The sequence below is a fragment of the Microcaecilia unicolor genome, chromosome 2 (assembly GCF_901765095.1).
Source record: "Microcaecilia unicolor chromosome 2, aMicUni1.1, whole genome shotgun sequence".
NCBI lineage: Eukaryota > Metazoa > Chordata > Amphibia > Gymnophiona > Siphonopidae > Microcaecilia > Microcaecilia unicolor.
This window is the reverse complement of record NC_044032.1, coordinates 480,168,677-480,240,765: the sequence shown is the minus strand read 5'-3', so window position 1 is coordinate 480,240,765 and position 72,089 is coordinate 480,168,677.

Here is a 72,089-nt window from a genome sequence, read left to right as displayed (position 1 = left end):
ACATGAAATCAAGACAGAAGTGCCCACGGGCACACAGACAAGAACAAGGCAGAAGTGCTACACTGAACATGGACTAACCTGGAGACCTTTGGCATTGCGAAGACCCTGAGTGAAAGTCCACCACTTCCTTATAAACAGGACAGAGGCAGGAAACACACTGAACACCAAAGTGAGGCTTGAAACACACAAGAAAGAAACAACAATGCAAACAGGAGCCAGCTCAGAAGCTGACCATCGGGAAATAAGGTGAGTCAAAGAGGAGTCAAGACCACAGTCATGACAGTAGGTATTTAAATGTCTCTATCATATCTCCCCTCTCCCGCCTTTCTTCCAAAGTATACATATTGAGATCTTTAAGTCTATCCCCATAAGCTTTATGATGAAGACCACTATCATTTTAGTAGCTGCCCTCTGGACCAACTCCATTCTGTTTGTATCTTTTAGAAGTCTCCAGAACTGTACACAGTATTCTATTTATTTATTTATGACATTTATATCCCACATTATCCCAAACACCAGAATCTCATATAGGGGCATCATCACCTTTGAGTTTTTGCAGCTTAAATGCATGACCCTACATTTTTTAGCATTAAATCTTAGCTGCCAAATTCCAGACCATTCCTCTAGCTTCACTATTGCAGATTTTGGTATCATCCGCAAAGAGGCAAACTTTTCCATACAGCTCTTCAGCAATATCACTTACAAAAAATGTTTAAAATAACCGGCCCAAGAACACCACTGGTAACATCCTTTTCCTCAGAATAAACTCCTTTTACCCTTACCTTCTGTGAGGTGATGTGCGCAGTTACTACGGGGAGAATGTGCACATTACTGTTACAGAATGCAGAAAGGGGTTGAGCATGGAAGTTAATGTGCATGGTATGTATGACTGTATACTGAATTAAAATGAATGGTAATGTGGCTATTAAGTATTCGCTTTAATGCACAAAAGGAAATGGTAGCTTTTAATGAATGCACAATGTGAGAAATTGTCTCTTGCACAAAGCTACACATTGTGATCAGAGCACATTGGTAGCATGTTTCAAATCATTATCAAATATGTTTCCTCTGCTTCAGATCAAAAGAATGATCATTATATCATCAATGAACTTTGTATTGTTTAAGAATAAGATCTCTTTCTCAAAGTATTGTATATAAAGCAATTCACTATAATACGATGATTAAAGCATCTATTTACTTGTACTGCACTATAGCGGACTGTTTATTATGCCATATTTTTCTTATGTATAAGGATTGGCCCATTGATGTTTCTGAGAAGGCTTTAATCTCACCAACAGCAGACTGCAAATGTTAGTGGTGTGTTTGAAATATCTGAACAAAACAGTTTGAATGCTGTGCATGTGTCTATAAAAGGTATGCATTTATAAAGATTATTTTAATCTAAAACTAAGGCTGGAGGTTTATATCGACAATAAAACCTTTCAAAACATGGCAATTAATCAGATAAGGACCGGGATGGGTAAATGTTGGAAACAAACCTCCACAGTGTATGTCGGTGATTAACAGCCCTGCTTTTCAGAGTTTTATTCATATTATAAACCTTTGATCCTAAGTTTAGATCTTAAAACAACAAATACTTTATTAAAATCTTCTCTGTCCAGTTATATTAGGTTTTGCAGTTTTATGTGCTAGAATATATTTTAAACTTTAATTAATGTGTGCAATTTAAAAAAATGAAATGGGTACATAATCAGAAGTATGGTTAAACTTAATGGGCCCCGATATTCAGTGCAAATTAAGAGGACAGAAATGGCCCCTGGCTGGTTAAATAGTGTTTAGCCAGCTAAGCACTAATATTCAGTGCAAGATAGCTGGTTATCTCTGCTGAATATTAACGCTTAACCCGGATTCTATATAGTGTGTTTAGATTTAGGTGTCAAAATCGGCGTAGATTCAATAACACCCTGCATAACTTAATTGGCTTAACAAGCTAATGAGCACTGATAACAGCACTTAATAAGCAATAATGAGCACTAATTGGCACTGATTAGAATTTAGGTGCACAACTCGCTAAGTGTATTCTGTAACGATGTGCGCCGAACTTCTAATACGTGGAGGCAAAAAGGAGGGAAAATGGGCAATTCACGAGCATTCCAACATTTAGGCGCCTAGTTATAGAATATGGCTCAGTGCACCTAAATCTATGCTCTGAGATTTACACCATGTTTTCATTGGTAAATAGACGTGCACAGATATTGGCGCTGAAATATCAACTAAGCATATTCTATAATCAGCGCCTAAATCTAGATGTCGATTATAGAATATGCTTAGTTGGCACTGATTTCAGCACCAAATTGTTAGGCGCCATATATAGAATCTCCTCCTTAGTGGCTAGCCGATAATTGGCTATGTTGTGCGACTTAGCTGGCTATCCGTGAATATTCAAGCACTAGCTGGCTAAGTTTAGCGGACAAATTGGCCTGCATAAATAGCAGTCCATCTTTGCCTGCTATTAACTATGTCACCTGGATATTCTTATGGCCGGTTAAGTTAGATCCAGCCCAACCCGCCCCCCCCCCCCCCCCAGATATTCAATATTGGTCACCAGAAACAGCCCGGCATTGAGTGTCCGGGGTCAGCGCCAGAGGCGGCAACTAATTGTGCTGCCTGCCACCAGCTGAATATCGGGAGAAATGTAACCAAGGAAGTCAAGATATCTCCCAGCAAGAAGGGGTGTCCAACCAATGTATACACATGCATTAGAAAGGTGCCAGCCACTGATATTGAGCATGAATAATCTATGATCACAACTTTATTAACCATAAAAACACTTAACAAATCATCTTGCTTAGGTACACAACCTCTAGAGCAGCAGGCTGAGAACCAGGGACGTCAAGGTTCAAATATTGCTGTATCTCTTTGTGTCTTTAGGCAAGTAACTTTGTCTTATATTGCCTCAAGTAGAAACTTAACACTGTATTTACAAATCTATGTTAATGTGTATCATTTAATATAAACCCCATTATTGTCAATGAGACTTATTTGTTAACAACACATATTAAATGTAGCTTATAGTGTATTAACACAGGTTAGTAAATATAGTCCATAGATTGTAAGCTCCTTGGGGTCATGAAAATACCTACTGTATCTGAATGTAACTTGCCTTGAGCAATCAATAAAAAGGTGTGACTTATACTCAACTGCACCCCTTTCCCTTTCTGCTCCAGATGGGAGAGGAGAGGAGCTTTTGGGATCCATTGAGACATTGCTCCAGACTGGTGATGCACTGGATGCATACAAGGTTATGGGCCTTCAGGGTGCAGAACTGACTAGGTGTTAATGGGAGCACATGCAAACAAGGATAGCAGCCCTCCATTGTCATACTAGAGTTCACCACTATATCAGAACCAGGATGATCCTGGTGATAGACCTAGGCCATGCTTGTGAAGTCTTTTAGCTCAGGTATTTCCAACTAACTGCCACCCTCCTCCCTTCCCCCACCCCCAAGCTCAAGTACTCATTCAACAGGGTGGAGGCAGCTTGAAACTAGTTAGCATGTGTCCCCCCATATTGCCAAGCTGTGGCCAATATACCCCGACAACTGTTGAGTAGTCCTCTTGGGGCATGCAAGAAAATATCTTGTCCTTGTGAGACAGGTGAAACCCATCTGAATGAAAGAGTTTCACAGTCAGTGGACACCCAATAGGTGACATGAGTAGAGGGTAAAGTTTTTTATCTGTTTGTTCAGCTTTGATGCCCATTTGGTCCAGAGACCAGAGTGGCACAGCCAGTGATAAGAAATGATCTCCAATCACAAAATATGAGTAATAGGCAGTAATAACATGATGAGTGCACACCATTCTTAATCTACCAACTGCATAATGGGGCTGTTATCAAGGTCATTTCCCTCAATGACAATGACTAAAATCTCTGGGAGTACAGATCTGACCAGCAGCAAATGCAGAAAAGCAGCTTAACTTAGTACTAAGCTTCAGCTGCTTTATAATGTTGCTGCTAAACTCAGGGCCGCTGAGAGGGGGGGCAGGGGAGGCAAGATTCCCCTGGGCCTAGACTCTAAGGGGGGGGGGGTGTGGTGCCGGTAAGGCTTTCAGTGGCAGGCAGGCACACAGACAGAAGGTTCTGCTCCCTTGGTCTGTCTCGCTCCTGCTCCTGTGTGCTGGGACCCAGGTTATTGAGTTAATGTGTTAACTATGCTCTGCCACTATAGGTCCTTCTTCCTGCCTCGTCCCATCTCCTCCTGTGTGAAGTGCTTCCTGTTTCTGCATAGGTGGGAGGGGACACAGCAGGAAGAAGGACCTGTGGTGGCAGAGCTGCATTAATGTGAGAACCTGGGTCCCAGCACACAGGAGCAGGAGAGAGACAGACCGAGGGAGAGAACTGATGCAGTAAATGACGTGGGGGGGGGGGGGGGGGCGGTGGTGGCAGCCGGGGAGTGCAGCCATGGCAGCTGTGACCCTGTGGGGGCGGGGGGGGGCGTGGTGGCAGCAGCAGCCTGTGTGATAGGGTGGCCCTAGCTTTGTCTTTCGGCGGTGCTGAAGAAAGGTGACAGTGCAACACCACCATTGATTCATTTGCATTGGTTGCCAATACAGGCCAGGATAAAGTTTAAGCTGGCATGTTTGATATATGAAATTTTTGATGGAACTAACCCAGTCTTATCTAGTTAGCGTGTTTTTGTTCCCTGGTAATTATAGATTGTCTAGAGCATTTGGATCTCGACATATTTATTTTCCTTCAGTATCTGGAGTATGTTATAAAAATATCTTGGTCAAAATAAACTCTTTCTAATAATTCAGACTGAATAGAACTTAATCAAATCACACCACAAGATGGAGTACAATCAAACAATTGGAAGGGGAAAAGCCTCAGTAACCTCCCTCCACCCTATATATTTGCTTTAAAGGTGGCAGGATTTAAACAGGGTTCAAACTCTTCACAGGGTTAAAAAAAAAAACACTTCCAAACAAAGATTGTTAAAACTCCACTTGTCTTCACCTTTGAATAGAACAAAATGAGTGACTTCAAGAGAAAAACCACAAAAGCAAAAATTTAGCTTTGGTAAAAGGTGCTTGTCCATTGCTAAATATCAATCACATCGACTGTGGCCAGAGTTTCGCTGAAAACGCTGAATCAAGATGTGATCAAAAGATTATTAAAAAAACATAAAAAGTGTTCACACCCCACTCTAGTGAACATACAAGTAAAAATCAGTGCTACACAGTCCATCAAATGATGCAAACTTAGGGCCCTGTTTACTAAGCTGCGCTGTAAGCAAGCTAATGTTTTTAGCATTTAGCACACGCTAATTCTAGAGACACCCATATATTCCTATGGGTGTCTCTAGCATTAGCATGTGATAATTTTTAGTGCACAATAAAACCACTACTCCATCTTAGCAAACAGGGTCCTTAGAAAGTTGATTTAAAATCAGTATTTGTCAGTTTTAACATGTACCCATTTCTTGGCTGAACACAAACACTGTTTGGAACGCCAGTGCAAAGAAGCCCTGATTGTTGAACATTGTATGAAAATGGATCTTTCTTTTTGTACATTGCGAGTTTGCGTGACAGATCATGTGACAGGAGTTAGATGAACCGTGATAAATTTCTACTTCAAAGAGAATTGTTTTGGATTTATACTTTAAGAACTGAAGAACCGTATGGATTGAACTCGCGTACTGAATGGAAACATTTCTTTTAAAATTTTGCAAGTCTGGCGCTTTACTGCAATTAAAAAAGGAAATCAATCCAGTGAAAAATCACTGCAACTCGGCAGATGCCAAGGGACCTGCAAATAATGCAATACAATAGTATTTTTTAAAAAAGAATATAAGAAAGGAAATAAGGAGAATTCAGTGTAGGCTGTAACCAACAGCCAAGCTAAATCTCAGTGAGAAACGCAAACAGAGGAGACACAGCACAGGGAGAGTGTGTATGGAATAAAATTCAGAAAGATAGTGCCCAGGTGGTGAAGAGTGTCAGCTCTGGGAGGAGTTGGGAGGAGATAAAAGAGAAGAATTAGAGTGGGAAAAGGTCTTTGGTTGCCTGCAAGCCTCTGCCAAGTCACCCTAAGAAGGAAAAGGGGGATCCTGAAGTGCCACCTTAAGCTGAGCTAAAATCAAGGGACAGTTGTGGCCCTATTTATAACAACTGGTGAAGAAACCAGAGCATCAGGCAGATTGGAGAGTCCAGCCCATAAGCGGGGTTTGGAGCAGGAAGAAGCCTGCCCAAGGCCAGAGTGCCGCTCTGCGAGGTACACCCACGGATGGAGGACAGCCATAAAGGGATCTGTGCCTGGTGGTAATGGAGTGCATCGAGAGCAGGAGAAAAATGGAAGTGGAGAAATTGTATATTTGTAAATAATCTGGGGAGAAGCGCTCCCTGTAAATACTCCTGAGCAGTGCAGTAGTAAAGGTGTTCCCCAAAGGATTCATATCATTGACTGAGTTAAGGATCACTGAATCAAGTTTAAGTTTGTAATAAAGCCTCCTGGAATATCGCGTAGCTGGGCTTTGGCCTTGTCCTCCCTGAGCGCCCCCTTTTGTTCCTTCATGATCTTACGATCCCACGGATTCCCTCACAGGCTTTCTGCGTCTGATATACCTGAAAAAGGTGTTACTATGAGTTTTTGCCTCTGCGGCAAGTTTATATTCTTTTTTAGCCTTCTTTATCAGTGCTTTGCATCTAGCTTGACACTGCTTATGTTGCTTCTTATTTTCTTCATTTGAATCCTTTTTCCATTCTTTGAAGGATGTTCTTTTGGCTCTAATAGCTTCTTTCACTGCACCTTTTAACCACGCTGGCTGTCACTTGCTCTTCTTTCCACCTTTGTTAATATGTGGAATACATCTGGTCTGTGCTTCCACGATGGTATTTTTAAACAACGTCTATGCCTGATTTGAAGTCCTAACCTTTGCAGCCGACCTTTTCAGCTTCTTTTTAACCATTTTTCTTGTTTTGTCATAGTTGCCCTTTTGAAAACTGAATGTTGCTACAGTAGTTTTTGTTTAGTGGCTTCACTCCAGATATTAGCTCAAATTTGATCATGTTATAATCACTGTTTCTCAGCAGATCCAACACCATTACCTCTCGTACCATGCCCTACATTCCACTAAGGACTATATCTAAAATAGCTCCCTTTCTTGTCGGTTCTTGGACCAGTTGCTCTAAGAAGCTGCCATTTATTACATCTAAGAATTTACCTTCTTAGTGCTCCCTGATGTAGCATTTATCCAGTCTATATTGGTGTAATTGAATTCAAATACTTAATAATAAATATCCATTCTTTTCCAATGTGAGCCTGAAATTGCGTAACAAAATATGTGGAGAAAAAAAAAGATCTTAGTCAGTAGGAGTCGTGATTTCAGCATACAGCTGACATATAGAAGTATGCTCACTAGTAATCATAGGTCAGAAAAAAAAAAGTCCTCAAGTCAAATGAATAACAGAAACAGTGAAAACTCACATTACGATAACAATAAAAGGGCTTAATCATCTATATGGTTTGTTTTTCAGTGGAAAGAAAAAGTTGAAACTTTCAAAGCAGCATTCTCACAATCTCAGTATAAAAAAGATTGAAATACTCATCCAGCAAAAATTCAATCCACTTATGACAGTAGAAATGCCAACAGGAATACCCTGTTTCTCCCAAAGGGCATATTCAGACCTTCAAAAACTCCTCTTCAAATATATCAAAAAGAAGTACTGTTTCCAAAAAAAGGTTGCAATAGGTGCATAATATCCAAAATATACACCTTCCACCTTATGACACAGACCATGTTTCATTATTGTTGTCTTATGGAGACTTTCATTGTGACAGTGAGCAACACAATCTTCAAATTCATCAAATTTCTGAAAATAAAAAGAAAATCAGTATATACATCTCAAAAATGCAGCCATACATATGACAGGTCACAGGATATCTCTCTAAAGGATATTCACTAATGGTCAAACAATGTGCACACTGAAAACAAGTTTGCCAAGTTTGTTATCCTAGTAGGTTGTATATATTACATTACATTACATGAGCTGTCAAAGTGTAATTACTCCTGTCTCTAGATCTTTTCCCCCGGATTCTATATATGACATTCAAAACTGGATGCCAATCCGAGATGTGCACCCAACTAAATTGGCTAATGAGACAATTAATACACTAATTGGCACCAATTTGAATTTGCATGCACATCTTTTGTGCTGTAACAATGTGTGCCCAAATCTCATAGCGTGCAACACAGAAGGGAGCATTGCCATGGAAAGTGCATGGGCAGGTCAGGGGTGTTCTTAAAATTTGCATGTAGTATTATAGAATACTGGGGATGTGCGATCAAATTGGGCACCAGGAATTACACCTGGTTTAGCAGGCATAAGTATATAAGCATCGCCATGCTGGGATAGACTAAGGGTCCATCGAGCCCAGCACCCTGTCACCGACAGCGGCCAAAAGAACAAGCAATTTGTCCCGCCCATCCTAGAAATACTGTATTCCCTCGTCCATTCAATAACATTCTATGGCTTTTTCCTCCAGGAAGCTGTCCAACCCAGCCCAAATTTGGGCGCTGAAATTGGCATTCAATGCTATTGGCACTGATTTTTGAGCACCGTTTACTGAATCTAGGTCTTTACCTCCAATCATATAAGAAACATGCAATTAAATTGAATAACAAGCCAATTAGCACCAACAATTGGGTGCTACAAATTATCAATGCTAATTGTCATTAATTAAAATTTACGTACACATTTTTAGTCATAGGGATATGCATGTAAAATATGCACAGCTCCAAAAAGGGGACACACCCATGGGGCTTTTTAACTGATAACAAGTTATTCAGCGCTAACTGGTTAACGTTGTAGCAGTTAAAGCTAGGATAGCTATTTAGGCAGTCCTATTTGACCATTAAACTTATCTGGTTAGGCGCTGAATATTGGCGCTTAACCAGATAAATCGCTAACCAGCAATTTTCAGCGGAGATAACCGGTTATCCCCACTGAATATTAGTGGTTAGGCACCTCTCCTTCCCTCCTCATGATCACTGACTGAATGCAAAATAAAAAAAACTGCCATATATAGAAAAGTGACTAGCACTGTTCCAAAGTGAGCACATACCTACAGGGGAATAAAAAAGCACATTCCCCATATAGATCAATTTGATCCAACCAGCCTACAAAATACATGAAAAAAGATTCTTTGTAGCATCATTAAAAGGATCCCAAACACAACAGTGTATTTCAGTTCATTTGCAAAATGCAAATCTCAGGGATACTCACAAACAGCACTCCTTGATTCAGAGTAACAGAGTTCCCTCCACTCTGAAATGAATCTGGAAGCGGCCACCTCCTCTTTATGGTTGGCTTTAGAATTGCTCCCATAGAGTATAATTATTAATTTACATGGACCATTCCCAAATTGACCAATAACATTTGCAGCGATAGACCAGAAGTACAATTACAAAATCTCTGGTGCCATATGAGTGAGAGAAACTCAAACTTCTCCACTACCTGACACTGAGAACTAACAAAAAGCCTTGCAAATAGACACTCAAACTGTACTAACTCTACCTCACTGTGTGTCAGCATCTGTGAAGGAAGCAGGCTGCCTCGGGCCTTCCCTCGCTGTCCCGCCCTAGCGGAAACAGGAAGTTACATCAGAGAAGGGCGGGACACAGGGGCGTAGCCAGCCCTCCAATTTTTTAGGGGGGGCCAGAGGTGGACTGAGGGGGCAACATATCTCTCTCCCCCATTAAAAATAATACCTTTGCTGGCAGAGTTAACGAAGCCAGCACTGTAAACACTGCAGTGGGTACTAAAATATGAGTGCACCTACTTGAAAACTAAACAAATCTAATAACTATACATTGATCCTACACAGATATTCAGTGCTAAAAGAATACCTGATCTCTTTCACACACGCAGAACCTCATCAAGTCTAAGTAATCACAAACTTAAGATAGAAATATGTAGACAAAAATTAAATTAAACTCCCAAGAAGCCAGACACTGCACGCAATGTAACAGCTAGCTCAGGGTTTTTTTGAGGGGGTACTTGGGGGTACTGAGTACCGGCACCTTTACCATTGTCTGTTAAAAATGACCCATGGTCCCCAAGTTTTAATGAAAGAGCTCAGGCTCTACACATCAATTCTGCCTTGTCATAGATTCTGTGACCGGTTGCAGAGGGTTTGGCTATTGTGGGGTGGGTCCCTCAGTGATCACCCCACCCCTGAAGGGTGACCTGGCATTTGAGTACTGGCACCTTTTTTTGCTAGAAAAACGCACTGAGCTAGATAAAGAGAAGAAGTGATTGATGCATGTCCACTATTTCTGGGATAAACAGTATAGAATGTTTTGTACTTTTTTGGGATCTTGCCGGGTATTTGTGATCTGGATTGGCAACTGTTGGAAACAGGATGCTGGGCTTGATGGACCTTTGGTCTTTCCCAGTATGGCAATACTTATATACTTATATATACTGTGCAAAATATAAAGAGAGCAGGTGTACATTTCAAAAATTGAAATATCACATTTCAAATTAAGAAACAGAAACAAAACAAGAAAAGGAAAATAAGGTACTATCTTTTTATTGGATTAATTTAAGGAAGGAGGTTTGGCTTCTAAAAGCTAGCCAAAATGTTTTTCAGTTAGTCCAATAAAAAGGTTTCACTATTTTTCATTTTTTATATTATTTTTTTATGGTGCACTAGCATTTTTAGCACATGCTAACTGTGTAGATGCCCATAGGAATATTATGGGCATCTATACAGTTAGCGTATGCTAATGCTTAGTGTGCACTAAAAACGCTAATGCGCGTCTAGTGCAGCTTAGAAAACAGGGCCCTTAATTTATTAACCTCTAGAGTAGATTAAGGGGATCTTTTACTAAAGCTTAGCTCAAGTTATCTGCAACAGGGCCCATAGGAATAAAATAGGCCCTGCTGCAGATAAGTTAAACTTTAGTAAAAGACCCCCTAAAACAGCTACTGCACTACTTTATCCTAAATGTAAAATACAATTCTTTTTCTACCTTTGTTGTTTGGCCATTTAATTTTTCTAATTATGTTGGTCCCAGTCCTTGATTTCTGCTTTCCTGTCTTCTCTAACTCTCTTAACAGGGATTCCTATCCTTTTGTCATTTCTCAGTGCCCTCCGGTCTTCTTCACTTCCACTAAATCCAATTGCAACATTGATCTTATTCTTTCACTTTTCTTCTATTTATTTTTCTGCCTTTCAGTACAGATTTCATTTATTCTTACTATCCAGTCTTCAATTTCCCCTTTTTAAATACATCTCTCTACAGCTTTTCATCTCTTTCCCTCACTCTGGCACTCCCATTCCTTTTCCTCTTCCTCTTATTTCACAGTCTTTCACTATCCTCTCCCCCTTCTGTTCAGCATCTCCCCTCTTCTCTCTACCCCACTTCCATCCAGCGTCTCTTCTCTCCACTCCACATCCACCCTCAGCATCTTGTCACCTTCCATCCTGCATCTGCTCTCTCTCTCTCTCTCTCTTTCTACCCCTTCCATCCAGAATTTCTCCTGTCTTCCCTCTTTCACCCAGCATTCCTCTCTCCCTTCCATTCAGCATCTCCCTTCTCTATCTTCACCTCTTCTATCCAACATCTGCCTTCTCTTTCTCCCCCTTCTATTCTGCATTGCTCCTCTCTATCCAGCATCTGCCTTTTACACCCCAATGCAGCATATCCCCTTCCTACTCTCATTCCATCCAGTAGCTTCCTCCTCTCTCTCTCTCTCTCTCTCTCTCTCTCTCTCTCTTTCCACCTTTTCCAGTTAGTGTCTTCCCCCTCTCTCCCCCTTCCAACCAGTATCTCTCCTTTTCCAGCCAGCATGTATTCTTTCTTCCCTCTTATATCCAACATATCCCCTCCGTCCCCCCTATCCAGTGTTTCCCTCTGTTTTTGCCCCCTTCCAGCCAGCATTTACATCCAATATGTTCCCTCTTTCCATAATTTCCATCCAGCGTTTCCTCCATTTTTCTTCCTTCTTTTCAGCCAGTATCTCAATTTCTCTCTCTCTCCTTCCCCCCCCCCTGCTGCCAACCTGCAGAAAGAAGGATCAGCAAAAAAGTGATATGAATATTAAACTGTGCAAACTTCAGTAGATATATAGAGGTTTCTTAGGCAATTGAATTAAAGTGGATTGATTTTTTAAAAAGTGTTCATAGATGATGCTTACACCTCGACAAAGTAAACGTTTTGAAGTCATAGTCCCTCCATTGCAAAATACTATACACAAATGTGCAAAAACACACTCAAAACATTACCGTACCATACCACCACTAACTTCTGAAGACTTTACTCATGAAAAGGCAGTGCAGTAAATAATACACCAGGCCCTAAAACACCAATGCCACACCTAGTGAGAAAACAGAACAGGACTGCTGCAAGATCTCCAAACTAGCACAAAACAGAGACAGACCCTCAGCAAATATGAAACAAGGGACCACAGACCAGTAATAGAGACATGAAGGCAAAACAGTGAACTGGAAACCTCAAGAAGTCAGGTTTTGCATGGACAGCAATAGTAAAGAAATAGACACTAAATTGCAAGATATCAGAAAGGGGCATTTCTAAAAAGCTCCCAAAACTGTGCAAGGAAAGACACTTGAACTCCACTGATAATAGTATAGTTAACCTCAATATTTAACCCTAGAACGCATATTGGGGGCCTTTTAGGCCCCCATGCTTACATTTTTGCTATTATCTGCAAAATTACTTTAGTTAGAATTTTGAAACTCAAGGTATTACTCAAGTATGTCATTGTTGATAATATCCAGTTGTTCATATAATTTTTTTTCATAGGCATTATGGTGTAACAATGCTTGTTTGGTGAAAACTACATCTGTACGAATTGGGGGCCTTTTAGGCCCCCGCTGTTTTTATCATGTTCTCAGAAGTGTTTGTGTCTCAAGTTACTTTATTTGTACTCAGTAATGCTGGTGGAGGGGCCAGGGTGTGGATAATAACATGTGAGGATGTCATGTGATTTTTGGAGGGAGTGATAAGGCCATGACATCACCTCAGGTCCTCTGAACACTGAGGACAGTATACACTGTGAGCTAATTGCTGAAGGACCTGTGATAAGATAAGCTGTTGAGAGGAAATCTGTTTCATTTTCTAACATCTAGTCAGCAATGGCACAGTCTTCCTCCAAGTGTCTGACTGACCAAGAGATTGAAGCGATTATGTTTCAAAGCGATGATGAAAGTGAACTATCTTTGTCTGATGAAGAATATCTGCCACCAGCTAATCAAACATCCTCATCCAGTGATTCTTCTGATGATGAAGAAGTGAATCTAGTGGATCCTCAAGAAGTGATAAGTAGAACATCCAAAACGAATGTTTTTTGGGACAGTAATCCTACATTAGTCGGACGTACTCCAATACACAATATTGTGAGACAGGCTCAAGGAGCTGTGGGAAGTCCCAGTTACTTTACCCCTAAAGATGTATTCTGTACTTATTTTTCTGACAATATTGCAGAAGAGGTCCTATTATGTTCAAACCTAGAAGGAAGATGTATCGCTTCAGCAAAAAATAAGTCCTGGAAAAATATCTCAAAAGAGGAACTTTATGCATATATTGGACTTTTCCTGCTGGCAGGGAGTCAAAAATCGTATGATGTCCCAATACGAGAATTATTTCTGGACCCACTTTCTGATCCACACTATAAGGCGACAATGTCAGTGGGCAGATATGAGGAAATTAGAAGGATCATTCTCTTTGATGATAAGCGAACTCGTGCAGCGAGGTTTGAAACAGACAAATTAGCCCCTATCAGTTATATCTGGAACATATTTATCAAAAATTGCACAAAACTTTACAATCCTAGTACTAATGTTACTGTAGATGAGCAACTTGTACCGTTCAGAGGACGCTGCAAATTCATACAATACATGCCCAGCAAGCCAGCCAAGTACGGTATAAAAATCTTCTGGATGTGTGATTCTGCAAATTATTATGGCATAAATGGCGTAATCTACTGTGGCAAAGAGGTTGGTGCACCAGTACAGAAGGATCTGGGGTCTGAAATAGTCAAAACTCTTGCTGTTCCAATATTCAATTCAGGTAGAAACATCACCATGGACAATTATTTCACCAATGTTGAACTAGGCAATTTTCTGCTTGCAAAAGCTATTACACTTGTTGGTACTATAGAGCAAAACAGACGAGAAATTCCAGCAGCACTCAAACACAATCGTCAGCGAGCACTTTATGAGAGTGTCTTTGGATTCAATAACAAAGCGACTTTGGTATCTTACAAGGCAAAGAAGGAGAAATCTGTAATTTTACTCAGTACCATGCATCACGATTGCAGTGTTGACAGCAATAACCAAAAATTGAAACCAGAAATCATCCTGCATTACAATGCAACAAAAGGAGGTGTAGATAAAATGGATGAGATGGTGGGAGAATATTCGTGTAAGAGGCAAACAAAACGATGGCCTGTAGTACTATTTTCAAATATGCTTGATGTAGCAGCCCTAAATTCATTCATTATTTATACAGAAACTCATCCTGAATTTCATGCACAGAGGAAGGACAGGAGACGCTTATTCTTGAAGGACCTTTGTCATGAACTTGTAATACCTCACATGATAGAGCGAAGCGACTTGAAATGCTTGCCAAAGAAAACTAAAGAAGCAATGAAACGGTGTGGCGTACAGTTTCAGATTACTCCAGAGCCAGGAGAAAGAAAACGAAAGCGTTGTTTCATGTGTCCAAGAAACATAGAGAGGAAAACTGAGCGATATTGTTCCACTTGTAAGGAAACTGTTTGCAAAGAACACTCTTCTGAAAAAATAACATGTCAGAATTGTTTGGAAGACTAATATAATAGAAAAGAAAGTTAGAATAAAAATGTAGCTGCAGCTAGTTTGCTATAGATTTCTATGCATTTTTGTGTGTTTTCATGTCTTTGCGTGAAATTTGGGAAAAAAAAGATTTTTTGGTGTTTTCTGTGAAAAATTATAATTAAAATGTTGTCCACTATTCATATTTTATTGAGCAATTTTGAAATAAACTTGTGAAAGTTATTTAAGTGTGTTTTTCTACATTATGTGCATGGGGGCCTAAAAGGCCCCCATGACGTTAATATGTATATTTTTAACGTCATGCGTTCTTAAAATGGAGGAAAAAAAGACCTCAGTTGCAAGAGGACACTATGGGGGTATTTTACAAAGTTGCGCTAATGATTCCTGTGCAGTAAATGAGAGGAAGCCTATAGGAACTGAATGGGCTTCCTCTCATTTAGCGCACAGGAATCGCTAGTGCGGCTTTGTAAAAGAGGCCCCATATGATTAAGTGTCGCAAATCAGCTGTGGATATTTTTCATGGGTCAAAAACCTGACAAACAGGGACTGTACCAATACAAGGGCAAAGCACAGAAAGACAATGAGAAACACAATACAGGCAAGCCGGGAACTACAATGGAAGGTCTGCTGAGTTGAGAACAGTGAGAGGTTGATAGGAGAAGGAAACACTGAGGGGGGAAGGGGACCTAAGAGATAGCAAGGGATGGGTGTGGCTAGGGGCAGGCAGGTGTAGGCAACAAGTTCAGGGAGAGACAAACAGGACAGGCAGGGCAGGAAATTGTGAGGTATAAACACTTTACACTGGGGCACACAGAACAGCAGACAAACAAATATCCAACTATCCACTCCTTAACACAGCACCAAAATCCACCTCTCCACTCTCCAACCCAGTAACAAAACAGATGGGTTACAAAAGACAGCTCATGGCTTGACTTATTCACTTTTATATGAGATGTAGGGATGAATGGTCTCGGTTCCAGCCATGAAACGTCATCCTGCTATCCATTATCATGTTAGGACATTCTGAGTGTAGCCCTGCCCTCGATACATCGCCAGACACCCATTCAGGAACTGTCCAACTTGGGGTGCCTATCACTTGGACATTCCCTGTTTTAAGTGTTGCAAAATCGCTATTTGGACTTTCGAGGCAGATGGCCATCCTTTTCAATGTTTTGAGACGTCCTTCTGCTTTGAAAATGAGTACCATAAATACCTATGCCGAATCAGTTAGAAGTAGGAGAGGGTCTATGGCTACAGGATCCGGAGACTTGAGCAGAATTCTGAATCTTAGCTTAAACCTCAGGAGTGGAGGAGTGGCCTAGTGGTTAGAGCACCAGTTTTGAAATCCAGAGGTGGCTATTTCAAATCCTACTGCTGTTCCTTGTGATCTTGGGTAAGTCACTTAACCCTCCATTGCCTCAGGTACAAACTTAGATTGTGAGGCCTCCTGGGACAGAAAAATATCCAATGTACCTGAATGTAACTCACCTTGAGCTACTACTGAAAAAGGCATGAGCAAAATCCAAATAAATAAGTAAACCCTCATAAACATTTGTAACTTACTTCTGTTTAACTCTTAGCTGCTGGCAGTAAATGTAACCAAATGCACAAAAAAAAGTAAGCTTGATAAATCTCAAACAAATCTTTAGTATTGTCTGTGCTTAAAAAGAAACAATGGGAAAACAGTAATTGTTTTTTTTCCATTTGGGGGGAGATTTATATGTAAAGAACATTAAATATGAAATGTATCAATTGCAAAGTATAACTACAAAAGTCTGAATTGGCTGCTAGCATGCTTTTCACGATATAGCATTATTGGTTTTGGTGAAATATTTATATTTGCTAAGGAATGAATTGAAAATAATTGTTTCCCTTCTACTGAGCAAAGATATTGAAAGGTGATTGCCAACAAAGCACAACATTAACATAAGAAGCACATTATTTTTAATGCACTGCATGGATAGATTAATCAAGAGTAATAACAACTGACAAATGTAAATTGACCATTTGTGGTGAAAATGTGTATGAACATTGGGATTTATTTTTAACAGGCGTGTCGTTCTATACCTATAAAAATGAAGGAAGTACTTGGCTTCATTCAGCAGCACACAAATGAGCCTCGGTGAAGTATAATCAAACACAAAGAGGAAATATTGGATTGTAGGAAAGTAGAAAATGCAAATTTGTAGCTGAATTGCATTAGCTGTGCATTTTGTATTACCTCTGAGGTGTGCTATTTGTTTCTCACTGAACGTATAGTTACATCTACTTTGAAATTTAAGAGAGAAACATGCAGAAGGGCTTAGGGAGATCAGTCTGCCATTTAAATAGTTATTCTGCTGCTGTACAAGCCTGAGCTCAGTACAGATGCTGTGGCCTGTTTATCAAGAGCAGTCCATTCAGCATGCTCCTATTTCATAGCACCGGAACCAAACCGGTGTCCTTCAGAAGAGGGAAAATTCTTCATTTTCTTGATAACAATCAGCAGAGGAAACATAGCTCCCAGCACTTGAGTTCCAGGTCAAGGGCTACATATGTATTCAGGAGTGCTCCATTTCCTATATTTCTTTCTTGTGCTTAAGGCACTCTGCTATCCCAGACATCAAATAGGCTAGGTCTAACTGCTATTGTGAGCCTCTAGTTTAAACAGGTTCCATTCTAGCCAGTGTAAGGTCTACTCCAAGAGACTATTTTCATTCCCTTTATTTATTTATTTGTCTTTATGCAGTGGTTAGAGCTATGCAGTTTAACGGAATGATTATTAAAAGTCCTTCTGAACAATATGCTTTACTAAAGTGGATGAAGAAACTAGAGGTGCTTTGAAAATTATCCTGGCAAACTAACCACGTACATTTCCACAATGTGTATGCAAGTCATTTTTTGGGGGGGGGAGGGGGTGCCTACTATTTTAATTTATCTTAATCATGTATCTCCCTCTTCCCACAAAAAATGCACATCAGGTGAGTTATAATAGCAACAAGTGCATAGGTGTATTTCATTTTGGACCCAGTTTTTTAGGCGTGATATATAGAATCTAGTCCATATATTAAATAGGTATTAAATATATGAAAGGAGGTTGATAAATTAACAATCTAGATGAAAAGCTGAACAAAGAAGGTTACAGCAAATCACTTAATAGTTCAGAGGTCAGTCCATACACTACTTGAAATAGTAAACATAGAGGGGCATAATCGAACTGGGCGCACAAGTTTTCCTGAGGGTGTCCTTGCAGGACGTCCCCGTGAAGGGGTGGGGAAACCCCTATTATCGAAACAAGATGGGCGGCTATCTGTCATTTTGATAATACGGTCGGGGATGCCCAAATCTCAACATTTAGGTCGACCTTAGAGATGGTCAACATAAATGTTGAGATGGTCGTCCCCGGTTTTCGGCGATAGTGGAAACCGAGGATGCCCATCTCAAAAACGACCAAATCCAACTCATTTGGTTGTGGGAGGAGCCAGCATTTGTAGTTCACTGGTCCCCCTGACATGCCAGGACACCAACCGGGCACCCTAGGGGGCACTGCAGTGGACTAACTGATGCACTAACTGAATAGAAAAAGGCATGCATGAAGGAAATTGCATGCAAATGAGCTGCTCACTGTTAGCTCATTTGCACATGATTTCCTTCCTAAGAAGGAGAAGCCAGTGCAGAGCAGCCAAGCATTATGCATGGCTGCTCTGCGCAACACAAGTCCAGGTTAAAACATCCAAGTGCTCGTCAGGGACGTCCTTTGCTATGCCTCCGTCTCTGTGACAGCAGGTCCTTTGCTATGCCTCTGTCTCTGTGACAGCAGTTGAGGACGTCCTTTGCTATGGCAACATCCCTGCGATTGCAGTTGAGGATGTCCAAAATATGGATGTTTCTTTGAGAAGGATGTCCATGCCTTTGCTATGCCTCTGACACCCCCTTTACTTATGTGTTTGGATTTTGGATCACACATAGCAGGAGTGGGATTTGAACCAGCCACCTCTGGATTGCAAGACCAGTGCTTTAACCACTAGGCCACTCCTACACTCTCTTGAAATTTGTCAGTCTCGGGGGGGGGGGGCAGTTGAGTACATCCAAAATGTTTGCAAGAAGGACGTCCATGCCTTCGTTATGCCTCCGCTGACACACACATACGTTCCCCCCCCCCAGGGACCTGCATACTGCCCCCCCCCCCCCCCCCCACAGGGACAGCCAAATTTGAAGAGAATGTAGAGGAGCTGAGGAGTGGCCTAGTGGCTAGAGCACTGGTCTTGCAAGCCAGAGGTAGCCAGTTCAAATCCTACTCTGCCACTTGTAACCCAAATAAATGAAGGGGGTGTCAGAGGCACAGCAAAAGACATGGACATCCTTCTTATAGAAACATCCACATTTTGGACATCAGAGGCATAGCGAAGGATGTCCTTCACCCATACTCCAAAGAAAAAAAGCAAAAGTTTTTAAAGTTGTTTTTTTTCGGGGTGGGAGGTGGTTAGCAACCACTGGGAGAGTCAGGGGAGGTCATCCCCAATTCCCTCCGGTGGTCATTTAGGGCACATTTTTGTGGCTTGGTCGTTAAAAAAAAAGGACCAAGTAAAGTTGGCCAAGTGTTCGTCAGGGAAGCCCTTCTTTTTTCCATTATTGCTTGAGGATGCCCATCTGTTAGGCATGCCCCAGTCCCACCTTTACTACGGTTCCGATACACCCCCGGGAACTTTGGTCATCCCCACGACGGGAAGCAGTTGGGGATGCCCAAAATTGGCTTTCAATTATGCTGATTTGGGCAACCCTGAGAGAAGGACGCCCATCTCTTTTGAAAATAAGCCTGATAATGATTTAAACAAAATTTGTTGGCTTATTGGGAGCCAGTGTAATGCTTTCAAATATGATGAAACATTATCAAACTTTTTGAGTTTATAAATCAGCCTTGCTGAGGTGTTCTGAATTTCAGTCTCAGGAGCTATCGAGTAAAGCCTTTAAGGTACTCTGGAAACTGAGACGTATAAGGTCCAATTTTTCATTAGAAATGTTCAGATTTATTGTTCAGACTTTGGTAATGTCCCATTTGGACTATTGCAATGTAGTCTATATGGGCTGTAGAGAGAAGATAATCAAGAGAATTCAGACTTCACTGGCTAGGATTCCTTTAAACACTGTCACTCCCTATGCCTTAGCTGCTGCCTGCTGTCCCTGTCCTAGCCTTCCTGCTTTCCTCCTCTACTCCTATCACCTTAGCCACTTCACATCTACCCGCATCGACCTTAGCCCCTATGTATGGCCCCTATACACATTCTCTTCATCGCCCTGTCCCTTCCTAACTTCTTCCCCCCTCCCCTTCCACTGTCTACCTCAGGAACTCACTGCCCACCCTTGTCCCCTCCCGTTCTGCTCATTACTCCCCTACCCTACCTCCCCCACCCCCCCACCACCTCCCCAGCTCTCCTGCCCCCCTCGTCATTCCTAGCTCTCAACCTTCTACACTTCCTCCCCACCATTAACCCATCCCCATTCCTCCTTAACACATCCCGTCTTCGTCATCTTCATCGACCCTCCTCCCCCACCCTCTTTCGCACTCTCTTACTCCTTCTCCTACTTTCCGCAGGTGACATCAATCCCAATCCAGGTCTCCCCCACCTCTCCTCTCCATATCCACGTAACCGATCCCAGAATGCATCCAATCTCATCTCTATTCCCCTTCTCCCCGCCGCGTCCCTCCCCTTCTCGTGTGCCCTATGGAATGCCCACTCAGTATGCAACAAACTCTCCTTCACCCACGATTTGTTCATCTACCGTTCCCTTCAACTGCTCACTTTAACTGAAACTTGGATAACCCCTAACAACACTGCCTCAATCACAGCCCTATGCCTTGGAGGATATCTTTTCTCCCACACTCCCCGCCCAGACGCACGCGGTGGAGGCGTTGGGTTTCTTCTCTCACCCTCTTGTAGTTTCCAACCCCTCCCCCTGCCACAGTCTCACTGCTTCTCATCCTTCGAAACTCATGCCATCCGGCTAATCTACCCGATACCACTCAGAGTTGCAGTCATCTACCGCCCCCCTGATAAGCCCCTCTCTTCCTTCCTTACTGACTTCGACGCTTGGCTCACCGTCTTTCTTGATCCCTCATCTCCAACCCTCATTCTTGGTGATTTTAATATTCACGTTGACGACCCATCCAACTCCTATGCTTCTAAATTCCTCACTCTGATATCCTCCTTTAACGTCCAACTATGCTCTACCACCCCTACTCACCATAATGGTCATTGTCTCGACCTCGTTCTCTTCTCTTCCTGCTCACCTTCCAATTTCTGCACCTCAGTCCTTCCTATCTCAGATCATCACCTAATCACCCTCACACTTCATCACCCTCCCCCTCAACCTCTCCCAACTATAGCCACTGCCTTCAGGAATCTCCAGGCCATCGACCCCCCTACCCTATCCTCTCACATCTCCAATCTCTTCCCTTCCATCTCGTCTTCCGAATCTGTCGACACGGCTGTCTCTGCCTACAATGAAATTCTCTCCACTGCTCTGGATACCCTAGCACCATCTGTCTCTCGACCCACTAAGCGCACTAATCCTCAGCCCTGGTTAACCCCTTGCATCCGTTACCTTCGCTCCTGCACCCGACCTGCTGAACGACTCTTGAGAAAATCTCGCACCCTGTCAGACTTCACCCATTACAAATTCATGCTATCCTCCTTCCAGTCCTCCCTATTCCTTGCCAAACAGGAATATTATTCTCAATTAACTAATTCTCTTGGCTCCAACCCTCGTCGCCTCTTCGCCACCCTCAACTCCCTACTTACAGTGCCCTCCGCTCCCACCCCCCACCCCCACTCTCTTCTCAAACACTAGCTGACTAGCTGATCGCTCCTGCACCCGATCTGCTGAACGACTCTTGAGGAAATCTCGCACCCTGTCAGACTTCACCCATTACAAATTCATGCTATCCTCCTTCCAGTCCTCCCTATTCCTTGCCAAACAGGAATATTATTCTCAATTAACTAATTCTCTTGGCTCCAACCCTCGTCGCCTCTTCGCCACCCTCAACTCCCTACTTAAAGTGCCCTCCGCTCCCACCCCCCCCCCCCCCCCACTCTCTCCTCAAACACTAGCTGACTACTTCCGCGATAAGGTGCAGAAGATAAACCTTGAATTCACTTCCAAGCCTTCTCCTCCCTGTGACTTCTTAACCCACTCCTCCAACCAACCTAGCCTGGCCTCCTCCTCCTTCTCCTCCTTCCCTGAGATCACCAAAGAGGAAACTGCTCACCTTCTCTCTTCCTCTAAGTGCACCACCTGTTCCTCTGATTCCATTCCCACCAATCTGCTTAACAACATCTCTCCTACAGTCAACCCCTCAATCTGTCACATCCTCAACCTCTCTCTCTCCACTGCTACTGTTCCTGACACCTTCAAGCACGCTGTAGTCACACCACTTCTCAAAAAACCATCACTAGACCCCACATGTCCCTCCAACTACCGTCCCATCTCTCTTCTACCCTTCCTCTCCAAATTACTTGAACGCGCTGTCCACAGCCGCTGCCTTGATTTCTTCTCCTCTCAGGCCGTCCTCGATCTGCTCCAATCCGGCTTTCGCCCACTACACTCGACAGAAACATCACTCTCTAAAGTCTGTAATGACTTGTTCCTTGCCAAATCCAAAGGTCACTATTCCATCCTCATCCTCCTCGACCTATCTGCCGCCTTTGACACCGTCAATCATAATTTACTTTTTGACACACTGTCCTCATTCGGGTTCCAGGGCTCCGTCCTCTCCTGGTTCTCTTCGTATCTTTCCCAACGCACCTTCAGAGTATATTCTAATGGCTCTTCTTCCACCCCATCCCGCTCTCTGTTGGGGTTCCTCAAGGTTCTGTCCTTGGACTGCTTCTTTTCTCGATCTACACCTCTTCCCTGGGCTCGCTGATCTCATCACATGGTTTCCAGTACCATCTCTATGCTGATGACACCCAGCTTTATCTCTCCACTCCCGACATCACGGTCGAAACCCAGGCCAAAGTTTCAGCCTGCCTTTCAGACATCGCTGCCTGGATGTCCAACCGGCATCTGAAACTGAACATGGCAAAGACTGAGCTCCTTGTCTTTCCACCCAAACCCTCTTCTCCTCTTCCCCCACTTTCTGTCTCTGTTGACAACGCCCTCATCCTCCCCATCGCTTCAGCCCGCAATCTCGGAGTCATCTTCAACTCCTCCCTCTCCTTCTCTGCCCATATCCAGCAGACAGCTAAGACCTGTCGCTTCGTCCTCTATAATATTAGCAAAATTCGCCCATTCCTCTCTGAACAGACCACATGAACCTTCATCCACTCGCTCGTCACCTCTCGTCTTGACTATTGCAACCTTCTTCTCACTGGCCTCCCGCTTAACCATCTATCCCCCCTTCAATCTGTCCAAAATTCTGCCGCACGTCTTATCTACCGCGTGAACCGATACTCTCATATCACCCCTCTCCTCAAGTCACTTCACTGGCTCCCGATCCGCTACCATATACAGTTCAAGCTTCTCCTTTTAACCTTCAAATGCACTCGATCTGCAGCCCCCCAGTACCTCTCTACCCTCCTCTCCCCGTATGTTCCCGCCCATAACCTCCGCTCTCAGGACAAATCACTCCTATCTGTACCCTTCTCCACCACCGCTAACTCCAGACTCTGCCCCTTCTGCCTCGCATCACCATATGCCTGGAACAGCCTTCCCGAGCCCATACGTCATGCGCCCTCCCTGCCCATCTTCAAGTCCTTACTCAAAGCCCATCTCTTCTCCCTTGCTTTTGGCGCATAACCACCTTCCCCACTCATGATACCTACACTGACTACATAGTTTGTAACCTTTAGATTGTAAGCTCTTTTGAGCAGGGACGGTCCTTCCCCATGTTAAACGTGTACAGCGCTGCGTAACCCTGGCAGCGCTATAGAAATGCTAAGTAGTAGTAGTAGTAATACAACAGCTCGTCTGATTTTCAAACTACCAAAATTTGGGAGGACTACTCCATTGTTAGTACAACTACACTGGTTACCAATAAGTGCATGTGTGGTGTTTAAAATGTATTCCTTGTTTTATTTTTTTTTATTTTGAATGGGTTAGCTCCTCATTATATGGTGTCTCTTATCCATCTGTCTCCCAGGAATTCTAACCCTGAGTCTAGAAAAATTTTATTGCTTCATTATCCTAACCCCAAAAGGGGAGGAGTGGCCTAGTGGTTAGAGTGGTGGACTTTGGTCCTGGGGAACTGCGTTCAATTCTCACTGCGGGCACAGGCAGCTCCTTGTGACTCTGGGCAAGTCACTTAACCCTCCATTGCCCCAGGTACAAATAAGTACCTGTATATAATATGTAAGCCACATTGAACCTGCTATGAGTGGGAAAGCACAGGGTACAAATGTAAGAAAAAAAATAAAAATTAAATATAAAAATTATTTAGTCAGTACTCATATCAGGCTGCCTGACATTGGAATAGTCTCCTTTGTAATATTAGAGGCCAGGCTAATTATGTCATATTTCAGAAATTACTGAAATCTTTTTTATTTAGAGATTACCTGATTTAATGATTGTTATGCTCAGTCTTGATTTTTCATTTATGTGATTTGTTTATGTATTGTTAACTTTATTTATTATGTTCATTTTTCTATTGTAATATTCCTGGGTATGTCCAGTCTCTTTGAATTGTAAGCCACACTGAACTCAGGAGGTATGAGTGGGGTATAAGTGTCCTGCAATGTAATATAAAGCTGGAGCTTATTCATCAATTTAGAAGAGAGGCTCAAATACAATACATTGCAGTAATCTGTATGAGATATTATCAACATCTGCACCAGCATAGTGAAAGAGTTTTGATCAAAGTTAGACCTTACCAAGTACAACTGCCTTAATTTAAAAAACTTCTTCTGCCAGAGATGATTTACTTCAGGCTCTAAGGGTAAGGCTGAATCAAAGATAACCCCGAGTACACCAGACTTACCCTCAATAGGAAAATAACTACCCGATAGAAGAACAACATTATTAAGAACAGCAATTCCAGGGTTTTTAAACCATTACATTTTTGTTTTATTGGCATTTAACTTTAATTTATCACTCAAGGCCCAGTAATGGACCTTCTGTATACAGATCGACAATTCCATAATAGTATCAGATAAACTCTAAAGCTACCGGAGATAGCATAAAAATATCGTCTGCATATGAAAGAAGCAACTCTTCTGCTTTTAATCCAATACTGCCCAAAGAAGACATAGACAGATTTAACAGCATAGGGGAAAGCGGCACTCCATGACAGACACTGCATCCTGGAGACCAGTACTGAGAATAGATCAATATCATGTAACTTTTCCAGTAACAGGCTGTGATCTACAGCGTCAACAGCCGCCGAGATGTCAAATTGAAGTAGAATGACCTGTTGACCCAAACTTAATTTTCTTTTTACATAAGTTGTTAAAACTAGCAATAGTGTTTCAGTACTATGTGCTGGGCAGAAGCAAATTGGGAAGGATATAAACACGAAAATCTGTCCAGATAAGTTGAAACTGTTTACTTACAAGGGTCTCAATTAATTTTGTAAAGAATGGAATATTAGCTACTGGTCTGAAACTAGCAGGGAGAGAAAGATTCAAACTGGATATCTTAAGAAGAGGAGTCAATATTATTCTACCCATGTCAACAGGTAAAAGACCTAACCTTAATAGGTCAGTTACAATTAAAGTTACCCAATCCAGGAGAAGCAGACAGAGTGTGAGAACCTCATTGGTGGAAAACTGGTGATTGGTGCAGCGTGGACATCTGAGCGGCATCTGTTGTCATCCAGTGGCACCGATCTCTCCTGCATAAAGCTTTGCTGCTTCTGCAGCACATGGTCGCAGGTGCATGCCCAAAGGGGCATGCCAGGCCCCTTGGGAGCCATGAGGAGCCAAGCAGCCAGATACTCTGTTGCTCTGCCAAGGTACTGTTTACTTTTGTTTCTCGTTTAGCATGGGGAAGCTTAGAGGCAAGCTTAAGGTTTTGTTGAGTACCCCCAAGGTGAAGGGTCCAATTGAGAGGCATGTTGTGTCGGGGCTTCCTCCAGTTATACCTAACTGCCCACCAGATTCTGGCCCTCTGTTGAGTTCAGGGGGTAGATTAACCCCTTCTCCACCAGCAACTTCCTTTGACCAGCGAAGTGGAGAGCTTTTTTCAGAAGGTTTGCTCTCACCTGGTATTGGTATAAATCAGGGGGTGAATGATTCCCAATTAATAAAATAAATAAAATATCTATGGAGGCTTTACCTATGGCAGTGCAGTATCCTGATTTATTTCCTGTAGAACCTGTTGCAATCAAGTATGTTACTTTGGCTGATATATGGAGAGTTGTCACATGCACACAAAATTATTTATAAGATACAGTTCCTAAGTTATGTACTTTTTTCCAGCAGACTGTGATTAAGCTCTCTGGAATGGACACTTAGATTGCTTTAATTGAAAAAAAACTCAGTTTCTGAATCTTTCTCAGGTTAAAGCTCTTGAGAGATCTAGTGTGGTTGCAATTAAGGATAGACTATATATGCATAGGCACCTTGATAACTTGGAAAATATGTCCTGAGTGAGAAATTTGAGGTTTTTGAATTTTCCTATATATTTGTTAGCTTCAGAGATAATCATGAAAGAATACCTTAAGGAAGTTTTACTTATTGATTCAGCTGATTCTATATATTATGTATATATTCCTAAATCAAGGCAGGAAGAGTTGCTCGGGGCAGATTCCCTTCATTTAACTGAATTCTTTGAATCTTCCCAAGATATTATTCAAACTAGGGCTACCCTGTTGTTGACCTTCAGAACAAAGCAGGAGAAAGTGAAAGTATTGACATTGTATTTTTCTAAGAAAGATATTTCCTTTTGTGGTCAGTCTATTCAATTTTTCCCAGTTGTGACTGGGGCCACACAGCAACTTAGGAATAAGTTGTTGGCTCTTAAGGAACGTGCGTTGGCCTTGGGAACATCTTTCCTGCTCCATTATCCTTGTCAATGTTTATTTACTTTTCAAATACATAGATATGTATATTTTAACTCTTCTCAGTTAGAATCTTGTCTTTTAGTTAAAGAAAAAGAAAAGGTGGCAAAGCAAGGTCAATAATTAATGGATATTTATTTTGGATAATTATTAATATCCTATGTTTCTTTTAAACCTATTTCTTTAGTTACTCTTTCTGCTTCTCATGATGTGAACTGGTTAATCTTATAATTGTATTTTGTTGCAATTGTATGAATATATATTTTTTTTAAAGTTACCCAATCCAGCAAATTATGTAGCATGTAAGAAAACAGATAGGCAGGACATTCATCTAAACAACAATGTGAACGAGACAGTTTCCTTAGCAAAGATTCTAAATCTTCTTCTACAACAGGAAAAAAAAGAATTCCAACATTGGTCTACCTTTGCCTCATAGGTAGCTGAAGGTTGAGAAGTAGTGATAGCTAGATGTCTAATCAACTGTGATTTCTTCTCTAAATCCACCTGGATTTGAGTCACTTTTATAATCAAAATAATCAGCAAGTTGTTGTAAGAAAGTCGATTAGCCTTATCTAATGAGAAAGGGATAGTCAGCTCTTTCAGTATACATAATAGTTTTCTACAATTTACTTGTTCTAATCCAATCAAATCTGAATAGTACAGCTGTTTAGATTCTGCTCTTCAGCTTGGAAAAGAGGCGGATGAGGGGAGATATGATTGAGGTCTACAAAATCCTGAGTGGTATAGAATGAGTAGAAGTGAATCGATTTTTCACTCTTTCAAAAAGTACAAAGACTAGGAAACACTCAATGAAGTAAATGGAAATACTTTCAAAATAAATAGGAGAAAATATTTTTTTCACTCAATGAATAGTTAAGCACTGGAACTCTTTGCTGGGGAATTTAGTAACAGCGGTTACTCCCCTTCAATCTGTTCAAAATTCTGCTGCACGACATATTCCACCAGTGTCGCTATGCTCGTATTAGCCCTCTCTTCAAGTCACTTCATTGGCTCCCTATCCATTTCCGCATACAGTTCAAACTCCTCTTATTGACTTACAAGTGCATTCACTCTGCAGCTCCTCAGTATCTCTCCACTCTTAACTCTCCCTACACTCTTCCCTGGGAACTCTGTTCATTAGTTAAATGTCTCTTATCTGTACCCTTCTCCTCCAGTGCTAACTCCAGACTCCATTTCTTTTATCTTGCTGCACCATATGCCTGCAATAGACTTCCTGAGCCAGTATGTCAAGCTCCATCTCTGGCTGTCTTCAAATCTAGGCTAAAAGCCCACCTTTTTGATGCTGCTTTTAACTCCTAACCCCTATTCACTTGTACAGTGCCCATGTCTGTTTTATCATTCCCACCTTTATAATTCCCTTATTCCTTATTTGTCCTGTTTGTCCTTATTAGATTGTAAGCTCTGTCAAGCAGGGACTGTCTCTTCATGTTCAAGTGTACAGCACTGCTTATGTCTAGTAGCACTATAGCAATGATAAGTAGTAGTAGTAGGTTCGTATATCTGAGTTTAAAAATGGTTTGGACAAGTTCCTGGAGGAAACGTCCATAGTCTGCTATTGAGAGAGACATGGAGAAGCTGCTGCCTGCCCTGGGATTGGTAGTAGAGAGTTGCATAGGTACAGAAATCCAACCCATCCCCACTGGAATCTAACTCATCCCCGTCTATTCCTGTGGGGAATCTAGCCCATCCCCACGGGAATCTAGCCCTTCCCCGCCGCACATAATCTCCTTTATCCCACTATCTCAGCTCCCAGCACATCAAGCCCTTGCTGTGCCGCAGTCAGCTTGACCCCCCCCCCCCAAGAAAGCCAGATTCTATAAGCAGTAAAAATAGTAGTAAAAATAACAAATCATTTTCTTCCATACTCTGCTAAGACAGCAGATGTACAGATCAGCATAGGGCCCAAAGCAGTCCAAATTCCAAAACAAGTAATTTACATCTAATTATTCAACCACCCTTAGGATTCACCTTTGGGATTAAAAAGCAAAACCATGTGCATGTAAGGCCTCAGGCAGTAAAAAAAAAAAAAATTCTGTCGCACTGAAAATGGTGCATGCTGGGGGTGGCACTACTGCTAGCTCCTGTGGTAGGCCGGCAGTAGCACTGAATTGGCGCATGACAATGTCAAGGTAGCGCAACCGCAGGGTTGTAAAAGGGCCTCTAAATGGTAAGAGAATTACTAGCAAAATCTGCATCCAATGATCAAAAAAGGGGATAAAAGATTTTGAAGAACTAAGCAGATAAACCACAACAACAAATAATGACCAAAAGCTAAACAAGGCCGGTGGAAAATCCTAGTTCTACTACAAACCATTAGAAGAAAAGCTATAAGCCTCATTTTGGCATAGAGGGGCACCATCGAACGGGGAGCTCAAGTTTTCATGAGGCCATCCTCGCAGGATTTGTGTTGGAAGATGGGTGCCCTTCTCTTTCGAAAATTCACCTGATAGTGACCTAAAAATGCAAAAAAATCAGAAAATGTAACAGATTAGTGTGCGCATAAATGAGAAAACAGTAAAGCAAATAAAACTGGTGGGGCAAACAGAGAATCTTACCTCTCTATCAGTAACTACAGCTGAAGGGAAAGTAAACCTCATATTGACACAATGACACAAAAACACAAAATTATGGTAGGTTGTGTATTGAAATTCTGTAGCAGAGTGAAACTCAATGTAGACACAGATAGACAGACAGACAGACAGACACACTCATCACATATATCCGTCCATGTATGAAAAAAATTAAATCTTTCGTTAAAGACTCGGGTCATTTATTACAGCTATTAGCAGCAGATACAAATACCCGATGATGTTCAGATTCATTTAGTAACGCTGGATGTAACATCTTTATATACTAATATTCCACAGGAGGAAGCAGTGCAAATGGTCGAAGATCTTTTAAGAACACTTCCTTTGTCAGCGGTGAAAATTGAGTTACTGAAGGGATAGCCAAGCTTGTGATTTTTCAAAATTACTTTAAGTTTTGTGATTCATTTTTTCATCAGATAAAAGGAGTTGCCATGGGAGCTACTGTTGCTCCCACGGTAGCATGCCTATATATGAATGTTTTGGAAGAACATTTAATATATCCATCTAACCATTTTGAGGGAGTGACAACCTGGTTGCGGTATATAGATGATATACTGCTGATTTGGAGTGGTTCTGAGGAGTCATTAAAGGAATTTTTGGAATACCTAAACACGATTAGTGCAGATTAAATTTGTGCATCATATTGGTGGTCACACTGTTAATTTTTTGGATGTCAATATTAGTGTGGATAGGGGTAGTTTTATTACTAAAGCATTTCGCAAAGATATAGATAGGAACACTATTCTTCACTATCACAGTCACCACCCACAAATGTTAAAAAATAGTATTCCTGCCAGTCAGCTATTGCGAATTCGCAGATTATGTAGTTCTCGTGATGAATTTAAATCTCAAGCCAACCAGATGGTTGAAAGGTTTGCTCAACGAGGCTATCCTCTGAGAATTTTAAGAAAAGCTACAAAAAGAGCGTTTAACTTTCATAGTGAATGGTGTCAATCTAGGAAACAAAAATTAAAGCGTGATCCATTAACCTGTGTTTTACCTTACACACAAAGGTCTAATGAGATCATTCAAATTATTAAAAAACATTGGCCATTACTTACCATTCATGAGGAATTTAAAAATAATCCACGTTTTGCCTTCTCTAGAGGTATAAATCTGGGGGAGTTTTTAAGTCCTAATAGGAATTGGGTAGATACTAGTGATAAGGTGGTCACGGGATATGTGGTCATTGTGTTTATTGTAAATTTGCGATGCAAGTTCAATCTGTGGAAATCCCTCATTCTAATGGTAAGAAATACATACTGAGAGAAACCTCTGATTGTGACACAAAAAATTGTATTTATGGTATTCAGTGTCCATGCCAGCTTTGGTATATTGGACAAACAACTCAAAAAATTAAAGTAAGAATTGCTCAACATTTGAGCAGTTTACGTACAGGTCGCAAGGAGGCTCCTATTGTCACTCATTGGCAATTAAAGGGTCATAGTGTCCAAGAGTTACGGTTTGTAGTACTTAGCCAAGTCAGACCTAAGAATGGGGGTAATATTCCTTTAATGCTGCTACGTAAGGTGCAGCGTTTGATTTTCAGGTGGGATACGGTCACTCCCCGTGGTCTTAACAAGGAAATTGAATGGCTGAGCCTCTAGTTGGTGATGGATAAATACTGAGTCCTAATACAGGTCTATGCACATGTGTGGGCGTCCGAAGTGACGACCTAGTGGATGACTGGTTTCGCGTCTGCGATAGCCGGTAAGCATGGTCTTATTTGTTTAGAAATAATGGAGAAAGTGTAATAGAGAGTGAATTATATGCTGTTGTTCATTTAGATTGTGACCCCTGAAGACGCTCGGAGGAGCGAAACACGTACGTGTAGGGTCCTGGTGAAAAAGAGAGTATATCGCTAAATCCAAACCAGTGATGTCTTCATGTCTTCAGCTACGAGGAACAGTGCAAGCAGTTATGTGATAGTAGCTGACTGAATCAAGATGATGAAAATTACATGAATTTTCCAGGATGTATATGGTCTTGGAGTAAGATATTTTAAGGACAATTTTGCCTATTAAGTGAAGTAACAGTGGATTTTTTGTAAAATGGAAAACTTGTTTACAACGGAATGATACCAGTTTTTGGATAATTTCAAAGTGATTGGGTTCTTGGAAGAACCTGGAAGAACTTTTTAGCACTATATTTGTGTATATATATTTGTGTTTATATATATATAAACTCATAGGAAATTAGAATTGTAGGAAAGGATACTAATGGAGTAGATTGAGAAGGAAAAAGAAAAGGAAGGATGAGAGAGGAGGAAGGGGAGGAGGAGTGAAAAGGGGGGAAGGGAGGAGAAAAAGGAAGGAGGGGAAGGGAAAAGAAGAAAAAGGAAGGGGAAAAGAAGTAAGGAAGACAAAAGAGAGTGGAGGGGAAAAGGGGGAAGGAGTGAGAAGAAGGGGAAAGGAAAAAGGGAGGGGAGAAGGAGAAAATAGGGATGGGGAAGGAACAAAGAGGGACAATGGAAGGAAGGAAGAGTGAAGAAGAATGGGATAGAGGATAGGGGACAGGATAGAGGAAAAGTAAGGGGAAGGAAAGGAAGAAATGAAAAGACAAGGGGTAAGGGCTTGTGCTTGTGGCACAGTGTGTATTCTTCGGAGTTTGCTTGCTCTTCTCATTGCTTGTGGTTTCTGTGTGTGCTGGTTGTTACCAGTGTGTCCTTGATTGCTTCACTGAACTGCACCTGGCTCTGTCCTCTGCCTGGTTTCTCCCTGCCTGGCTCTGGTGTTGTTTTGTTCTGGTAAGCTGTTCCTGCTTTGTTTGTTTAGTTTCCCTTTCCTCAGTGTTAACCCTTTATGTACAGAGCTTGGTATTTGCCTTCTGTAAGCCCTGCCTCTGTTAGGCAGCCTTTCTGTCTGTAGTAAGCTTGTTCCTGTTTGTTTAAGTTTCCCTTTACTCAGTGTTAACCCTTTATGTGCAGAGCTTGGTATTTGCCTTCTGTAAGCCCTGGCTCTGTTAGGCAGCCTTTCTGTCCGTAAGCTCGTTCCTGCTTGTTTGCTTAAGTTTCCCTTTACTCAGTGTTAAATCTTTATGTGCAGTGCTAGGTATTTGCCTTCTGGGAGCACTGCCTCTGTTAGGCAGCCTTTCTCTGGTGTCTGCCTTATCCCTTTCTGTACTCTTGTGTGCCTGCTTATTTCCTGTCCTTATTTGAAAGCAGCCTTGTCCTTCAGCCTGTTTTTCCCTGTTTAGCCATTCCTGTGGAGCTTCCCTCTTGTAGAGTCTGTGTCTATAGTGTCCCATTCTGTTTCCGGCTTTCCCTTTTTCCTGTGGGCTTTGCCCTCTGCTACCTGAGTTTCTGTGTAGCCTTTGTTTGTATTCTCTCCCTCTGGTCGTAGGCTGTATCTGCCAGTTTTGTCTGTCGCCCTTCCCTTTGTGTCACTGGCTAGCGCTGTATGTGTTGCTTGAGCTCCAGTCACTTCGGGGACCTCTTGTTGTTCTTTTCCCTTCCCTAGTGTATGATTTGGTTCCAGTTCGGCCATAAGGCCCGTATGCTTGGATTCTGTATGAGTGGGTTCCGAATCAGCCCTGCAGCCTGCCTGAGTGGTCTATCTCCATTTTCTGGTGGTGCTTGTTGATTGTCCTGAGTGTGCGGGGCTTTGTAGCCTGTGGTATTGCTTAGCACCTGTTTGGTCTACCCTAGGCCTTGGCCAAGGTCCTTCCTAAGCCTCGGCCTAGGCTCAAGGGCTCACGATCAGATTAACAAAAGGATGGGGGAGGGAAAGGTGAAGGGGGAAAAAGGAGAGAGGAGAAAGAAGAAAGAAGAGAATGGGAAGGAGAGAAAAAGGAAAAGAACAAAAAAGAAAAACTCACAAAAAAGATTAATAGTCAGTCTCTGAATTGAGACCATGGGGGTGATACAGTATTAAGTAGAAAAATCCACTTTTGTTTGACACGAAGGAGATGTGTATCAAAACCACCACCTCACCACCTCTCCAACATTTCTGAAGTGTTTTAAAAACAAAAAAGATGGAGCTTAAATTTAACCCTATAAGCTACAGGGAAACAATGTGCTTCTCCAAACAATGACGTACGACGATCAAAATCCAGAGATGGCCGGTTCAAATCCTGCTGCTGCTCTTTGTGATCTTGGGCAAGTCAGTTAACCCTCCATTGCCTCAGGTACAAACTTAGATTGTGAGCCCTCCTGGGACAGAGAAATATCCAGAGTACCTGAATGTAACTCACCTTGAGCTGCTACTGGAAAAGATGTGAGCAAAAGCTAAATAAATAAATAAATAAATAAAATGTCTACCGTGTGATATAAGCCTAAATGCTGTATTCTGTATGCTGTAATTGCCACTCTGTGGAAGTTACCCCCCCCCCCCCCATGTCTTTGTTTAGAGTTATATCTGCTACTCCATGCATGTGCCCCTCCCCCATGTCGTATTAATAAGTGCAAAGTCATGTCATTGCTGTTTTGAACTGAAGCTTTCAATACTTTGTTTCCATTCTCCTGCTATTCAGAGACCCTCTGAGTATATCCCACACTTTCAGGGCAGGATTAACCATTAGACAAGCTAGAAGGTTGATCTGGACAGTAGCTTCTGGGGGCCGCAAAGAGCAGTTACATCAAAGCAAACCAACAGTTCCTGACAGCCAGACAACACGAAGAACCATCAGCATGTAATTTTTCCAGCACAGAAGGAGGGTAATTTTCAAATAACCCATTGCATAGGTAAATAGCCATTTACGTGAATTTGGACTTAGCCATTTACCTGTATTTGGATTTAGCTCCTGGATCACTGAGGATTTCTTAGTAACTGATCTGGCGTTCACGAGGCCTATGTTTCCAGAGGTTACTGTGGGGGTTCTGAGTATAGCTTGGGTATGGAAGGGAAGTTTAATCATTTGGGTACTGTTATACGGCTCTTTGACCTCTAGCACTTATATCCTTTGTGTGGTTGGTGGGGATTATAGTTTCCATTTCTACACACCACTGGAATCCCTGAGGTCTCTTGGTTTACTGGGCTGAGGCACATTCTTGATGTTGTTTCAGGTGTTACTGTTAAGTATATGGCAACCAGAGAGTAAATGTTCCCTAACCTTTCCTTGGCTCTGTGATGTACTGCAGTTTCCAAGCCTCTACCTTCTAGAGTCACTGGTTCAAGCTCTACTGACACTGGCACTCTCTCTCTCTCTGGGATCCCAAGTCATAGTCCTTCTCCGTTATTAGCTCTGGATGACTCAGGACCGGGTCATAGAAACTCTAATTTGTTTAATGAAATGATTACTGATAATGCAATCCATTTTAACTTCAGTGTTCTAAGGTGAAAGTTAACATCAAAGTTCTTATAGTCTGTTATTGAGATGGACATGGGGAAGCCACTGCTTGCCCTGGGGTTGATAGTATGAATTGTTGTTACTATTTGGGTTTCTGCCAGGTACTTGTGACCTGGACTGGCCACTGTTGGAAGCAGGATACTGGGCTTCATGGACCATTAGACTGACCCAGTATGGCTATTCTTATGTTCTCAATTTCAGTGCACATCTTGAATTAATTTCTGATTTTTCACAGATTTAATTGTTTTGTGCATGCTCTCATTTTTTTATTTCATCAGACGCAAAGTAAAAATTTACCATGGTAGTGAAAAAAAAAATCTGTTCTAAACTTGTGCTGATTTTTACCATGGTTTTGTTACAAGTTCTGTATAGATGTGTAACTAATGAAACAAGTCTTAAATCCATCTTTGAATTATTCAATAGTGATGACTGACTTTATGCGATGGCAGACAGTTATCTCTTCTTGGCAGTCAGGATGAGGCCAAGCTAAATTATGAATATGCACAACCATGCTTAGATTGCAACAAGCCATGTGTAGATTGGAAGAATTTAGGCACCAACTTTCTTTTATGGAATAGGCTATTGCCATGCACCCTTCTGATGCCTAATTGTTAATGCCCTGTTATAGAAATGCCCTTATAGTGACTGAATAACACTGCTATATATGTAGCTGCCAGTGGTGAGTGCTTTCCATGTATTTTCAGCACTATCATCTAACTGTACAGCAATGCTGAATATATATGTATTTTTTGAACCATGCGACTAGCCTTAAAAAAAAAAAAAATAGTTTGCCACTGATTTAAATATTGATCCAAAAACATTTGTTCCTCAACTTAGAAGCCTCAGCTTCACTCTTGTCCTTGTGTTTCAACCATGGTTGGTCTGTCATCTTCCTCATATTAATCTGTGTTCTGTCAGTACTGTTTCTTCTTTTATTTTATTTTAGTTTCTTATAAACCACCTAGAAGCCCGAAAGCTATCAAAGTGGAGCACAGTCAGGTACAGTAGGTTTTTTTCTATCCCTGGAGGGCTCACAATCTGTTTGTGCTTGAGGCAATGAAGGATTAAATGACTTGCCTAAGATCACAAGGAGCCACAGTGGAATTTGACCCAGGTTACTCAATGGACTAGGGATCTGTGTTCCGTTCATCTTTGGCTACTTCATACAACTTTCTTCTTTCCTATGGCTCTGATCTTCTGCAGAGTATTGTGTGCATTGGTACTTTATAAATAGCAGTAACTCTAAACATATGAGTGCTGTCAGAGTTTTGAAAATAGATGCCCTAGTCATTAGGAAATTTATGTTGTGCTGAAAGGCAGTGAGCCAAGGCAATGTTGCATAAAACCTTGAATCTTTACATGTAAATAGTATTTATAGCCGTTGAAGGCTGACTTGATTTTATATTACTGAAAGAAAAAAGGCCAAGGAAAGCAAATGAAAGTTCGATGTTATAAACCGCAGAAGAAGCCAAAGGTCTGAACTGCTTATATAAAATGGGCTTCCCCAAGTAAGTAAGTGGCAGAAAGAACTCACACACAAGGCATTTTCTGTGGGGAAAAAAGTACACCTTTCAGGCAGCGAATATATGAATGGTGAGTGTATTTTGCATTTGAAGATCTCAAAGCCCTCTTTACCACTGTGTTTCCACATTTCAAGAATGGGACCCTTTGAGAAGGGAAGAATGGAAACATGTGCATAAATAATGAGCCTGAACTAAATTATTTCTTTCTTGGTTCTTCTACTGAGGTTTAAACCATCATCTCTTTGCTTTTAGGATTTCTGGAAGGTAAATGGAACAAATATTCTTTTTTCTCGCCAGTGAACTTGTTTGCACAGTTTCTGGGGGTGTAAAGTGGAACTCTCTTGGATTGACTGGATTTTTGTGAAGTGTAGCATTTTCAATAGACCTGGATTTTGGGGAGCTTTACTAGTTGTTAAGCTTAAATTATCTATGTATTTTCATCATGGGAAAGAGTACTTTATTGAACACAGCAAAGCTTCATTAACAAGTGGTCCTTTAACAAGCCTTATCACTTAACACTTGGAAGGCATGTGGACCCCAATATATAGGGAGTATAACATGCTGTATTTATTAATATGTGGGTTCAGTATTTCTTGCTTAGAACAATTTGTGACACAATCATGGTAAGTGCTTTTTTTTTTTTTTTACCATTTTAACAGTAGCATGGCTCCAATATCTCACAGTTCGCTTTACCCACGGTAGGTAACCCTTAGGCTCCCGACCTCCATGTGTTAAAGGATCTTCCCTATATTCACAAATGCAATATATTTCCAGTTCCATGACCAAATAAGTGGTCATCTAGGATTTGGAAGTTTTAGGGAGGGAAAGAGCTTTCATCACACTTTTCCAGGTATCCAGTCTTGTTTGTCAGCTTTAATTATGATACTAACATGGAAGCTTGGATTACACGCATGAAGGGCAATTCTGTAATCTAAGTGCCCTCATGTACATGCTGAATGCTCACATAAATGTTTAGATTACTAGCCCTTATGCACATATGTGCACACATACCAATGCGACTGCTCACAAATATATAAGTACATAAGTGTTGCCATACTGGGACAGACCGAAAGTCCATCAAGCCCAGTATCCTGTTTCCAACAGTGGCCAACCAAGGTCACAAATACCTGGCAAGATCCTGAGAAAGTTCAATACGTTCTATGCTGCTTATCCCAGATATAATGGCTTATGGACTTTTCTTTTAGGAAGCTATCCAAACCTTTTTTAAACCCTGCTAAGCTACCTGCTTTTACCTCTTTCTCTGGCAGCATATTCCAGAGTTTAATTACACGTTGAGTGCAGAAATATTTTCTCTGATTTGTTTTAAATTTACTAATTTGTAGCTTCATTGCGTGCCCCCTAGTCCTAGTATTTTTGGAAAGAGTAAACAAGTGATTCACGTCTACTCGTCCCACTCCACTCAGTAGTTTATATACTTCTATCATATCTCCCCTCAGCCGTCTTTTCTCCAAGCTAAAGAACCCAAGCCATTTCAGCCTTTCCTCATAGGGAAGTCATCCCATCCCCTTTGTCATTTTCGTCTCCCTTCTCTGTACCTTTTCTAATTCCACTATATCTCTTTTGAGATGCGGTGACCAGAATTGCACACAGTATTCAAGGTGCGGTCGCACCATGGAGCAATACAAAGGCATTATAACATCCTCATTTTAATTTCCTTCCCTTTCCTAATAATACCTAACATTCTATTTGCTTTCTTTGCCACCTAACTGACATAGTGCATATTTACAAGGAGGCTCACATATGGGTAGAGCATGGAAAGGGCTCCCACTTACAGTGTAATTTACAGATAGTGTCAGTGATGCACATCTCTGCTGCTTCCAGGCATCTGCACTTAAATCGCCTGTAAGGCTGGTGTAACTGCAAACACTTAAATGTTAGTCGTGTCAATATCGGGTTATGATAGTAATATATAAGGGAGTCTAGCTGGTCGATGTTCAGCCCACAGGAGGCAAGCCAGCTAAGTGCTACGATCAGCGCTGAGCCTGGATATTAAATGCTGTGCTGTTTCCGGTGACCGGCATTCAATATCCATACTATTTTTTGGGCTGGCTTAAACTTAACCATCCAAGAGTGGATGAGTAGCCTAGGGTTTAGAGCACCAATCTTAATATCCAGAGGTGGCCAGTTCAAGTCCCACTGCTGCTCCTTGTGATCTTGGGCAAGTCACTTAATGCTCCATTTCCTCAGGTACAAAATTAGATTGTGAGCCCTCTAGGGACAGAGAAATACCCAGTGTACCTGAATATAACTCACCTTGAGCCATAGGTGCCGACTTTGTAGGTGCTCAAGCACCCCCAATAATTGTGGTAGTGGGCCTGTGTGCCCTCCCGCTCCCTGCACTGTCCTGCTCCCTGCCCTGCACCTCTGTCCTCAATTTTCCGGGCCGCCGGCAGCGTCAGTGAGATAAACACACTACCTTTTGCAGCCCGGAAGCTTTCCCTCTGTTACAATTTCCTGTCCCACATAGGTGGGACGCTGCAACTGAGGGAGAGCTTCCGGGGCCACCGAAAGCAGTGTGCTTACCTCACTGATGCTGCCACCTGGCTTGGAAAATTGAAGAAGGGCAGAATCGGAGAGGTACAGGGCAGGAGTCAGCCCAGAACAGACGACATTAAAAAGCTGAAGGTAACTCTACTTTTCCCTCTCCTCCGCGCAGCTGTTGGTCAATGCAAGCAAATCTATGAGCCTGAGCCGCCACTGTATCCAACCATGTTCATTGATCGCCATAGAATGTGCAATGGGAAAAATCTGCTTCTTTGCGCAATGGAATGGGAATAATCTTCCTGGTTTTCTTTTAAAGGCTGCAGTCTTTTGTTAGATTTAAGTAGTCTTTTTCAGACTTCATTACTTTCTTGTTTTTAGCAATCAATTTATCCAGTCTTGTTTGTTCTAGAACTTGTTGGTCCCCTCTGATAATGCTGGAACAATGTCCTCGATTCTCTGAGGACAAGTTCGTGAAGAACTGATCCCTGCAGTATCTGTTCCTTAGATGGCCTGTCTCATAGAGGATGTCCTCCAGATCACATTCCTGAGAAACATATTTTAGCATTATAGTGGCAAAAATCATTAGAGCTCCCAAAACCATGAAATACTGGTTTCTCTTTCAATGATAAGTAGAGGAGTGTGGTAGCCGTGTTAGTCCACTCTTAAGGTTATCAATAGAAATCAAACAAAATAAAACATGGAAAAGAAAATAAGATCATACCTTTTTTATTGGACATAACTTAATACATTTCTTGATTAGCTTTCGAAGGTTGCCCTTCTTCCTCAGATCGGAAATAAGCAAATGTGCTAGCTGACAGTGTATATAAGTGAAAACATTCAAGCATTAATATGACAGTCTGACAGGGTGGGAGGATGGGGGTGGGTCGGAGGTATGCATGGGAACATCAAAGCATATCATTGATATTCTAACAGGATGGGTGTGGATAATTGAGGGGTGGGGTGATCAACAGAGAAATACAGCTTTATGGTTTATAATGAGCTAGGAACCCCAGATCCTTGTTAAGTCCTTTCTGTTGGGTGTTAAAATATTCAATCATTCTGACTTCAAAGTTCTTACGTTCTTGTATGGTTTTAAAGTTACCTTTCAGGATTCTCACTGTGAAGTCACTGGTACAGTGTCCTGGTCCTGTAAAGATTCAATTTACATAGACATCACATGAACAATACTGGTGCCATTAGGGTTCCCACGCCTGTTGGTCAACATTTTACAGGACCAGGACACTGTACCAGTGACTTCACAGTGAGAATGTATTAAGTTATGTCCAATAAAAAAGGTATCATCTTATTTTCTTTTCCATGTTTTATTTTGTTTGATTTCTATTGATAATCTTTCAATGATAAAAAGTTATTTTGAAGATTCTGTCCCAGATTCTGAAAGTCTGTTCAAGTTACAATTCTTTTTGTAGTTCATCATGCCTTGTGATTATAAAACACTGTGGCAGTGGCGTACCAAGGGGGGGGGGGCGGTGGGGGTGGTCCGCCCCGGGTGCCAGTGGGTGGGGGGTGCTCCGGTCCCGCTGCCTCCCGTGGCCGTTCCCGCGGCGCCGCACATTTAAAAAACCGGCGAAGCAGCGTCGCAGGCAGCGCCTCGTGTCCTACTTGTAAAAAAAAAATCAAATCTCCTTCCCCTCCTTCTCCTCCTCGTCTTGACATCTTGACGTCGACTCTGGCCTTCCAATCAATTTGATTGGAAGGCCCGAGTCGACGTCAAGACGAGGAGAAGGAAGGAGATTTGATTTTTTTTACAAGCAGGGCACGAGGCGCTGCCTGCGACGCTGCTTCGCCGGTTTTAACGGGACTGAGGTGGGGAAGGAGAGGGGTGAAAGGGACTCGGGTGGGGGTGTTAAGAGGAGAGAAGGGGACTGGGGTGGGGGTCTCAGACGGGAGGGGAGAAGGGGACTGTGGTGGGGGTCTCAGACAGGAGAAGGGGAGGGGAGAAGGGGACTGGGGTGGGGGTGTTCAGAGGGGAGAAGGGGGCTGGAACTGAGGGCTGAAAAAAGGGGCAGAGAGAGAGAGGGGACAGATCCTAGATGGAAGGGGGAGCGAGAGGGAGGGCAGACCCTGGATGGATGGGAGAGGGAGGGCAAATGGTGGATTGAAGGGGCAGAGAGAAAGGGCAGGCAGTGGATGGAAGGGACAGCAGAGAGGGCAGACACTGGATGGCAGAGAGAGAGAGAGAGAGAGAGAGAGAGTGAAGACAGATGCTGGATGGAAGGAAGACGGTGAAAAGAAGATGAGGAAAGCAGAAACCAGAGACAACAAACTGTAAATAAAATATATTTTTTTATTTTTTTTGCTTTAGGATAAAGTATTGTAGATGTGTTAAATGTTTATAATAGAACATGTAAATAAGGTAATCTTTTTATTGGACTAATTTTAATACATTTTGACTAACTTTCGGAGAACAAAACCCCCTTCCTCAGGACAGGATAGGATACTGTAACAGCACTATACTGTACTGACCCGAGGACGGAGGTTTTGGCCTCTGAAAGCTAAATGTATTAGTCCAATAAAATGGTATTATTTTACTTTCTATATTTGTTTTATTTCTATTTGTTAATTTGTAAAGTGGTGATTGATACTTGTTAGGTTTTTTTTTCAAATTTACATCTGCTGTCTTTATATTTTGCACAGTACTAGGGGACAGTTTCTGTTTCTGTGGTGTTGCATTGTATGCAGAGTCTGGCATTGGGGGTTCAGTTTAATTTTTGTCTAAATAGAAAGTTTATGATTACTTATTCTATAGTGGATTAGGGTGTATCTGTGTTTGTGAAAAAGACATGGCTTTCAGTTGGCATTGACTGTGCAGGATCTACGATCTGTACTATTCTGTCTGGTTTCGTTTTACAATAGGTGAATTGATGTTCTAGTGCTCACTGTAGTGTTTAAGATGCTTTCCTTTTCCTTGTGTGACTCGTAGAAATGACTGCTTATGGTATGGTAGAATTGCTCTATAGGTCTTGAGTGTTTTGTATTCTCGGCATGCCTAGTACTGGATTTCGGGGGGGGGGGGGGGGGATGTTAAAAAATGACCGGCCCCGGGTGTCAACTACCCTAGGTACGCCACTGCACTGTGGTAGTATTTCGATCCTTTTATATTCCTTAAAGTGAAAATTCAACTTTCCAGACAGGTGCTTAAGCTGAACATACCGTGCCAGCATTTCCGTGTGCTATCATATACTTGTTGTTCTTTATTGTTGGTATATTGGTAACATTTTTATTTGATCATTCGCGCTCATTTTTTCAAACATGCCGGCTTTGTAGCATACGGATGTACACAGGGCAGGGGAATTATTGAGTAATTAATTCTAAATAGTAAATCATTGTGTCATTTGGGGGGCTGGTTATAGGGACTCTCTGTATTCATGCAGAGATGTTTTCACCTAGTAAAGGGCCACCAAAACAGATATCATGTTATGAGAATCAGGTGCTTACAAATCAGACTTACTATTTATAACTACAATTAAAAAAACAAAACAAAACATTAATTAGGTTGAGACCTGGGAACATTTAACGTCTGTTTTTCCTGTGCCTACATCAAAAGAAAAAGATGGCATATGGGAACTTGCTCCTTTTTGTTTTATGGAATGCAATGGTTATTATAAAAATGCACTTGCCTTTTTTATTATTGCTATTTCACAGAGAGTTATTGAATAATGAGGTAGGGGCTTCCTTCATGCAGAGGTTCTGTCCAGAGGCAGTCTAAATTTGTGAAGTATTACATATTAAGGGCATTTACTTTAAACTTTGTTTTAATTCATTTATCCAGCCCTTGCATGCACATGTTTTGCCCCCCACCCAGGTTCAGCCAATGTCTTTCTTTCTCCCTCTCCCCCATTCCAAATCCTGCCTCTCTTCCCCACAACCACCACCAACCCCCTTGCTCCTCCCTGGTCCCAGAGTCTAACTAGCTTGTTTCCTTGGTAACTTCCTGCTTCCGTGAAGGGTGGGACCCGGCAGAGGAAAGGCCCCCCTGATGCCAGCCAGAGAGCAGTGTGTTTTTAATATGTATGTTTGAATATTACTTCCTACCCCTAACACAGCCTGTGGGCAAAACGTGGCCATGTTGGGTTACTGTACGTAATAAAGCTGTACATCTTTCCAGACTGCTGGTCTGCTTGTCTTCTGTTACTAAGCACTATTAACTAGGCAGGTTACAATAAAACATTCATAATAAAAACAATAGACAAAGCCATCAAAGAAATAACAAAACTGCTATACATCAGACGAAGAGTACTACTTTTTCCTAGTTTTAAAATTGCAGAAAAAAATGTGCTTTCAATTGTTTCCTAAAACAAAGCAGGTTTGATGCAGGGGCTCAGGCAATTTGTTCATAAAAGAGGTCTTGCACTGAGAACGCTGTGTCCCTAGTAGCTGCATAATACAAATTTAAAAGGGGAGGTACTACCAACTGCTTCTTACCTTCAGACCTCAACTCATGGGGTAGAACATAAAAATGTAATGTTTGAGACGTGGGGGGGGGGGGGGGGGGGGGGGTGTGTGGACCTCCTGGACCCACAGGACTGACAGTGGCAGCCTAGGATGACAGTGACAGCCTGGCTTGGACAGAAATGGGGGAGGGGGGTGGAGCTGGTGTAGGGTTAACGTGGTATTCTGCCCGTATGATCAGAGCACAGTGCTCTGATCATATGGGCAGAATTCTGGACTAGCACTCGCATTTACTTGCACAGGATGAACAGAGGGCCCTGGCACAGCAAACCATGAGCACACCAGGGAATACCGCAGAGCTCAACATTTTTTGAAGAGAGACACTGTGAGGCCGACATTAGAGTATAACCGCTCTACACATCTCACTCTAATGTGTCCTATATATGTACCTGTTCACACTTCACTCAATTGTTTAAATGGTCAATAAGATAAGGCTCCCGACAAAGGTATGTCTGCTGAAACACAGCCGTGCCGAGCCTTTCGACAATTGTCTTACATTATTTCTGAGGCAATAAAGACCTGATTGGTTTCCTCCTTTTTAATTTTTTTATTTGCTTCCTCACTCCTGACAGTTGGCTATTAATTGGTTAGTGCCACTGAAAATGACAAGTTAGTGCTTAAAGCAAAACTGGCTATTTTGGGGGTGTTCTGAGGTGCAGTTGGCACTTGGCCGATTAAGTGCCAATATTCAGTACTTAAGCAGCCAAGGTCACTGCATAAATAGGCAGTCCTATCTTTATGCAGTGCCCCATAGCTGATTCATTGCTGAATATTGCTTATTGGCGTAGCTGGCTTTGGAAGCCCAATGCCAGAGCCAGGACATGGTCCAGCACTGAATTTCTGAGCATAACACTGGTGGCAGTCAGTAAAATATTGATAGACACTGGCTAAATATCAACCCAAAAATAATCAACCAAAGATGAAGAAACGCCATTTATGGACAGGGAAGAAGAGAACAGAACAAGGATACCACTCTCAGGCAAAAAAACTGCTTTCTAGGCTCACCCAGCAGATCAAGAACAGCCCTTATGCTGACCACCAAATGCAGCTGTGAAGTGATACATTTATAGAAACACCTTAAAATGAACATAGGTCAATACTGCATGTGAGAACAAAAGCATATCATTCCACAGCATAGGGCCCACATAGAAAAAAAATGGCTGCACTCAAAATGGACTTACGAAACAAGAGGAACCACTATCCTAGAAGCCTCAAGAGAACACAGTGGCCTAGGCAGGACATAGGGAATGACCAGAGAAGCCAAGTAAGGTGTAATGTCCCCATTAAAAGCCCTAAGGGCCAGTAGAAAAACCTTGAACCATATCTTGACATTGACTGGCAACCAATGATATCACATCAACAGCAGGGTTACATGATCATAGTGCCCTACGACAAAGAAGCTGAACAGTGGATGCTGAAGAGTCTGCTGGTGCTTCAGGCTAGTTTGGCTAATACAGCAGCAGCAGCACCTATTATGCAAATGCCAACATCTACAAAATCAACTGAAGCAAGAGCAACATATACATCCATGTACCAGCACATACTTGTGTATGTTGGTCTTTCAGAATATACAGCGCTGTGTATGTCTTGTAGCGCTACAGAAATGATAGATAGCAGTAAAATGATAAGTAGTAATATACACATGTATGTGCTGATATATAGGTGTATTTCTGCCATTTTAGAAAACTACATGACTGTTTCTCCAATCTGTGAAAGAGCTCAATATCCCTCCTGGGGGTGACAAAAACCAGGAGATTAAGGGGGTGACCTCCCCTAATCCCTCCCAAAAAATGAGCAGCCTTAAAAACCTAGACCTCCCTGAGAGCATGCATTCCTCTGCCCCCTTCTGAAATGGGAAAAACGTGTTTATTTAACCCCTGCCCAAGACGTGCCCAGACCGTGCCCTCTTGCCATGTACATACATTCAGAATTTGGATGTGTACATCCTAGCTTTCTAAAATTGGGATTTAGATGTGAATGTGATATAAACATCTAAATGCTGGTTTATGCACATCCAAATCACAACGAGGCCTTTGTGTGAGCTTGGACAAATCCCTTTTCTTCTTGTGCTTCAATTTACTCATTTGTACTGGGTAGTAATAAGTCAGCACTCTCTCCCTCTGTTTGGAAGTTATCATACAGAAAAGGCATCCAAACAGATAATCTGCCTTGCCACCTTACAAGTAACTGCATGCCTCAGCAATATAATGTTCCTGTGTAAAAATGCATTTGAATCCAACTTCCTATAACTCTCATAAACACTTTCACTTGTAAACTGGCACTGTATATTAGATATCTGCATAGAACAATCTGCTTTCTCTGTATACATCACATGCATGAAAACTAGAGGGACTTGTGGCCATCTTTTAAGCCTCCACAAAGAGCAGCTGCTTTGTGGTGTTCTACACCTGAAGGAGTGAAGAAAAGATGTTGACAGACGGTTTCTTTCTTCAGTTTGGCACTGGAGGATGTGAACTGAAAAAAGAGCTCAGGACCCTCCTGAAATAAGACAACTTTTGTTTCTGCTGAATGGTAGATTTTAAAGCTTTGGCTGAGAGCCCATCTACCAGATGTTTTCGACTGCCACTTCCTTAGCAATGGTAAATAAAAATGAAAGGAATTCTGCAAATGAAATGGAGTCTCTGTTAATTGAATTTGTTTGCTTTTCATCATTGCTCAGGTTCTTGCAGGACATTCCTGATGCCAGTGAAAGGCAGTAAACAGACGTTCATGAGCTGACTGCTCATGCCATCAAGTTTTCGCAGGTGTGCTCAAGGTTGCTTGTTCTTAGATTTTATCCTTAGGGGCCCTTTTACTAAGCCGCGTGGAGGGGCATAATCGAACGAAAACGTTTATCTCCATGGGCGTTTATCTCTGAGAACGGGTCCATGAAGGGGCGGACCGAACCGTATTTTCAAAAAAAATTGACGTCCATGTTTTATTCGACAGTTTGTGAGCTGGGCGTTTTTGTTTTTCAGCGATAATGGAAACTGAAAGCGCCCAGCTCAAAAATGAATAAATCCAAGGCATTTGTTCGTGGGAGGGGCCAGGATTTGTAGTGCACTGGTCCCCCTCACATGCCAGGACACCAACCGGGCACCCTAGGGGGCACTTTTACAAAAACAAAAAAAAAAGGTAAAAGAGCTCCCAGGTGTATAGCACCCTTCCCTTGTGTGTTGAGCCCCCCAAATCCCCCTCAAAACCCACTGCCCACAAGTCTACACCATTACTATAGCCCTAAGGGGTGAAGGGGGTACCTACATGTGGGTACAGTGGATTTGGGGGGGTTGGACAACTAAGCATTAAGCAGCACAATTGTAACAGGTAGGGGGGGATGGGCCTGGGTCCACCTGCCTGAAGTCCACTGCACCCCCTAACAACTGCTCCAGGGATATGACATTTGAGGGTGAAAATAAAAAGTTGTGAAACATCATTTTTTGTGGTGGGAGGGGGTTAGTGACCACTGGGGGAGTCAGGGGAGGTCATCCCCGATTCCCTCTGGGGGTAATCTGGTCATTTAGAGCACTTTTTGGGGCCTTATTCGTGAAAAAACAGGGTCCAGGAAAAGTGCCCTAAATTCTAGCTACAAACGCATACTTTTCTTCCATTATCGGCAAAAGGCGCCCATCTCTGTTCGGGTGATAACCATGCCCCGGTCCCGCCTTCACCACGCCTCCGACACGCCCCCGTCAACTTTGTACGCTTCCGCGATGGAGTGCAGTTGAAAACGTCCAAGTTCGGCTTTCGATTATACCGCGTTATTCGTTTTTGGGAGATAAACGTCCATCTCCCGATTTAGGTCGCAATATAGGCGTTTTTGTCTTTCGATTATAAGCTGGATAGGCGCCTACATGTGCCCAACGTGCGCCAATTTTGAGTTACTGCCCGGCTACCGCACGGCCCTTGAGGTAATTTCATTTTTGACGTGCATCCGCAACGTGCGCTGGAAAACGTTTTTATTTTCTGGCGCATGGGTGATAAATCAGCATTTTACTTGCATAGACTATTACCACCCAGTTACCACGTGAGACCTTACCGCTAGGTCAATGGCTGGCGGTAAGGTCTCAGACTCAAAATGGACGCGCAGCAATTTTCATTTTGCCGCACGTACATTTTTGGCAAAAATTTAAAACAGGCATTTTTTTACAGGTGCACTGAAAAATGATTCTGCACGCACCCAAAGCACGCGTCTACACTACCACAGGACATTTTTCAGTGTGCCTTTGAAAAATGGCCCCTTGGTTACTTAACCTCTACGGAAACAACATAAACCACAAATGAACTGCTGTATTTGTTGACAAGAATATTTTTCGTTGGAGGCAATGCTCACAGTCTCTTGCTCAAGAAAGAATAATTGGATCTGTGCGTACAGTTTAGGATGTCTTGTTACTGTCTGAAGGATACACTGGTACTGAATTGCAGATAGAGTGGTGGTCTGGCTCTATCAGGGGATTTTTTTTTTTTTTTGCAGTATTCCATCTACAAAGCTAAACCGTTGAATTGATTAAAAAAGACAAACTCCCAGCTGCTGCGAGGGATAGGCATTGGTGTCAGCTTTCAAGCAATAAATGTCTTAATGTTTTAATTTCCAATATCCACGACGAATTGTAAGCCACGTTGAGCCTGCAAAGAGGTGGGATAATGTGGGATACAAATGCAATAAATAATAAATAATAATAATAATAATGATAGTTCCTTAACAGCAATCATTGCCAGAAAAATGCCTTGGTCTTATTTTTGGATGCGTTTGATTTTTGCTCTCAATGTCATGGCAAATATCAGCAGGAAGAGACATTCCTTAGTGCAGTGGTTCTTAACCCAGTCTTCAGGGCACAACCACCCGGTCAGGTTTTCAGGATACCCACAATGAATATGCATGAGAGAGATTTGCACACTAAGGAGGCAGTGCATGCAAATCTCTCTCAAAGTACTATATAATGATCGCTATTGTAAAAAATCTAACAAACACGTAAAGAAAAATATAGAAAACGGATCTTCAGAGGTGACCTTCCACTTAAGCCATTGGCTTTAGAAATAATGGAAGTAGGTGATTCACCTTATGTCTTCATCAATCCAAAACTTTGTATATATTTTTTCATTTTATTAATCAAAATATATAAAGCAATCAACGTCTTTAAACTTTTTAAATTTGCATTATGGAAATACTGGTTTGTCATGATAAGCGTTACTTATCTGAGCTGCATGATGGGGTAGATGTGCAGACCTATCATTCGCCCAATGCTTTTTCAAGACATCCCATTAAAAGTCAAAAATGGAAAAATGTTGATATACATGTAAATATAATTTCTAATTGCCCAAAACACCCCCTCCCCAAATACCTTAATTCTCATGTGGCAGCAAATGTATATTAATTGTGGATATCCTGAAAACCCAACTAGTGTGCCCTGAGAACTGGGTTGATAAAACACTGACTTAGTACATGTTATACCATACCTTTCAGATCTTACCAGTTCATTGATGATTTAAATTAGCTTTTCAATGCATTCCATCCCACAAGTCAGACTCAAAATGTACTACACCATGAAAAGAGTTAACATTCTAGTCAACAACAGATGTATAGGGTCAACTACCTTCACAGTTCCAGGTCTCTTTGTACAATCATTTTGCATAACCAAAGTCCATTTGCACCACCATAGCTGCTCTTACCCAAACGACAGGGATAAATTCTAACAGAACCTTAATAAAAGGCTACCACCCCAAAAATTTCTTCAAGAAAATCGCATCCTCACTCAAAATACCTGAGGAAAATCTTCTGTAATATAAGGGAAGTAGACCTATGGAGAGGGTCAATGCTGCTTACATGGGGCAATGGAGGGTTAAGTGACTTGCCCAGAGTCACAAGGAGCTGCCTGTGCCTGAAGTGGGAATTGAACTCAGTTCCTCAGTTCCCCAGGACCAAAGTCCATCACCCATAGAGGGGATCGCTCAGAGCATGTGGTCGCAACATGTGCTGTATTTATATTTTGATTCTATTCTGTTTTATTATTCCCCAATTACCTATAAGGTAAGGAAAAGGGGAAGTAAATACACTAAATTTGAATTAATTACATTAACCTGCATTGTACATTTAGGAACATGTGCTTAAAGCATTCGGAGCTTGCACATGTGAGGACATGTGCTTTTCCCAATATAAAGGCCAGATAGTTAACTTTAAAAAGAAAATGTTTATTTCTAACACAGGCAAGGTAACAAGTTTACAATAGAGAGGCAATTTTAGAAAGGATCTTTTACCAATGGAAGTGTGCTACAAAATAACAGGTTTGATTGTAAATGAAGCTGGATAATTCACATTGATGGAGGCTGCTATGGAGTGTGATGCAGGAGATCCTTGCTGGAACAGGAAGTTTCTTTGTAGATTTGCTGTCTGATGAGCTTGAAGCAGTTTCTTTTAGGTGGATGTGATGTCCAGCTTGAGAAGTCAGGATTCTAGCTTGCTTTTAGGTTTAATCACTTCAGGGCAGCAGCGACTAGGACAGGAGCACGAGCATCAGGAACAGCCAGGAAGAAGAACATCTTGGGGTGAACAAAAACACTGCGTATTAACTTTTTAACCCAGAAATCCTGGAGGCAGATAGGAATGGGGAAAAGAGAAAGACTAATCCTTGTAAGCAAAACTCCAACTAGCCAATCCCAGTTTATCTCAAAGTAAACTAAAACAGAAGCTACCATAGCCACCGTTTTACACTCAGTCACTCCTCCTAATCCTTAAATCCTTTCTGACAGCCCCCCCCCTGCCATCGATCCGGCCTTACATTTTTCAGACAAGGTCAACTCACTTAGAACCTCCTTTTCCTTCTCTTCTCCACCCAACTCTCCTTTCCCCTCCTCATTTCCCATACCTGCTCTACAGCCTCTCTGGGCAGCACAATGACATCTTTTAATCTTCCATCCATCGCTGAGGTTATACCAGCACTTAATTTAGGGCTCCTTTTTTCTGAGCGGCGGTAAGTCCAATGCGGGCTTACCACTCGCTAAGTACTGCCGAGCTACTGCAGCAGCCCAGCGGTACTTCCCACCCCTAGCACGCCGTCATTTCCGGCACTACAAAAATATATTTATTTTTGTAGCACCGTAGTGTACCTGGTGGTAATTGTGCAGTGCCATGTGCTGTCCGGTTACCAGTGGGTTAGCACGGGAGCCCTTACTGCCAGCTCAATGGGTGGCAGTAAGGGCTCCCCCCCTGAAATGGCCATGTGGCAAGTGCTTTACTTGCTGCACGGCCATTTCCTGCAGGAAAGTGAGACTTCCCTTTTACCTGCTGTGGTAAAAGGGGGCTTCGGTGCATGTGAAAAACACACATCGACGTCAGCGCAGGCTCCCTTTTGCAGCAGCTTGATAAAAGAGGCCCTTAGTCTCTAAAAACACTCACCACTTCATCTTCTTCCTTCACACTATATCAAGAAATTAATTGACACCCTCCTTACTTCCCTGCACATCATGGTACACAAAAGCCTTGAACATGGTCTTGTCCCCACAAACCTGGAAATCTGCCTGTATTTTCTCCAGTGAAAAAGATCAGAGACTCAGCTCTACCTCTACCTTATTATCTAACTACCAGCAAATTTCGGTTTGTCTCCCGAAGAAGCTCATAGTGAAATGGAGGCGCTGTGTTGAGAAAACCGTCAAGAAGTCATTTTGAATCAAGATGAGTGCCTTAATTTGAATTTAAATAGATGTCCTTCTATTCCAGAGTCCTTATGGAGTAATGATATTTAAAGTGCAAGATAGCAACACAAGAACGCATTTAAGAAATGTGAATTAACAAATAATCATTAAAAATGTGTAAAATTGATCATTGAGAGATTTTTAAGACTGCTGAAGAAGTTCGCATGACAATTCTACTACTACTACTACTTAACATTCCTAGAGCGCTACTAGGGTTACGCAGCGCTGTACAAATTAACAATTAAGGATGGTCCCTGCTCAGAAGAGCTTACAATCTAAAGGACGAAATGTCAAGTTGGGGTAGTTAAGATTTCCTGAGAAGAGGTGTAGTGATTAGGTGCCGAAGGCGACATTGAAGAGGTAGGCTTTGAGCAATGATTTGAAGATGGGTAGGGAGAGGGCCCGGCGTATGGGCTCAGGGAGTTTGTTCCAGGCATGGGGGTGAGGCGAGGCAGAAAGGGCGGAGCCTGGAGTTGGAGGTGGAGGAGAAGGGTACTGAAAGGAGGGATTTGTCTTGAGAGCGGAGGTTACGGGTAGGGACGTAAGGGGAGATGAGGGTAGAGAGGTAAGGGGGAGGAAATCTCGCACCCTGCCAGACTTCACCCATTACAAATTCATGCTTTCCTCCTTCCAGTCCTCCCTATTCCTTGCCAAACAGGAATATTACTCTCAACTAACCAATTCTCTTGGCTCCAACCCTCGTCGCCTCTTCGCCACCCTCAACTCCCTACTTAAAGTGCCCTCCGCTCCCACCCCCCCCTTCACTCTCTCCTCAAACACTAGCTGATTACTTCCGCGATAAAGTGCAGAAGATAAACCTTGAATTCACTTCCAAGCCTTCTCCTCCCTGTGACTTCTTAACCCACTCCCTCAACCAACCCAACCTGGCCTCCTTCTCCTCCTTCCCTGAGATCACTGAAGAGGACACTGCTCATCTTCTTTCTTCCTCTAAGTGCACCACCTGTTCCTCTGATCCCATTCCCACCAACCTGCTTAACAACATCTCTCCCACAGTTATCCCCTCAATCTGTCACATCATCAACCTCTCTCTCTCCACTGCTACTGTCCCTGACACCTTCAAGCATGCTGTAGTCACACCACTTCTCAAAAAACCTTCACTTGACCCCACCTGTCCCTCCAACTACCGCCCCATCTCTCTTCTACCCTTCCTCTCCAAATTACTTGAACGCGCTGTCCACAGCTGCTGCCTCGATTTCCTCTCCTCTCAGGCCATCCTCGATCCGCTTCAATCCGGCTTTCGCCCACTACACTCGACAGAAACAGCACTCTCTAAAGTCTGCAATGACCTGTTCCTTGCCAAATCCAAAGGTCACTATTCCATCCTCATCCTCCTCGACCTATCGGCCGCCTTTGACACCGTTAATCATAAATTACTTCTTGACACACTGTCCTCATTCGGGTTCCAGGACTCCGTCCTCTCCTGGTTCTCTTCGTACCTTTCCCAACGCACCTTCAGAGTATTTTCTAATGGCTCTTCTTCCACCCCCATCCCGCTCTCTGTTGGGGTTCCTCAAGGATCTGTCCTTGGACTGCTTCTTTTCTCGATCTACACCTCTTCCCTGGGCTCGCTGATCTCATCACATGGTTTCCAGTACCATCTCTATGCTGATGACACCCAGCTTTATCTGTCCACTCCCGACATCACAGTCGAAACCCAGGCCAAAGTTTCGGCCTGCCTCTCTGACATCGCTGCCTGGATGTCCAACCGGCATCTGAAACTGAATATGGCTAAGACCGAGCTCCTTGTCTTTCCACCCAAACCCTCTTCTCCTCTTCCCCCACTTTCCGTCTCTGTTGACAATGCCCTCATCCTCCCCGTCTCTTCAGCCCGCAATCTCGGAGTCATCTTCGACTCCTCCCTCTCCTTCTCTGCCCATATCCAGCAGACAGCTAAAACCTGTCGCTTCTTCCTCTTTAATATTAGCAAAATTCGCCCATTCCTCTCTGAACAGACCACCCGAACCCTCGTCCACTCGCTCGTTATCTCTCGTCTTGACTATTGCAGCCTTCTTCTCACTGGCCTCCCGCTTAGCCATCTATCCCCCCTTCAATCTGTTCAAAATTCCGCTGCACGTCTTATCTACCGTGTGAATCGATACTCTCATATCACCCCTCTCCTCAAGTCGCTTCACTGGCTCCCGATCCACTACCGTATACAGTTCAAGCTTCTCCTATTGACCTTCAAGTGCACTCAATCTGCAGCCCCCCTTTACCTCTCTACCCTCCTCTCCCCGTATGTTCCCACCCGTAACCTCCGCTCTCAGGACAAATCACTACTATCTGTACCCTTCTCTACCACCGCTAACTCCAGACTCCACCCCTTCTACCTCGCATCACCTTATGCCTGGAACAGACTTCCCGAGCCCATACGCCATGCGCCCTCCTTGCCCATCTTCAAGTCCTTACTCAAAGCCCATCTCTTCTCCCTTGCTTTTGGCGCCTAACCACCTTCCCCATTCATGTCACCTCCACTGAGTACATAGTTTATAACCTTTAGATTGTAAGCTACCTACATTGACTACCTAAGTTGTAAGTTACCTACACTGACTACATAGTTTGTAACCTTTAGATTGTAAGCTCTCTTGAGCAGGGACTGTCCTTCCCCATGCTAAACTTGTACAGCGCTGCGTAACCCTAGCAGCGCTATAGAAATGCTAAGTAGTAGTAGTAGTAGGTAGAGGGCCCGGCGTATGGGCTCAGGGAGTTTGTTCCAGGCATGGGGTGAGGCGAGGCAGAAAGGGCGGAGCCTGGAGTTGGAGGTGGAGGAGAAGGGTACTGAAAGGAGGGATTTGTCTTGAGAGCGGAGGTTACGGGTAGGGACGTAAGGGGAGATGAGGGTAGAGAGGTAAGGAGGGGCTGCCGATCGAGTGCATTTGTAGGTGAGTAGGAGAAGCTTGAACTGTATGCGGTATCTGATCAGGAGCCAGTGAAACATCCACAATAAAAACATCCATGATAAAAAGCCAAGCATCTGAGGTCTTTTCCTCCAATAATTACATGATTCAATGAAGTACAATCAGTTATGCTTGCTATTATACACTCTTGAAAATTGCCATCCACAAAATGGGCTAGATTCAGTACATGGCACTTAAAAATTGGCACTCAATACTATTCTATAATGAGCACTCAAAAATCAGCACCCATTGAGTATTGTGTTCAATTCTGGTTGCCGCATCTCAAGAAAGATATAGTAGAATTGGAAAAGGTGCAGCGAAGGGTGACTAAAATGATAGCGGGGATAGGACGACTTCCCTATGAAGAAAGACTAAGGAGGCTAGGGCTATTCAGCTTGGAGAAGAGATGGCTGAGGGGAGACATGATAGAGGTATATAAAATAATGAGTGGAGTGGAACAGGTGGATGTGAAGCGTCTGTTCACGCTTTCCAAAAATACTAGGACTAGGGGGCATGCGATTAAACTACAGTGTAGTAAATTTAAAACAAATCGGAGAAAATTTTTCTTCACCCAACGTGTAATTAAACTCTGGAATTCATTGCCGGAAAATGTGGTGAAGGCGGTTAGCTTAGCAGAGTTTAAAAAGGGGTTGGACGGTTTTCTAAAGGACAAGTCCATAAACCGCTACTAAATGGACTTGGAAAAATCCAAAATCCCAGGAATAACATGTATAGAATGTTTGTACGTTTGGGAAGCTTGCCAGGTGCCCTTGGCCTGGATTGGCCGCTGTCGTGGACAAGATGCTGGGCTCGATGGACCCTTGGTCTTTTCCCAGTATGGCATTACTTATGTACTTATGTAATTTTGGCACCCACATTTGGCCACCAGGACTTATGCCTGCTGAAACTAGGTGTAATTCTTGGTGCCTAATTTAGGCGCACATCTCTGGTATTCTATAACAATGCGCATAAATTTTGGGAATGCCCCTCCCATGGCCATGCCTTCTTTTGGGTTGTGTGCTATGAGAGTTAGGCATGCAATATTGTAGAATAACACTTAGCATGACATACGTACAATTAGAAATTGGTGCCAATTAGCCCCAATTAGCACTCAGTTATTGGTACTAATTGAATTGTGAGCCACAAACATCTTGAATCAGTGCCAAATTTTGGATGCCATATATATATATAGAATCTAGGGGAATATCAATGACCTCAATGCAAAATTACTTACTATAGCCAACTGGATTTCTTCTGGAAAACTGAAATTAAATCTTGATGAAAACATACGGTTTACTACTCTCCCAAACTACATACTCTAGTCCCAATCTTCCCATCTTCATTGCAGGATCCTCAGTCCACTTTTAATCAACTCTTAGAATCTTTGGTGTAATTTATGACTCTAATCTCACTTACCACTCTTACATCTCCAATATAGTACAGAGCTCATTTTACAACCTTAAAATGAGTTTTTCAGTACATCATTTATTCATATAAGAAGCATGCCGGATCTTAATCCATTCATATTAATCTCAGCTTAGACTACTGCAATAGCCTCCTTCATGGAACAAAATGTTCAGAAATCAGACACCTTCAATTAGTGTAGAACACTGCAATAAAACTCCTAACTGGAGCAAAAAAATTTGATCATGTTACCCCACTCCTTCGAGAGGGACATTGGTTATCTATTAGCCCTGGATCAGATTCAAAATTCTTGTCTTGGTTTATAAAATTCATTCTACAGGCATCCCACTCTATCTTTCATGACAATCCCTTATATCCCTTCTAGAATGCTGAGATCTTCTTAATCTAACTCAGTAATCATCCCCTCATTCTGTTAAATCTACTTCGGTTCAATCCAAGGCTTTTAGTACTACCAGACCAACCTAATGGAATAGAAAATACTTGATCATTGTCTTTCTTTGACATTACTGGGGCATAGACCATAAAAGTTCACCCGGCCATGCCCTTAGGTTCCAACTACTGAAGTTGCAATCGAAGCCCATTTTAGTCTATCCAAAACTGTCCTCTAGTGTTACCATTTTCCCTTCTTGGGAAAACATTTGTTTCTATATTTTATATTCTGTTTCTAAATTCTGTAGTTTAATAAACTTGAACCTGAATCTGAACCTTTGAGACAGTGAACACCCAGGTTCAGAAGCCTCTCACTTGTTAGAGACCAGAGACAGAGAAAAACTTTAAAACAAACAAAAGTAAAATAAAATTCAGAGAGAAAGTGCTGCCTATCACTGTATCAGTGCACTGTGGGGGTCTTTTATTAAGCTGCAATAGTGTTTTTAGCTTGCGGTAGAAATCAGCTTGCGGTAAATACTGAGACACCCATTATATTCCTATGAGTGTCTCAGCATTTACCACCAGCTTATTTCTACTGTGAGCTAAAAACGCTTTTGTAGCTTAGTAAAAGACCCCCTTTGAGTGTTGTGCTGGTCCTCAATGTGATGTGCTTGAAATTATAAGCATTGAACTTTTAGCTTAGTCTTTTACTTTGTTACACATACCACTGGATTAACATTTCTCCCTAGTGTCACTTCACATCACTAACATGTGGACAGAATTCCTCACATGATCATTTGAGCACCTAGAATAATTCTTTTGCTCTCAACTTAGCCTTATTGTTTACTTTCATTTTATGCTTAATTGAACTTTTCCCATTGCATGTTTTACATGTGCTGAATCCCAGGTGTCCTAATGAGATACCTCCAGGACTATATTTTCTCTCCTCGCTCCACAAGAGTCATTGATTTTTTGGAAATAGCAGTTCAGTTCCCACTTGCTTCATCAAACTAACAAAGCTGTACTGTTCTTCCCACACATACACACACAATAGTGCTTTTTAACCCACTTGCTAATTCTGCAATTTATCATTTATTTTCCCCTGATACTCGGTGCATCCATCCATTTTACACAAAATGGTTTACGAACAGAGTGTTAGTTTGCTTGCAGCCACATTCATCTAGTATAGTACTTTGAAGAGAACTTTGTATGAAAACACTAGAGGGTGCTGTAATTCCAATAGTTATGAAAGTCTTACCTGACATTTCTTTATTTTATGATAGCATTTTACTGTTATTATATATAATTTTCTCTCTAATTTTAATCTATGTTTACTAAGCTGTTAGTTATTTAAGATGGGAATGACTGCATATTAACAGTTTATGCAGCATGTTCACTAATTGCTGGGATAAATGGGTAATGAAGAAATCACCATTTTGGAGTATGTAATGGGAAGGAACTGAGCCTTGCTGTTAACATGGAGTTTGATACTGTGGGTTAACTACTAATGCAACAGCACATAATAGGGCAATTAGTTCAGTATTTAGCTCATGCCTTTCCAGAGGTAGCTCAAGGTACATCACATTCAGTTGCAGTAGGGTCCCCCAGAGGGCTTATAACTAAGTTTGTACCTGGGGCAATGGATGGTTAAATGACTGTTCAAGGCCACAAGGAGCATTAGCTGGATTTGAACCCCATCTTGCTGGTTCACAGCCTGCTGTTCTAACCCCCAGGCTACTCCTCCACTCTGAAGCTAGAGTGTAGCTCACTGTGGAATCTGTTGTTCCAAACTTATAAGTATGAAACGTACCTAGCAAAAAAATTCCTTTAAGTTTGCCCTGCACGAGGAGAAATGGTCTTCACTGGTATCTTATTTCAAAACTCCTAAGTCAACATGTTGTGCTTAATATCAATAGCTGTTGTTTCTCTTTGGATGTAAGGGGTTTTTTCTCTCTCTCTCTCTCTCTCTTCTCCTCTCTTTATTATTAGCTTGATTCATGTTGCACAGTTATTGCTAATTGTTTGTACTGTATTGAAAACTAATAAAAATATGAAACTTGAGAGTGTAGCTAACTGTGTTCTGCATTATCTGCTACGTAGTCAATGTATAGCAAAGAACTTTGTTGTACATCAACTGCAAGACATTCTTCCTAAAAATATAGGAAATAAAATGAACAATTACCCCAGGTGTTCCAGGTACCATGAGTTACCTTTTGCAATTAATGCTCATTCACTGTATAACTTTATTCCACCTTAGGGAGATTTTTTATGTACAACGTTACCAATACACATACAAATAATGACGCCAGTTTCTTGAATCGGAATCTTTTCACCTAGTGAACAAGCAGCCAGTCTGGTTTTCAGGATATCCACAATTAAATGCATGAGACGCATTTTCATGCAATGTCCAGAACAGGTTTAAGCAGCACTGCATTAGTCCATGTGAGAAATGGTGTTCATGGTACATTTTCAACTTCAAGATTAAAAAAATAATAATAACCAAATATGAACCTTGGAATGGACTAAATACCCAAACTACATGTTTATTGGTCAGTCTTATGTGTGTTTACAGTTTTAACAAATTTATTATGGAGGGGTTTTTTTTTAGAAGTCCTCTTAACATTTGGATGTGCAGAAATCAGCATTTAGATGTGCATATTACATGTAAATCTAAATTGCAATTTTAGGGAGCCAAACATATAGATATAGATGTGTATGTGTGTATAAAAACACAGTGAGGTGGATATTCAGTGGGACAGATTCTGCATAATTGTAAAGAAGTAAGTTTTCTGTTTAGAGTTATATGTTTGTTCATTGGCAGGAAACATATAAATGTCACAGAGAATACACATGTATAACTTTAAACAAATAATTTGTTTATTCCATACCAGGTATAACTGTAACAGCAATATAGGAGTGGCCTAGTGGTTAGAGCACCAGACTCACAATCCAGAGGTGGCCAGTTCAAATCCCACTGCTGCTGCTCCTTGTGATCTTGGGCAAGTCACTTAACTCTCCATTACCTCAGGTATAAGCTTAGATTGTGAGCCCTCCTGGGACAGAGAAATATCCAACATACCTGAATGTAACTCACCTTGAGCTACTACTGAAAAAGGTGTGAACAAAATCTAAATAAATAAATATTTACCTAGACATTCTGACCCCTGAAGAAGGCATTTGATGCCAAAACATGGATCCTGGAGATGTGCCATACCTTCTCTGATGGACTTCATAAGACAAAAAAAGAAACTTTGTTTTCATTATTATGATTAAAGAGTGTTTTTATTGACACTATGGCAACAATCCCAGCAATTTTAAGCTAATTTGAATTGAAGATTAAAAGTACTCAGATTGTTAAGAACTTGATAGATTACTACATATTGACAGCAGGTTTATTGATAATGGAAGGTTTTTTATGCTGATGATGAACTATTAAGCCATTATGTGGCAAATCAGCTTTAAAGGGAGACATCCCTGAAGCACTTTGAGACTTTTTCATTCCTTGTCAATTTATATACTAAGTCAATGTGTGAAGATTTTTGCTTGTTTGAGAACTTTATATTTCATCAGTAGTAGCACTTTCCCAGTTCTCACCTCACCATAGTGTGTAGTTTATTCTAAGGAACTTTTGAGGATGCCAACTGGACAGGACATCCAGGTTGAGTTTCATATAAAAGAGCAGGGCTGCCGATAGACTGAGCCGGGTTTGGTGCAAGGCCACCCCCGGGGCCGCTGCTGCTACCCCCACCCCCAATCCATATCACTATCGCCTCTCTCTTCTGCTCCCAGGCCGCCGGCGCTGCAGTACCCGGTCTCATCTGCCCACCCTCGGCTCCGTCGATAGCCCCCCTCCATACGCCACTGTGGCCGGGACCCCTGCATTCAAATTGACAGTGCCTCACCTCCATGTGAAGGTGGCAGATCGCCTCCCTTCAGGCCTTCCCTCACTGTGTCCCGCCCTCATCACTTCCTATTTTCCGTGAGGGCGGGGCACAGTGAGGGAGGGCTCGAAGGGAGGCGATCTGCCGCCTTCACATGGAGGTGAGGCGCTGTCAATTTGAATGCAGGGGGCCTGGTCACGGTGGCGGACGGAGGGGGGCTATCGACGGAGCAGAGGGCGGGCAGGTGAGACCGGGGACTGCAGCACCGGAGGCCTGGGGGCAGGAGAAGGAGAAAGACCCCGGCACCAGGTCCTCCTTGGATGCCCAGGCCCGGGGAATTTTGTCCCCCCTGCCCGCCCTCTCAGCGGCCCTGTAGAAGAGTAACAACTTTCAAACATGGCTATGGAATTAAAGCCTACTATTGTTTTTAAATGTCTCTTATATAGTTATTAAAGACAATAAATGTTAAAGACAAAAGCTCATTTTCTATTTGACCAGATCTCCCCATTGAAACCCACCAGCTTGTCAGGATTTTGTGAAGTATTCAAAGCAGGTCACACAAACATCTTGTAACTAAACAAAAGGACATTTACAAATGAATGAACCTGTACATTTGTTTTTCTACCAACATTCAAAAATTGCACATACGCTGAATGGGATAAACACAGATTTTAGGAGGAACTGTGAAAAAAAGGAGCACATTAAGAATATATTGGTGACCCTTTACTATTAAGATGTGCTTAGATGATTTTCTGTACATTGAAAACACCAGATTTCGGTAAAACAAGGATTTTAGCCCAATAAGATGCAAAATCTATTACATTTTCCACAGATATATGTTGTAACTGGCAGATGATGACATACTACAATATATCCTGATTCTGTTTTTACAATAAATTTTACTTACCTTAAAACATTGTATTAAAATATGGTACATATCTGTAATTACACAAAATATATTATTTACTAATATTTAGTGCATGATAATGGGGTTACACATCTTTTTTGCTGCAAATAATTTATGAGCAGATAATGTGTAATAAAAATGATATCACATGCTTAAGCTTTAGTAAATGGGGACTTTACACTGATATGCATTCCTCTTCAAGAAAAGAAGACAGTAAGGCATACATTAAAGTATTACTAAATATTTAGTGTGACTGTACAGTTCTTCAACCGTTCACATTTCTCCCTTCCTTGTTTGGCAAGAAACAAGGAGGTGATTGTAAAAAGTTTACACATCTAGAAACAGTATTTACATATATAAGTTGCAAGCTAAGAAGAGGCACTACCTCTGTGTGTAAGGATCTGGCACGCTCAGGTTTACAGGGGTCATGTTCTGGGTAGAACTAAAAACCATCAGGCCAAAATTTAGCTGCTGCAGTCAGGGGTCCATTTACTAAGCTTAAAATTATCTTACCACGTGTCCATTTTTTAGGGGCTTTTACCTGCTGCAGGAAAAATGGACCTGCGGTAGTGGCGAGGGATGCTGTTCCCGTCGTGCCAGGGCCCTTTTTACCACAGCGGGTAAAAGCCCCTAAAAAAATGGGCATGCAGTAAGGTAACTCCTACCACATGGCTATGTGCCGGGCAGCACTTATCACTACCCACTGAGGTGTTGGTAAGGGCTCCCGCTGTAACCAGGCAGTAACCGATTACCACCAAGTTAGTGCCACACTATTAAAATATTTTTACAGAGCACCGGAAATGGCATGTGCTTGAGCCAGAACTACCGCTGGCAGCCATGTTGGGCCGGTGGTAGTTCCTGGATAGCGTGCGGTATGCCTGATTTGGGCTTACCGACTCTTTGTCAAAGGGCCCCTCAGTGTTTTCTTAAAACACTGGCAGTGACCATCAAAAAATATCCAGACATTCAGTGCCACAATTCGGATGGTGGTCACTGCTGAATATCTGGATAAGGCAGTCAGTGCTGAAAAACTTATCCGGATAGTGGCAATATTCAGCCTGGTATCTGGATAAATTAGCTGGATAACTTAGGACAGCTTTCTGGCCTAAGTTATCTGGGGAAGTTATCCAGCTAGCAAACTGAATATTACCAGTATTCGGATAAGTTCCAGGATTATGTTAAGTCCATTTACTCTGTGCCCAGGCAGTATCTGCATAATGCAGAGATGTTCTGTAAGAATATTCAGAGACCCTATCCGATAGCTCCTCTGAACATCTCAGTCAGCAGCACTTTTCCAGAGAGCAGGTGCTGTTATCTGGATAAGTGCTTTGGAATACTGACCTCAATAATTTTATTTTCTATTTTGCAATGAAAATGCAAGTATACTGCAAAATATTTCCCCACTGGTAATTACACCTGTTCTGATTTAGGTCCAGATGTGACCTTGAGTAAAACTGACTCCTGGTGAATACACAATGAGGATCCTCAACCCCTTTGTGGTTTTCTTACCATGATATAGGAATGGTTTGCCTTTGCCTTCTCCTGAGGCATGGAGAGCTAATTGGCATGCCCAAGGCCAGAAGTAGATGCTGTGGCATTTGAACCTGAGCCTTTCTGTTCCCAGCCTGTTGCTCTAACCATTAAGCTACTCCTCCACTCCCACTTCCACTTGTTCTAAGGCAAGCATAAATTTCAGCTAACTGCTCATTTGAACTAGGGGTTGAACTAGTAATTCAGGAGGGTTGTGCTTACCTCTGATGTTCAAAACCACTCCAAGCAGCACAAAATTCACATTTTGGAGCTGGACCTCTTCAATTGACTCACTTTGGATGTGAAGTTTGGTAAAATCCACTTATTACATATGTAAGTTGCTTCACTTAGCACTGAGTAATGCCACTCTTTTTTAAAAACGTACCTTTTGTAAAAGAGTTGTTTGTATTGTCCATGTCACCATATCCATGTATTTCCTCATGGCCTTACATATATTTGTACCGCAATGATTTTGTTCCATACTTTGCCAACAAAATTTAAAGTCTCCAACAGGATTTACCGGCTATCCCACCCAGTCTCCAATCAGTTAACCAGGAGTGCACAAACTCACCCCTTTCTGACAGAGACAGGTAGGACACTTTTAACCCAATGACAGAGGAGAGCTTTGACAAAATCCTAAGAGACCTTGGACCAACTACCTGCTTCCTCAACCCCTGCCCATCAAAGATAGTGGGCAAGTATGGGCCTCCTAGAAGTGTGAACACCTTTCTTTCTAATGGGCAACTACCAACAGCATTAAAAAGGGCTGTGGTCCACCCTCTGCTGAAGAAAAACAACTTTGACTAGGACAAACTTGAAAATTACAGGCCAGTATCCAATATCCCATTTCTAGGGAAACTTATAGAGCAAGCAGTCTGTGTTAAACTTAGTGATTGGCTAGAAGAGAGAAACTAGCTAGATCCATGTCAATCTGGTTTTAGACCTGGTTATGGAACAGAAACAGTATCCCTACTAGATGATCTTCACAGAAGCTGAGACAGGGGATTCGCCTCGGTGTTAGTACTGCTAGATTTCTCAGCAGCTTTTGACACTGTGGATCATAATATCATGCTAGCACAAGTGACAGGTATCAATGGAACAGTACTTGCCTGGCTCAGATCTTACCTATCAGGCAATAATCCTTAATGTTTGGCAGCAACTCTTCACCAAAGCAAACAAAAAGGAGGAAAAACCTCACAATGCTGTGAGACGTAAAAAAGAAACAGTGAGGAAAATCCAAGGAGGATAACAAAGAAGTCTTTATTGAAGATATTGAAAAAATGACCCGACACGGCCGTGTTTCGGCCCAAAGGCCTGCCTCAGGGGTCTTGGTAAATCTCTGATATTGCAGTATAATACTCTACAGCATAGAGATTTAATACATGGATCTGGAAAATAAAGTTCTTTGTTTATCCTCTGGCTTGTAAAAAAACCGCCGAGTAACAACTGACGAACCGTTTGCTGACATAATTGATGCAAAAAAAAGTCACTAGCTGAGCTGATTCAGTCAATGGACACTCAGTTCTACATCTATGCGGATGATGTGCAGCTACTCATACCCACTGAACTTTACAAACAGCCTTGAATAAACTGATTACCTATCTAGCATCAATTCAAGAATGGGCTAAACACAACAAACTTTGCCTGAACCCTAGTAAAATCGAGCTTCTATGGGTCCCTAACACAAGTGAATATATACCTGACATCAAAATCTCTTTTGGGAAGTACGAACTCCTCTTCAAATCACAAGTCAGAACCCTTGGAATACAGTTAGATTCAACACTTACTCTGATTCCCCAAATCCAAGCAACCTTCAAGAGCTGCTTCAACTGTTTGCGACAACTACGCTGCCTCTCTCCTTACATCGAGAAGGAAAATCTTATCCTAGTTGTGGATGCCATGATAACATCAAGATTGGATTACTGCAATACACTATACAGCAGTCTGACTACAAAGGGTCTGCACCATCTCCAGTTGATTCAGAATGCTGCAGCAAGACTCATAGAAGGTTGCAAGTGACATGACCACATCACACTATTTTTGCAAAAACTTCATTGGCTACCAGTACAATACAGGGCTAAATTTAAAACTGTCTGATTTTCAAGGCCCTTAAAGGAAATGGCCGTGAGTACCTGAACAGTAGGATGATCCTCTACACACCACCAAGGACACTAAGGTCCTCTCAAGGACTATCACTAACCATACCCTCTCCAAAAGACATTACACAATGTGATACCCGCAAGGGAGCCTTCTCCGGAGTAGCCTCCACACTCTGGAATGCCCTGCCTGAAAGGCTCCGCTTAACACAGGACTATCTCTACTTCAGGAAGCAGGTGAAAGTTTGACTCTTCAACCAGGCCTCTAATGGAAGAAGTAACTAACTTGTTAGTCTCACTCACACACACACAAGGAGTGACATGGGCTGCACATACTGCAGTGGGACATGTTTATCCACTCCTACCCTAGCTGAGATAATATTTAACCATCTCTCTGACCTCATTTGCAACTTTCTTTAAACTTGTCATCTTACTTTCTAACTCTTCTTACTCTGTTACCTATCTATATGTTCCATCTTTGCTTATACCTTTCACTATCAATTAAAATGTTCTACTACGTATAGTGTTGACATTGTAAGTAGTATACATGCCATACTTTGTATTGTTATTTGAATATTTTTACTGCTGTAATTGTCTGTTGCTCATGTTTGATCTGTTATTACTGTATACCGCCAAGAGTGAATTCCTTGAATAAGGTGGTAAATAAATCCTAATAAATAAATAAATTTTACAAGAGGCTTCATGTTCAGCTAGTCTATTGTGAATTATGCTGCAAAATGTGAAAATCCAATATGGATATCCCTTTTCTGACCTAGGTAATCTCTACAAAATCAGGTTTCAAGTCTTTTAACCTCTATCACATAATCATGGCTGGATTTGAACATCTGCATCCCGTTGTTTCCAGCATTGCATGGGTATTTGAGCACAGACAAAACAACTCAGAGGACTGTTTCCTATAGTACTGTAGAAGAACAGAAGTGTATTAGTTCTTTGAGCTGCAACATGGTAGCTCTTTCACAAGATATCCTAAAGCGCTGAGATTAATATTCATTTCCTTCCAGTCCTTTAGAGGATTGGTAAATTCCATCTTGCAATACCAAGGAATTTAAAGGTTTACGTGAGTCACATGGTGTCAGCCTGAGTGGGAGGATGCACATGCAGGATTTTCTGCATGGGAGAAGTTAAAATCACTGAAAACAGCAAAGTAAAGGAGATGATATTGCCAGGAAGAAAAATGGTTGTATAGCTGGCAATGCTATGGAGACTGAAACCGTTATGTTTTTTGAACGAAATGCTGGTGCTGATGTCCGTGCCGGTGCCATCTTTGCAATTTGTGAGGGAGGAGGATGTTGAATCCAGCATAGATGCAATAACTGGAGACTCCCTGCTGATTATTTTAATTGAAAATTGACTGCTATAAAAGAACTCTCAAAGGCTTTAAGCACTAAGGGTCACTTTTATCAAGCTGTGGCAAAAGGGGGCCGGCGCTAGCGTCGGCACGTGTTTTACACATGCGCTGAGGTCCCTTTTTACCACAGCTGGTAAAAGGGAAGTCTCACTTTTCTGCAGGAAATGGCCATGCAGCAAGTAAAGCACTTGCCGCGTGGCCATTTCGCGGGAAGCCATTACTGCCACCCATTGAGGTGGTGGTAAGGGCTCCCGCATTAACCCAGTGGTAACTGCTGGGTACACTCCAGTGCTACAAAAATAAATACATTTTTACAGCGACGGAAATGACAATGCACTAGGGGTGGGAAGTACCACTGGGCTGCGGTAGCCCAGCGCTACTTCCTGTATAGCAAGCAGTAAGCCCGCATTGGGCTTACCACTGTTTCATAAAAGGAGTCCTAAATTTTATAAATGGTGCCTAAAAAATAAGTGCCAAAAAAATAGCACTTAGTGCTCTTCTATAAACAGCACTTAAAGTTAGGCACCTGTAATAGACTAGCACCTAGGGCCTTATTGTATAAAGTTTATGAGCGTAATCTATGCTCTGAAATAGATTATGCTTGTAATTTAGGAGCATAAATTTTATAGAATAAGGCCCTTAGTGCCGGGAACCACGGCTATGTTTAGGTGTGACCATTTACACCATCAAGACCTTGGTGTAAATCTCTGTTCCTAAATTAGGCGCTAGCAATGCACTTAAATTTAACGCCCCTGATTTGCCCATGATGCTCACATGGCTGTGCCTCCTTTTTGGACCCACGTGTAAAATTTATTTGCAGATCCAGGGGTGTAAAAATATGCATTAAAATGTTATTGCTAGTTAGCACTGATAATTGATTGTTAGGACCCAATTACCAGTGCTAATTGGCTAATTGTTCAATTAAATTGTGCACCCAAATTTGTGTGTGCAATTCATAGGGACCCTTTTACAAGGCAGCGGTAAGCCCAACACAGTAGTTCCCACCCTCAGCGTGTGCCATTTCCGGAGCTTCAAGAATATTTTTATTTTTGTAGCGCCAGTGTGTACCTGATGGTGATCGGGCAGTGCCGCGCACTGCACAGTTACCACCGGGGTAGCACGGGGGAGCCCTTACCACCACTTCAATGGGTGGCTGTAAGTGCTCCCACCTAAAATGGGCATGTGGCTAATGCTTCACTTGCCGCACATCCATTTCTTTAAAAAAAAAACAAACCCTGCCTTTTACCCGCTGTAGCAAAAGGGGGACTCAGTGCGCATCAAAAACACATGCCAATGCCAGCACAGGCCTCCTTTTGCCACAGCTTCGTAAAAGGACCCTATAGCATCATATATAGAATTCAGAGGTAAAGGAGTACTTTTACTTTGAAACGTTTCACAGCTACAAAGTGCACACGATCACTTGCAACAGCTTTTTGTGCACTCAGACTTTGGAAAATGCCATCTACTCACATACTTTTCTTCCCCCAACCTAAACATACCCCCTCTTCTCACTGCAGCTGAAAGGTTACTTGTTTTGGAGGGTAATTGTTAGACCCCTGATTAACACAGGTAAAACAAGTTAATTTCTATGGAAACTGTTCTCATGAAAGGTAATTTTAAAACAAGGTTCTCTCTAAGGATTAAGGTCTTGCATGCAAACTTTTTGGCCCCTATGCAAAGATTTCCACTGGACAAATTTGTGAACAATTTTGTACAGCAGAAGCTCTTGATTAAAAATCATAATCACAACAAAGCACAAAATTTGGTAAAATATTAAATTATTATTACCTTACTAGTAATATATTCATATTTACTTAACATGAATTTAGAAACACAAAAAAGAGAAGGCATTTTTTTTTTGTTACATTTGTACCCTGTGCTTTCCCACTCATGGCAGGCTCAATGTGGCTTACATGGGGCAATGGAGGGTTAAGTGACTTGGCCAGAGTCATAAGGAGCTGCCCATGCCTGAAGTGGGAATTGAACTCAGTTCCTCAGGACCAAAGTCCACCACCCCAACCACTAGGCCACTCCTCCACTCTGTTTTATAATGGAAAATTAATTGAGACTTATAAAGTTGTAATGCCACCCGCTCTTTCCCCAACAGAATCATACAACTTAGAGTAAAAATTGTTGAAATTTCATAATTACAGTGTTGCCAGCAATCTATAGATGATGCCAGAACACCCAACTTTGTAGACTATCAATTTAATCTAAGTAATTGCTTAGCTGTTAAGATGAGACAGATGTGAACAGCCCAATTTCTGTGTGCTACTCTTTAACAACTAATTAAAATGTCTTACTCTTATATTTTCTTTTGTGCACTATGGAACCCTTTTACAAAGACGCAGGAAGGTTAACACGCAGGTAGTGTGTTCCCAATTGGTACTAACACCGGGGTAGGGCATGCACCTGGAGGTAATTACGAGTTTGGAGTGCGCTGAATCCCACGGTACAAAATAATTTTCTATTTTCTACCATGGGGAGGGGGGGGCGTTCCTGGTGGTAGATGGCAGTGCACCCATGACGCGCGCTGCATGGTTACCACATGGGTAGTGCGTGAGCCCTTACCACTAGGCCACTGGGTGGCGATAAGGACTCAGGCTGCAAATAGGTGCATGCTAGTTTTAATATTAGTGCAGGCCCATTAAAAAATAGCCTTTTTCCCAGCTGCAGTAAAAAAATGGCCCAGCGCGCACCTAAAAGATGTGCCCACACTACCACAGGCCACTTTTTACCATGGCTTCGTAAAAGGACCCCTATGTTTTGCTGTGTGCAGCAGCTTCATGATCTTGTCTGTTCGCCTAACCCCTGTACATGGTCCTCCAGTTGGCAAGAGAGTAGGTGAACAGTGCTTCTCACCTGATACTTCCTCCTCTACTGGTTTTCCTCTGCAGTCAGCTTCACGGATGGAAAGGGGCATTTATAGGAGTTGTATAATGTACGTATATCTCAAGCAGGGGTCCAATGTGCTTCTTTGCCTAGGGGACACCAAAGTGTTAATCCTGCCCTAAACAGAATATTAATTAACTCTAAATTCTCACAAACAGGACTACTATTACTCACTGCAGATGCTAAATTCATTTGTACTCAGTCTCTTTATTCCACAGCCCCTCAATGCCTGTCACTTGCCAGGAGCATCCCAAGCCAGAATTATGTTCTGTGCAACACCCCTGCCCCACCCACTGCACCATGAACACCACAGGGGAGACAATGGACAGGAAGCGATTTTTGCACCCTCATCTCCCTGTGCCTTGTGCAGTCGCACCGCCCTCGGGAAAGCCCTGTCTTCGCCATACCCCTCCAAATCAGAATTGGAATCTCACAAGCTCATCCTTATACTCATACAACAAATAGAAGGCATCCAAATCCCTTCCCCCAGTCTCCATCCTCTTCAATAATTTACCAAACCTATAAAACCTTAGGCAATTATATTTAGGCATTATCATTTTTGAATAGTGACTATAATGTAAAAGTTATCCTTAGAGCAAAGCAACGGAATTGAAAAGCAGATGTGCATATCACATTTTCTTCTCTTTTTGTTTTGACCTGTGTAGTGGGCATACAGATTCTGCCTGTTATATACAGCTTGGCAATGATCTCTACTAGGGTCAGGTGTACGAAATTTTGACTTGGAAAGCTCTTGCACTTTTGAGAACCAAGGATGATTTTCCCACCTGAGTGACTGTAATAGGAGGGAGGGAGGGAAACTGAGGGACTGAAAATACCAGGCCCATGGGAGTGGCCTTGTCTTTGACTTTTTGCTCCCCGGCGACTGTACCACTAAGTAAGGTGAACTTGTGACTTCTCTCCCCTTGTGCCGTGGCTTTGTTAGTCAATGCACAAGGGGAGAGAAGGCATGATGAAACAGTAATAGAAGCTCCAGTTGCACTGATTCCAGATAGATCTGGAATAGGGACCAGACCACCAACACTGCCTTCAGAAGAGAAATAAGGAGATGAGCCATGGAAACCATTTATGCAGGATAAGCATCAGGACCAAGAACCCCAGTAGTGAATCCTATTGGGAAAAAGACCAGCAAGCCGAACTGTGTACCTGCAAAGAGCCCAACTCCCAGAGAAACTTCTACTAGAGAATGACATGGGGATAGGGACCTGTGGTAACCGTGGGGATGGGGACTGGGACAGAGCCCGAGGGGACAGGGCGGGGACAGATCCTATGGGGGTGGGGATGGGGACAGATCCCACGGGGATGGAGACAGAGCCCATAAGGATGGGGACAAACTTTGTCCAAGTGTCACTTTCTACTTTGAAGCCTGTTAATGAACTGGACTGTTATTTATATTTGATTGACTCAGAAAACAATATTTTTATTTTTTGGAAAAACAAGCAAATATGCTGGCCACAGGTAGCAAAATTTGCATGGGGGATCCTGTACATCCTGCTACCAGCACATCTTCTAAGAAGACATCTTCTATTGCAGGAGGGACTGTGGAAAACAGGAGAGCTAGACTGAATCCTGAGATTGTTGATGACTTCTTATTCATATGCAGATTAAAAAATCATAACAGTGCTTCATGTGGCATATTTCTCCTTTCTAGGTCATACAGAACGGGTTGTATTTTATACCCCTGGACATTATAACAGGGTGGATTAGGATTCCTTAGGGTAGTAGTCAGCAATTGTTGGGGTTGGAAGGGTAGAGGGTGGTGGTCGGAAGGAGGGTTATTATAGCTGCTCATTGTAATTATTGTTTTCTATTTGTAATTTATACACAACAGCTGCACAGCACATTGTTCCTTTTTATACTCTAATAAAAAGATTTAAATACAAAATCATAAGTGTTCAAGGCTTCTGTAGATGAGAACAGAGCCCATGGGGATAGGACAGAACCTGCGGGAACGGGGCGGGGACAGAGACAGGGCCTGCAGGGACGGGACGGGGATAGAGATGGGGCCTGCAGAGATGGGGTGGGGACGGAGACAGAACCCACGGGACGGGGACAAATTTTATCCCCGTGTCATTCTCTAACTTCTACCTCATAACAGCCCTCTCTGGAAACAGGGTTTTGAGGAAGAAGCATGTGTAAAGAATTTTCTGCAAAGAACCTTCTTCTAAGGCAGAGGTATCACCAGAGCTACATCTACTATTCCTACTAAAAAAGACTGTAAGTGTGGAGATTACCTTTATTCTACTGTTGACTGTGAATAGCTTATATTGAGAACTTACATGTTTTACCCCTTTGTCCAAGTTTAAATAAACCCTTGTTGGTTAGAATAGCACCTTCTGTCCTGGACTAAGTTATTGGATGATAATGATGTGATGGATGTGTGGATTTCATAGTCCTTTTGGCCATCCAGCTTGCTGGTCCTGACCCTGACCTCACCAAACAGTCCTAAAAATACTTTATGCAACCTGCCCTGATGCACAACAGACAACCAAGGATTGCACCTGGTAGATTCTTCCTGCTACTTTTAGCTTTCATCTCAATCAGAACCAGCACTGGGACGTGCCACTATGAACATTCATTTGCAACTACCCAGGGAGGTCTTCCCTTTATTTATTTATTTATTTATTTATATCTCTTCCCAATTTATGTTAGTCCATTAATTGCAGGAACAGTCTTCAACCCTCTGTGACTATGCCTCCCTCCCTCCCTGCACAGTCACACATCTTATCCCCACACTCGGTTCTGCCTGCTCACTCTCACCTTATCCTGAAGTATTCATGCTGTAATGCCAGTGGCAGCCTTACTCACAGACTCAGCTGCCTCCGGCATTCAACATGCCTTTCCCCTCTGACCCATCCCACCCTTCTAGTAACAGGAAGTTGCATCAGATGGGGGTGGGACGGGTCAGAGGGTAAAAGCACGTTAAATGTCGGAGGCAGCCAGTGAGAAAGGCTGCTACTGCAGCATGAAGACTTCAGGAAAAAGTGAGAGTAAGCAGGTAGAGCCAGGTGTGGGAAAAAAACTCCTGACTATGTGGGAAGGGAGGAAGGGAAGGAAGGAAGGAAGGAGGGAGGCATAATCACGGGGGGGGGGGGGGGGGGGGGGGGGAGGGGGAGGCAGCCTCAGGTAGGCAGGCAGGCAGGCAGGGCCGGGTGTGGGGAAAAAGATGCCTGATCATGTGGGGAGGGAGGGAGGGAAGGAATGAAGGGGGGGTGGAGAAGTAGCAATGGGGTGCCTTGGGGGCCTGGGTCCCTCTTTTGGACACTGGAGATGATTGAAGGTAAAGTAGACACTGGAATGATAAGTGAGATGCTGGAAAGGGAGGAGAGACACAGGAAAGGGAAGGGAAACACAGAGAGACGCTGCATGGGGAAGGGAAACATGGGAGGAGAGAAATTAAATTTTGAATTTTAAAAGTAGTGCCCCAGAATCCAGAAAATCCAAAAATCTGGACTGAGGCAATCCCTGAGCAGTCTGGATTTTTGGACTTCTACTGTTACACTATTCTATAACCAGTAAGAGGAGGGAGAGGCATACCAGCTGCCTTTGCTATATTTCTCAACATGACAGTCTCACGATCCCACAGGGATATCAGATTCAGTGGCATCTCTGACTCCAAAGATTGCCCTGTAGCACCAGCATTCAAACTCACAGGTCCATCCTCTTCCCTTCAATCCAGTGGCGTAGCCAAGGGTGGGCTTGGGTGGGCCCAGGCCCATCCACTTTGCGTTCAGGCCCACCCAGTAGCAACACATCTATAATGTGGCTGGCAGGGATTCCCAAGCCCCACCAGCCAAAAACTCCCAACTGTCTCTCCTGCATACCTTTTAAATAG